Consider the following 72089-nt stretch of genomic DNA (forward strand, 5'->3'; position numbering starts at 1 on the left):
AGCATTTACTCAACTGAAAGCAAAATCTGACACAAGTTGGAGCACATCTTATTTATACAACTTGAAACAATAGACAACCAATCAGACTGAACACGATATAAAAATTCAGCCAAGAATTAATGTATGTTGGAATTATCTAATCACTGTGCACCAGCCATTTCCTTATTAAGCACTATTCCTTCTTTATAATTTACTCCATTTGATGCTCTTGTCAATGATTAAAACAAGAATTGTTCTGTAGAAATATCAGAGCTTTGTCCATCTTCTGCAACAAAATTTCTAAAAAAGTTCAGACACAATTCCTAAATATTGGATCAATTGCTGAATTGCTATCTATACATTAAGACATTTAAGTAATGCTCAATCAAAATCTACCTTCCAGTAATAGAAATCTATTAGATTTAACATTAGTTTTATGAACTTATTTCCAACAGATCTCAAGACTTGATATAAACTGATGCAACTTCTTCATCAAAGCTTTTAACTTTCATGTTAAACTTTTTAATAACCAGTTTATTTCACAGATATTTCAAGAACAGTTTAGAGGTGTGGCTATTTTGTTTCAAAAAGGAATCCAAACCAATGTACAATAACTGATGTAAAACAAGAAGCAATGGGTAGAAACTAATCAAGGAGAGAAGCAATTTAGAACTAAGGAGAAATTTCCTGATTGTTAGAACAATTAATCAGTAGAACCACTTGCCTCCAAAAGTTGTGAAGTTTCCAACATTGGAAGTTTATAAAAAGATGTTGGATAGCCATTTGTCTGAGTGGTGTAGGGTTTCCTGCCTAAGCAGGGGATTGGACTAAAAGACCTCCAAGGTTCCTTCCAACTATTATATTATATTATATTATATTATATTATATTATATTATATTATATTATATTATATTATATTATATTATATTATATTATATTATATTATATTATATTATATTTAATTCTATGTGTTAAAATAGCAAGAACTGTAATAGCTACTGTGTGGTTAATGTTTATGGATCTAATTTAGATTTTCCTATTATGTTTTATCAGTGTTTTGAACCTGTCAATGAGTGAATAAAGTGGCAATAGGAGGATTACTCAACAGGATATTTTTCCATGCAATATATAAATGTGAATTAGATTTTATGTGCAAATAGGTATATTTTTAATTGAAGTAACAAGCTCCAGATTTCTCATATTCAATACCTAACAGCAAAATTAAATTAATATATATGTTGTGAATCCACTTAATTATCAGGGTTCTCCATAATTACATATTAAATGTGTTGTGAATTTAATATAATTAATATTCTGTTAATAAAACATGAGGAATTATGTCTAGCATGCCCATATTTTCTGATAGTTTGCATCCAAGAACTTATTGCCCCTTGTTACATTATTGCCTGAGGTTCTAAATAGTCGAATCAGAAACCAATACAAGGGATTAATTTCTGCTGGGAACTTTGTAGTTAAGAACAATATATGTGCAGTAAAAAGACTCATTAGTTGTTTCTTCTGAAAATTGTACAGTTAGAAAAAATATCAGTAAGAAGTAAAACAAAAAAAGAATTCATTCATGTTAGAATAACTGATATTTTCTTTTGAGGTGAGGCTGAAATTACAATGCTTGGTAACTATTTTTCTCATGAACATTAAGAAAACTAGTCAATAATCTTTTCTGATTAATAAATAAGAAATAATACATTTCATTTGTAAATGAAATACACATTACTGTAGTTTTTGCTGTACCATTTAAAATGTCCAAAATCTAGATACCAGAGTCAGATGTAAGTCCTTTCAGTGTCTGCTTTTTTAGTGAAACATCGAGAAGAACTAACTCTGGTGACTCTATCAGAATTACAGTATATGCAGCTGACCAACAATACTGAGCAACAGTGCTTGATCATAGACTGCCAGCTCTTTGAGCCTGGGTCAGAAAATAGATTACTCAAGGGAAATTAGAATTCTAATTTATTGTTGCAGGGTATAATAACAGACTTTTGAAAAGCCTAATAGAGTCTCTTTCATTTCCCTTTTATACAAAAGAAAGACACAGAATCTGTTTAGCTAACAGCTGTTGAACATCTTCTTCAAGACTTTATCTATAGACCTCTGCACAGGCATGCTCAATCAGCCAACAAGAATATGCCAATATATTATACTGTTCTTTAAGGCAATAGGTTAAAAAAATAATTCTTTCTTAGAATGAAACAAACATTTACAGCTGAGTTCATACATTACACTATAATATTAACAGTTTGATGTTGGCTTAATGTAACATGTAACCCAATGACTGTGATTCATACATTATGGTTTAGAAAAGTATTTCTCAAACTTTAAAATGTGTGGACTGCAACAACATATCTGGCTTGGGAATTCTGGGAGTTGAAGTCTACATATCTTAAAGTTGCCAAGTTTGAGAAACATTGATTTACAGTTCACACTGTGAATCAGTTCAGTACAATTTCAACAAACCATGATTCTAGAAAAGAATAATGTAACACAATTTATGAATGTGAGTATTACATGCTAAGAATGCTACATTTCTTTTAGGAATAATACATTTAATAAATACATATTGTCACAATCAAAGCTGGGAACTCCCAAGTGGAGACCAACTTTCTGCTACCATAAATTCAGTAACAATCAACTGATGTAATCCACAGTACTATACATCACAGTGGAAAGCAGTATTTCTAGAATAGCGGTGCTGTTTAGTGTTGCAAAATTCATAAGTCTAGGCTATCCAAAGAAATTGTTCATCTCTGAGAATTCATATTTTTTTAAAAAAATGAATTTCTTCTCCATAACTTCTTATTGAGCATGATAAAACTAATTATATTTCCAGTATAAATGCCAGTGAATTAAATAACCAATAAAAATGGTACAGGCTTAGATTGAAAATACATGAGACTATCATCAGCAAAACATTTTTTTCTCTAATAAGAGCAAGGAAATGAGATTATCTGAACATGGATTTTTTTTAAAAAAAAAGGTGAGATCTAAAAAAAGAAAAAATACAGCTTGATAGATTTGAATGAGAATAGGTCAAATTTATGGACAGTTTGGAATTCCATATAAGATCTCAATAATATTTATACCATACTTTTTACATTTTATTTAAAATTGAGTGGTTTCTTATAGATTGGACATTTGTTGGAACCAGCTAAAGATGTTTATGCAAACTTTCTGGGAATACAGCTCCTCCAGTAAAGTAATTCAGCTGTGTGGCAATATAATTCATCTAGTAATCCAAGTCAAAGAGTTGACTTGATAAGATAGTTTAACATTCTGGAAGATCACTTCCGGTTTCCGAAGGCGACGGACATTGGTCCGCTGTTCGCTTCTGCGGTGGGCTCCTTTTAGGAACACAGGCTGTCTTGGAGGGACCACCTGCTGTAGGGCGGCTTGCTGGAATCCCCCAGATAGCAGCAGCCATGGGGGGATCTCCAGTTTCGCCTCAGGAGCCGGGGAGAGTAGGGGGTGCATAGCAGCACCTTCGCTGAATGGATTCCGGAAGGAAAGAGTTAACTACGTGCAGTGGCTGAAGTGCTGGAGGTGAGAAGTTCGCTCCAATCTCCTTAATTGCTTTTAACTGATGAACAGCGGCTTTTTTTGTAATTTTTGGATTCAATCTGTTTGAAGTAGGAAGATTGGAGGGGGGTTGTTTTTTTTCTTCTACTCCTCTCAGGCAAAGCGGCATTTGGACTGTCTCTCAATCTCAGAATGGAGAGAGAGAGCAAAAAGTTGAATTAGCCACTTGAACTAACTATGTTAAAAGATTTATATCATAACTGCAAGAGCTGATTGCTGAGTTGTTTTGAAAGCTTTATGGAAGTTTTTAATGTTCTGCTCCTGATTCCAAGGGGGAGCCAAGATGTCCTGCTTCCGTCTTCTTCTTCACACTTATAAATGAAGTCTGGCTTTTGAAACTACCTTTGAAGGAAGTCTGGCTTTATATTATCCCCCCTGAAGGATTCTTGGAGCCTCTCCTGTTATGTGGTCTTTCTGGATTTGGATTATTTGATTTCTTTTATTTTTGAGTGACTTTTTGGCTTGGAACTGTGACAGAGGGTTAATTTTCACTTTTGGATTTGCCTGTCTTCTCGGACTCACTCGGCTGCACGCTTCACAGACGCCATTTCTTTTGCAAAAGATTTATACTCTTTCTGAACTCAGACAATGGGGCCCAGAAAACCACCTATAGGCAAAGCAGCCTTGGCACCGACTTCTTCTACATCCATTCCAACGATTCAACAGACAAAAATTTCATCATTTTCACAAGAAAGGACTGGAGAGAGTTCAAAAGATTTATCTGTTACTCAAATGTTTCAGGCTCTTATGCAGGGACAAAATGAGTTGAAAAAGGAAGTAGCAGATTTTAGAGAAGAGCTTAAAAGTGTGCAGCAACAAATAACTGAAAATAAACAGAGAATTGGTGTGCTGAGGGAGGAGGTTAAGGCAGTCCAGAAGGGGAATATAGAATTGGAAAATTTTATGGCAAAGATAAAACTTGAAAGAATGTCCTTATTTCTCAGATTCCAGAACCTACCGGAGACAGAAGATGAAGATCTTAAGGATATTATGAGTACAATTTTAGCAGAATATATTAAAAGAGATAAAGAAATGGTTGTGGTGGGATATGGATCTGGTTTATAGGATTAATTCAGCATATGCCAGAACACATAATGTTCCAAGGGAAGTACATGTTAAATTTCTTAGGAAGACCACAAGGGATGAGATTCTAGAGGCTCAGAGGGGGGGACCACTAAAATATAAAGATAAAGAAATTGCCATTCTTAAGCAAATTCTGAAAAAAATAAGAGATAAGAGGAGGAAGTATTCCTTCTTATCAAAGAAATTATATAATAAGGGAATTTGGTTTAGATGGTTATTGCCAGAAGGAATGCTGATCTTCTGGGAGGCAAACAGAATTAGAATTAACACAGTTGTGGAGACAGAGGCCTTCATTAAAAAACATAGTGCCCTCCTAGAGGACGGAAATATAAGAAGTAGTGAAAAAGGCGACAATACACAAGACATGAAGGAGGGAGGGGTTGCGGCTCCTCCTGGGACAGAGAGGATGGAACAATAATGGAAAGACACAGGTCACAAAAATAAACATATCTAGAATATCATTCTAATTGTTGATATATTAGAAAGTGGCAAAAGAGATGATTGAACACATGGTTGATACAATGTATAATAAGATACTGTTTCTGCTTATCTTTTATCTTTTTTTTTTTTTTTGTAAAAGTTGTGAGAATTGGAGAGATTCCCAACTCTAGCACGATGGAGCTGCCAAAAATTTTTTTTGTATATCCACCTACCCTTTTCCTATAAATTTTAAAAACCAATAAAATTCTTTTAAAACAAGATAGTTTAACATTCTTCATGCATTTAATCATAACCTTTGATTTGTTTACTTTCTAAATTATTTTTCAATAATAACTTGTAAATAAGCTTAAAATTGTCAAAATAGATAAGACAAATTCAAAACATAATAGAAATGCAATAATCGGGTTGGATAATTATTCTATACTCAAGGGCAATGTCATAAAGCTCAAATTTCAACACAGAGATTTCATTCATCACAAAGTGAAACAATTCTGAATATTAACTTTTTTTTCTTGGCAGCTGTCTTTCTGTTAAACATTAAGATTTATATGCCTATAAAGTATACAGAGTTCTTACTATGATATCAGCTGCTAGGATGTTGTATGCTTCTTATTGGAATTACACATTAACTTCCTTCTTAAAAGAATAGCAAATTAAGGTATGGACAAATACATCCCATATTTTAAAAAAACAAGTCTGATACTAAATTTAATTTAACTTGAAACTATTTATGGATTCTATTTCTGCACACAGACTTGTATCACTTCTGAAGATTGGCTATCTCTTTACATGTGGTTTTAAAATATTTTATTTTCATTTTTCTGATAAAATGTTTGCCTAATTATAAAAAGGACAGACTTTCAATTCAGATACACATTCCTATTAATGTTTCATTTTTATTATTTTGATCATATCAGCTGTCTTTAAAAATTATATAATTTTGATTTAATGGTAGTTTCAAAGTGTCAAACTGATATAATATCATGTTTATATGGATATAAATATATATTATATTATAATATAATCTTACTTTGAACATTATTATTCAATTTTATATGCTTGCATATCTATTTTCCATTTCTTTTTTTGCTCCTTTTTTCTTTATTACATTTTCAGATATTTGTTAAAGTAAAATAAATATGAAACATCTTGTGTCCTCCAAATTTCTAGAGTAGATTTAGAGACAAATCATGGATAAGGAGGAAGGCAAGAAAATTGCATTATGCAATTTCATTTCATTTTATTATTTTTATAATAAATTCTATAATGACTATGAGTAGCATACAGTGAAAATACTAGTAAACATCACTAGCATTAAGAAAAAACAGTTATTAGAAGAAAATAATATGCAGGACTCATCAGTCCCTCTAACTCATGGCCTCAGGGAAGAATTACACTTTCAAGGCTCTTTCAAAAATAGCTGGGTCAAGCAGATTTTATTGTCATTTCAACAATATATAGTACAGTACACAGTGAAATGAAATGTTTCCCCAGGACCAAGATGCTACATCAGACAACATAGATAAAAAGAAAAAGAGCAGCACACAGAACTACATATAGCTCTAAATCTAAGAACTTAGAGAGTGTTGAGGAGTCTAATGGCTTCTGGAAAGAAACTGTTACACAGTCTGTTTGTGCGGGCCCGAATGCTTTTGTACCTTTTTCCAGATGGCAGGAGAGTAAAGAGCGTGTATGAGGGATGTGTGTGGTCAGCCACAATGTTTCTGGCTTTACAAATGCAGCGTGTAGTGTATATATCCATGACAGAGAACAACTCCGATGATCTTCTCTACCATCCTCACTATTCGCTGTAGGGTCTTGCGATCCGACATGGTGCAATTCCCAAACCAGGTAGTGATGCAGTTGCTCAGAGTGCTCTCGATGGTCCCCCTGTAGAAGGTTGTGAGGATGTGTGGTGGAAGCTGTGCCTTCCTCAGTTTCCTAAGAAAGTAAAGACGCTGCTGGGCCTTCCTTGTTATGGAACCAGTGTTGAGGGACCAGGTGAGATTCTCTGCCAGGTGAACACCAAGGAATTTGGTGCTCTCTACAATCCCCACGGAGGAGCCATTGATCTTCAGTGGGGAGTGGTCATGTTGTGTCCTCCTGAAGTCAACAACCATCTCTTTTGTTTTGTCTACATTCATAGACAGGTTGTTAGCTTGTCCACCTCCTCTCTGTATGCTGTCTCATCGTTCTTGCTGATAAGACCCACCATGGTCGTGTCATCAGCGAACTTTATGATGTGATTCGAACTTTGCATTGCTACACAGTCGTGTGTCAGCAGGGTGAACAGCAGGGGACTGAGCACACAGCCCTGAGGGGCTCCAGTGCTCAGTATGATGGTGTTAGAAGTGTTGTTCATGATCTGGATTGTCTGAGGTCTTCCAGTCAAAAAGTCCAAGATCCAGTTACAAAGGGAGGTGTTCAGGCCCAACAGGGTCAGCTTCCCCATCAGATGTTGGGGAATGATAGTGTTGAATGCTGAACTAAAGTCTATGAACAGCATTCATACGTATGAGTATTTATTTTCTAGGTGAGTGAGGGGTAGATGGAATGTAATGGAGATAGCGTCATCGGTGGAGCGATTAGAGCGGTATGCAAACTGCAATGGATCCAATGTTACGGGCAGCAGGGTCTTTATGTGCCTCATGACGAGCCTCTCAAAGCACTTCATGATTATGGGAGTAAGTGCAATGGGACAGTAGTCATTGAGGCAGGACACTGATGGTTTCTTCGGCACGAGGACGATGGTTGTTGTCTTGAAGCACTTTGGGACAACAGTGGTACTCAAAGAGTTGTTGAAGATGTCAGTGGAAACTTTTGCCAGTTGGTCTGCACATCCTCTGAACACTCTGCCAGGAATATTGTCTGGTCCCTCAGCTTTCCATGGTTGACTCTGCTTAGAGCTTTCCTCATGTCAGTAGTGGAGAGACAAAGTATCTGGTGGTTGGAAGGAGGTGTGGTCTTCCTCGCTGTCACGTTGTTCAGTGATTCAAAATGGGTGTAGAAGCTGTTTAACACATATGGAAGTGAGCCATCACTCTCACAGACAGGTGGTGATGTTCTATAATTGGTTACGGCTTGGATGCCCTGCCACATACACCGTGTGTTGCCGCTGTTTGTGAAGTATTGGTGGATGCTCTGGGCATGTACATGCTTTGCTTCTCTGATGGTCCAGGACAGATTAACTCTCACTGTTTTTAGGATTGCTTTATCACCTGCCCTGAATGCAGAATCCGTGTTTTCAGTAGAGCACGCACCTCTCCAGTTACATGTCCCAGTCAGTGCATTCAAAGCAGTCCAGAAGAGCAGAGATGGTTCCTGATGGCCAGGTCTCAGGAGTGGAATTCAGCCAGTTCCTGCTGGTTCAGGTGAACTGGATGTTAATTTTGCATGTGGTTTGCTGAACTGGTTGTTGCAAGGACAGGCTTGTCTCTCCCACCCAGCCCCTCCCCTCCTAGGAGTTTTCACATGGCCCGTTCATCATGCCAGGTAAGTGCAGAGCCCACATGGAGGCTCTGGGAGGGTGAAAAATGGGCCTCCAGAGGGCCTCTGGAGCCCAGGGGAGGCCATTTTTGCCTTCCTGGAGGCTTGGGAAAAGCCTCCAGACTCTGGGAAGGACAAAAAACAGATATACTGGAAGTACCGGAAGTCCAAAAATGGACCTGTTTCCAGCCTCCCAAGGGCCTCCGGAGCCAGGGGGAGGCCCTTTTCGCCCTCTCAAAGACTCGAGTAAAGCCCCTGGACCCTGGGGAAGGTGAAAACGCCCACCACCCACTATGGTGCAGGAGGCTGAGTAGACCACGCCCTCCATGGCCACACCCACCCAGCAACCAGGCAGAACCGGTTGCTAACAATTTTCAATCCCACCCCTTCTGCCCACCTTTACACAGTTAAATTTCACTTGAGACGCTTTTCAATTTCATTCTAGTTTTGAAGCTTGAGGAAAATGATCTTCTAGTCCAACTTTCTGCTCAGAAGGAAACCCTATACCAGGGGTGGCGAACAAGTTCGACAAAAAGAGCCAAAATTTTAAACTGTGAGAGTCAGAGAGCCACACCACGCAGTGACCTGCCAAAACAGACAAACACTCACACAAAAGCATATAATTTTAACAATAATATATTAAACACATAATATAACATGCTCAGTCAGGTGTTTTTTGTTATAAATTTTTATAAACCCATTAGAGCTGCTGTATAACTTTTAAATCCATAAATAAGTGGAATCTCTGTCCACCTAACAACCTACAAGATTACTTGATGACCACAACCAGGAATGCCACACTTGCAGTCATTAAACAAAGCAGTCACATATCTCGCTTAATGACTGCTTTGCTCAGTGATGAGATTGTGATTGTAAATCGAGTACAACCTATACATGGGTAAAGCCTGGTCCTAATATTATCTTCCTTTAACCTAATATATGTATTATAATATATATATGAGTTTGGATTATCTTTGATATCTATTACAATTACAGGCTGTGAGAAAAACACTCGTAGAATTTTGGGAAATATACTAACCATGGAAATTCAATTAAATGTTTTCTCCTATTTAAAACTCTGCTGCTCCTGAACCCAGAGCTTCAATATGCAACCATTATTATTAATTTGAGCAATCATTAGAACCTCACCGGAATCCTGCAGCAACTGTGCTAGACTTTGAAGCATTATTTTTTTGGGCGCAGCAGAGGGCGCTGTTGAGATAAACCCGGAAGTACTGGTGGAGAGCTGATGGAGTGCAGGCAAGCGTCGTCGCGTCGACCGTACTTCCGGGTTTAGCGCGCGATCCGAGCCACAGTAAACTAAATAATGGTAAGAGGCAAAGAGCCTCATTTATTTTGGCCGCGAGCCGCATGCGGCTCACGAGCCGCGTGTTCGCCACCCCTGCCCTATACCATTTCAGACGAATGGTTGTCCAATTGCTTCTTAAAAATTTCCAGTGTTAGAGAATTTATAACTTCTGGAGGCATTCCACTGATTAATTGTTCTAATTGTCAGGAAATTTCTTCATAGTTCTAGATTGTGTCTTTCATGTCGCCTAAACTATCGTTATCTGCATTGTATATAATGTTTGTGTTTCTATTTTCAAATATTAATATATTATAATTATATAGCTCTGCTTTTAATCTCTTTTACATCACATGCATATTTATTGGTTGTCATTGTAACTTTCTATGTTCCATCAGGCACAGGTAAATATGAGATTCTGAATCAAAGGATCAAAACCTATTTGCACACTTTCAGAATTACAAGTGGGGAAGTTTAGAAAATTATGCTTTCCGAATTAGCCTAAAACTATAATTGACGTTATGTAGTCAAAGAGTAGATACCTAATGAAAACTGTCTAATAATTAGCTATAATGAATTCCACTCATTATCTGTTAGCATGACCCCATAATAATAATATGTCTGTATTTTAAAAAATTGCCAGATGACACAATAGAAATGCTAGAGGTCTACAAAATTTCATATCTGAAAGGAATATGGGGGATTTGGATCTATTGTTCCAAATGGTGTTATTAGTTGTATAATCACTGCCTTTGTATAAGAATATTTAGGCTTCCACACAAGCATGACTTCATATGGTTGAACCAAGTTTTGAATGACAAAAGGACAAAGATTTATCAGATAATGGGAAGTGGACTACATTATACTGAAATTAAATAAGTCCTCTAGCCATTTTTTTTCTTCTTGCTGCTTTTTCAAAAAAGTTACGAAAATTGATTTCATCTTATCCATCTGAGAAGCAAGTTATAAAATGCTATGAGTTTAGCAAAGTAACATAGAGATAAGAGGAGATGGCAATGGTTTGGGTACACTGCAAGTTTCAGTTATAAACATGTTGCATTCATGGCAAATATCCCGTGACTGAACGCTGGGAAATCAAATAGGGAAGCAGGAAATATTTAAGGAGACATCTCTGCTCCCCTAAATTCAACATTTCTTGAAACAAAAAAAGACTCCACATTTCTCCAATTGAATTTATATTGGAGATACATTATACCTTTTTCCTGTAAAACTTCAAAGTGATATTTGTACTTCATAAAACAAATGGATAAAGAATGAAAGCAGTGAATCCGTTAAGATATTTCCTTGATTCTTGTAATAATTTCTGCCAGATCTCTGCCCAAAATAAGCCAGAGAAATTTAAATGCAAAACCAAACAAACCTGTTTATAAAGTACACAATAAGCTAGAACAATTCTAAATGTCACTAAACACTGTGCAACAAAGCAATTGTTTAGCTCATTTCCAGTGAAAGAAAAAAAGGAACATGAATTATTTTTTATTTTATTTTCAAATAACATCCAAAAGTACATAACTGGACTTCCAGCTAAATTTGTTTACAGATGACAAACTTACCTAACAGCAGCAGAGAACCTCACATACCTTATGCTTTAAAGATGTCATAGGTATGTTCCCCTCTTCTCACAATTTTAGAAGTTATATTCAGTAAAATTAAATATATTTAATAAGGCATTTTACACAGTAATGCAGTGTTCTTCACTGTAACAATATAATTATTTATTGGCTGTGTTTTTGATGCAAAGTACTGCAGATCAATTGATTTCCTTTTTCCTATCTATTTTATAAAATGTATACTCTATTTTGTATCCCATTTTATTTCTCTATATGCTGGCTTAAAGTGGGAAGGATTTGCTGCAGTCTGTGCCTTCAATATAGAACAGTTCTTCCAGCTATCTCGTGATAACTATTCTTATTAGTAACCATTTTATATTCTCTGGACTGTTCCAGACATTTCCACTATAAAAAGATGTGAGAGATAGATATTCAAATTATTAGTACTCTATGCTGAATTCTGTGGCTCCTGGAGAAAATAGCAGAAACATTTAACAACATTTTCATGTTCCATTCTATTCCTGATGAGTGCATGCATCCATCCACACAATTTTAGTTTAGTGTTACAGAAGTGGTTTGCCATCTACTTTTAAATGAATCTTCCATTAGTTCAGTCTTTTTCAAAGAATCAGATAGGTGTTATTAGGGTCTTAAGTGAAACAGCATGATTGAAGCTGGTTTTGCCTGACCTGTGAACTAAGAAATACAGAAGCTTTTCTACACAGTTCTTAACAATATTTATTTCTTGTTTATTCTTTATTCATCTACATGCTGGACTAAAGTGTGTAGTGGTCAATAGGACTCAGTTTGATTTGATGTTTGGTGTCACGACAATTGTCAATATATAATAGCATCTCATGGGGAAAGTCAGGTTTACTCCATTTAGCATTGCCCAACACATTCTGTTATGTTTTTTGTTTTGTTTTGTTTTGTGTACATGACTGGAATGGGTGCTCTTGTACTTCTAATCATTTTAGATAATGCAAATTAATAAAGCATTTGAACTATCATTAATCTTCACTTTTCCAGCTGTTTTAATTCTAGAATCTTTCTTCCTCACCAAATACAGGAGCTTAGAATGAAAGGGATGTTATATTTAAATGATATTTAAATGAAAGAAGTGCTCAGTCCAGTAAAAAGATGGGACCAAGATGAAACAAAAAAGACTGAACTAATGACAACACATATAGCAATCAATTGGCATTGAAGATAAAGAAATGATGGGTGCTTTCTTCATTTAAGGCTCAGCCATGAATAGTAAAGGACCTAGCAGTCAAGAAATACACCATAGACTAAGACAGAGTAGTAATGAAGGCTTTGGAAAAGATATTCAAATGCTGTGATATATCACAAAGAATTGTGAAGGCAATTATTTTTACTGCAATACTCTTCAATATTGAGGAACCTGATTTCATAGCATCTCTTGGTAAGCTACAATTAAAATTTAAATACATTTAAAAGAAAATTATGTAGATAGAATACAACTGATCAGAGAAGACAGAATCAAAAAATCATTTGGACCTAACAACCCTGTGACCTAAGAACTAAGGGAACAACATTTTAAAAAAAGATTTTGTGGAAATAGAAAAAGGGGGGAACAATATGAATCCCAATAGTGCATAATTCCTTAGGGCAGAAGTCATCATCAAGGAGGTAGACGCTCATGGATTACTAGTAACTATAGTCTTATAACATACAATAGATAAGTTACTATACCATAACTGCAGCAAAGCTATTATATTATATGCACAAAGATGGAAGACTACAGAAATAGCCATAATGGAGAAATGGCTCATGAAAATGACAGAGATTTGAGAAAATCTCTAAAATGACTTGTTTGGTTAATGAGGAAACAACAATTATTTTTCCAAAGATTGGAAACCTTCTATGAACTTTTTGCTGAAAATGGATAAAAGTGAATTGATGATTTCATGATTTATTGATTAAAAAGTTTTGTTTATGGGAAGAAGGGAACCATGATAGATGCTTTGGAAGATGGAAATGGTAATTGCTATGATTGTAACTCAGGGGTGGGTTGCTGTCGGCATTACTGCCAGTTCGGTGCGCGTGCAATTTTGCTCATGCATGCACAGTTGACCATAAATAGGTCTGTGCATGCGCAAACCATTAAAAATGCAAAAAAAAATAAATTTGTGCAATTAAAATTGTTCTGCACATGCGCAGAACTGAAAAACAAGATGGCAGCACCTAAGGTGCTGCACGATGAACCAGTTCAGGGATGTGGCAGGCTTGGATTGCTGCTGGTTCCAGCAACCCAGGCACACCCTGCTGCAAAGAAAATAGCAGGCCGCTTCTTTCTTTTTCTGCTTTCTTTAAATCTTAATTTAAATCTTAAATTTTCCAGTCATATTTTTGCATTTACTTTGTAGTATCTGATAGGGATGCAATAGGGCTCACTCCTTTGATCAAATTGCAACAATTTGAAATTTACCAAGCTTGTGGTGAGATAGGTATTACTAATTAGCAAGAGGAAGACAGAATAAATGGAAATGAAAAACATGTTGTAAATGTAAATGTAAATAAATAACTTTTTATCATTGTTGACATGACAAATCAAAGAAATAATAGAAATATTATTAAAATCCATATTTTAATACAGAAGAGTCTTAAATATAGAATTCAAACCACAGACAAGCTTAATGGACAAAAATCTTTTTTTTTAAATCTGGAACTTTGCTTTTATATATGTTGACAGCAGTAAGAATGCTTTATGTACAAAAACCTTAATTCCCATGGAAGAATGGCTGGAAAAACTGGTGTAACTAGCGGAGATTGCTAAATTAACTGCTTTAATTAAAGAAAAGAAATATCCAAATATCTTCCTGAATTTTGTGCTTGAGATGGGAAAAAGTGAAACTTTGACTTTGGATTTTGCAGATTAAATAATTTAGTTGTCGTAGAAATGTACGTATTAAATATATGAAATTGAAAAGTTGAAGCTGTAAGGTTACTATCTACTATGCTAAAAAAAGTTGGAAGTCAATGCTTTTCTTCTTTTTCCCCTTTACCCTAAACTTTGTTTTCTCCTCTCTCCCCTATTTTCCCACTATTATCATTTTTGTATATTGCTAAAGATAATAAAAATATTTTAAAATTCTCTACATGTAGCACTTAAGGGTCATGTTCTGGGGAGAAGGGGCCTGGCTGTTAGAGAAGTCAAACATTGTTTTCTTATGGTACCCTCTAGATCAGTGCTCCCCAACCTTTTTATCGCCGCAGACCGGTAAATGTTTGATCATTTTTCCGTTGCCCGCTTGTTTTGATTTAATAATTTTAATTTAATTGTATTTAAACATGCCTTCAAAATAAAATACAGCTACACCAAAAAATGAATATAAAGTGATTTATTTTATTTAACTCACTAGAATGCCAAATCAATGAGAACCCTGAGCTTGTTTCTTTGCAACGAGATGGTTCCATCTGGGGGTAATAGGAGACAATGACACCCGAAGTGTGTTGCTTATGTCCAGTTTATTCCGTTGTTTTGTTTTGGTTGCTGTCACTGCAGAAAACCCCGCTTCACACAGATAGGTTGTCGGAACTGGCAATAGGGACTTAAGTGCTGTGGTGGCAATCTCAGGGTATTCCGCCATGACTTTAATCCAGAACACCGGCAGAGTTGTTGTCTCGAACGTAGTTTTAAGGCCACCGTCATTTGCAATCTCCAGCAGTTGTTCTTCTTCTTGCATAGTCATGCTATATTCGCCTGATTTGTTGGCAAATGGGTCGTGGATCCATTCCTTACCAGTTCGTGGGTCTTTTGTGGTTGGGAAGTAGCGCTCAAACTCTTTTAAAAGCAAAGACAGGTGATCGTGCACCAACTGGCAGAATGAATGTTCAAGCTCAGTCTCGCCTACAATCCCTGCTAATGTCTGAAACATGTCCAAAATGCCTCTGTTCACGCGCCGTCCCCACAACTCCAGTTTGGCTTTAAATGCAGCTACTTTGTCTGACAACTTGAAAACAGTTGTCATTTTCCCCTGAAGGCCCAGATTGAGTTCATTGAGCAGGCTGAATATGTCACACAGGTAAGCCAGTTTTGCGACGCATACCTTGTCACTAAAATGTGCTGCCAGCGGTGACTTCTTTTCTGAGATAAATCTTTGCAATGGCTCTCGTAATTCAAATACTCTGGTTAGCGATTTTCCTCTGGATAACCATCTTATTTCTGTGTATAAGAGAAGGCATCTGTACTCTAATAATAATAATAATAATAATAATAATAATAATAATAATTTTTATTTGTTAGCCGCAACCCTCTCCCGAAGGACTCAGGGCGGCGTACAATCAAAACAAATAAAATACAGATAAAGACAAACATACATAAGAACAAAGACATATACATGTGCATGGAGGAGGTAGACTGATGAGTGAAAACAATTAAAAAACACAATTTAAAATCCCATGAATAAAATTACCGAATTAAAAACCCGTCAGGAGCGATATGAGATTATGGTTGAGCCAGGCCAGCTATTTGGAATAGGTGGGTCTTGAGCTTTACACGGAAGGAGCGGAGGTCAGTGGTGGTCCTAATATCCGGAGGGAGGTCATTCCACAGGGCTGGGCCCACCACAGAGAAGGCTCTGCTCCTAGGCGCCGCCCCTCGGCACTGTCTGGTGGATGGCACCTGGAGAAGTCCCTCTCTGTGCGAGCGGATAGGTCGTAGGGATGTATGGGGCAGAATACGATCCCGTCCATCTCTGCGTCCATCTCCTCACAAAGCTGCTCAAACAGGCGCGAGTTAAGTGCGTGTGCTTTGATGTGGTTAATAACTTTAACGACATCCATCAATACGCTGTTAAATTCTGGTGACATTTTTCGGCTTGCCAGCATTTCCCTGTGAATGAGACAATGCGTAGATTCACTCTCAGGTGCAACCTCCTTAATCCGAGCAGTTAAACCAGACAGTCGTCCGGTCATGGCAGCAGCTCCGTCTGTGCATATGCTGACACAAAAGGACCATTTCAGTTTTTCTGATATATAACCATCCAGTGACTTGAACAGTTCTGCTCCTGTGGTGTTGGTTGGCAAAGATAGTGCACATAACAAATCCTCATGCACATCCTCCTGATATAGATATCGCACATAAACAAGTAGTAGTGCCTTGTTGTCGATATCTGTAGATTCGTCAACCTGGAGTGCATACCACGGTGATGTATTAATCCTCCCCAACAATTGTGCCTCAATGTCTTCGGCTATTTCCTCAATGCGCCTAGTCACAGTGCTAGCTGACAAAGGCACATGTGCTATCTTTTCCACAGCAGCCTCTCCTAGAAGTTCACGGCAAATGTCTTTAGTGGAGGGCAAGATCAATTCTTCACCAATAGTAAATGGCTTTTTAGCCTTAGCAATGCGGTTAGCCACCAAATATGATGCTCTCAGTGCATTCTCCTTTATTGATGTGGTGGCCCTCATAAATATTTTCTGTGCTTCGTGCTCCCGTTTTTTTCTTTCAAAATACTCCAGGGGCTTGTCCTTTATGCCAGGGTGCTTGGTGGTCAAGTGGCGAAGCAGTTTTGAAGGTTTCATTGCCTCATTAGAGAGCTTCTCGCCGCAAACTATGCAGAGCGGTTTTGGTGCGTGGGAATCACCTGTCCCGATAAATCCATATTTCAAATAGGACTCATGGTATTGTCTGTTAAAAGTTGCATGTTTCTTTGATGTTGAAGGCTCTTCTTCTGTCTGTTCACTGGGCCTTTTTTTCTTCCCAAGGAAACTTTCTAACAATGTCTGTTTCATACTCATTTTTGCTAATTTGTGGGTTAAAGCAGACACAATAACACGTCAGTACACACGAGTACCGGTGAACAGATAGAAGAGCTAGAAGAGTGATACCTTCTCTTTCTCTTCACTCCACTGCTGCTTGCAACCGCTCAGCTCCAGATGTCACCTAAATCTGAATGTAAATCAAAAAACTATCAATGCAAAAATGTGATCAGTGTTTTAAATATATGACCAATGTATCAAAATAACTGTGAAATATATATATAAATCACAAAAGATGACTGTGCCCCCTTTCAATACAGAAATGCCAGTGTTACCCCCTTTCAATGCAGAGATGCCAGCATGCCCCTTTCAATACAGAGATGCCAGCGTGCCCCTTTCAATACGGAGATGCCAGCGTGCCCCTTTCAATGCAGAGATGCCAGCATGCCCCTTTCAATGCAGAGATGCCAGCGTGCCCCTTTCAATACAGAGATGCCAGCGTGCCCCTTTCAATACAGAGATGCCAGCGTGCCCCTTTCAATACAGAGATGCCAGCGTGCCCCTTTCAACACAGAGATGGCAGCATGCCCCTTTCAATACAGAGATGCCCCAGCATTCCCCCTTTCAATACAGAGATCATCGCGCCATAGTGCTGAGTCTCCTCAATAGCAGAGAACCCCCGCCCCCCCTCCGTGCACTTATGCCTGAACCCGCACAAACACATTCGACCCAGGAGTTGTTGACCTAAATAAGTGCAATAGGCCTGGGTGAATGAGAGGGCATTCTAATAAAACCACTGCTGCTCCTCTTTCCGTTTGATAGTGCTGAGTCCCCCCCCTCCGTGCACTTATCTTACGGCAGCTTCTCTTTAGACCCCGCGTCTCCGACCTCGAGTCCTCAGTCCTCCCGTGGCACCTCCTCCTCGGCCAATGGCGTGAGGTTTGCCTTTCGGCCAATCAGGAAGCGGAAGTTCCTCGGGCGGCCTGGTGCCGATTGATCCACGGACCGGCACCGGTCTGCGGCCCGGGGTTTGGGGAACAAGGCTCTAGATCATGGTGTCAAATTCAATCACGTCACAGGCCAGATCATGATGTGTCATGATACCTTTTGGGAGCCAGGTTGGACGTGGCCTGCATGTGATATATCTGGCCCAAAGGGCCGCCAGTTTGACAGGCCTCCTCTAGATGTATAGAAGCTGTACCTTGCAAAATTGCAATCGAAAGCATTTCTGAAGAGCCAGTTTCAGTGGACTTTTGAGAAATAATAGTTAAAGAACAAGTGCAAAACATGTTAGAAAACTCCACCGCCACTTCAAAACACTAAAGTAGAGAGAGCAATCATTATCAACATAACTCAATAATAATCAGTGAGTCATCTTTCTGTTCTTTGGAATCTTTGATTAAAGTTTATTAAGCCATGTATCAACTTCATAGCATTTCCTGCATTCGGTTTTCACAAACTGATTATTTAAGTGATACCAAAAGCAAAATGAACTCTTGGTCTTGAACTGGTGCAGCATCAAACGTTTGGTGCCAAATTAAATGGAAGCTAAGATATTACATAATTCAATGACAGCCATTTGTCTGACCTTTGGTGTCATTGGGCTGCAATTTTCTAGCGGTTCGCATAATAGCTTAATCATCTGAATAGAGTAATCAGAAGATTTCATGTCATTTTTTTAATTGCAGCGATGGTTTCTCAAGAATCAACATCAGCTTGATGGCAGATAATGTGACAATTTACTGACCTATTAAACATTGTTTACATTCATGGAGAGTAAACATTAGAAGACACGTATTGCTTCCAGCTGTTACCAAGTATTTTTTTATTGCCCAGACAGATGGGTAATACATTGTGAGGAGAGGTCACAACTAAAGAAAACACCTTGGGAATAAGCCAGAATGCTGAGGAACAGCTGTAATTTTTTTTCTCCAAATGATAAGAGTTTTGCTTTGCTAAAAGATGGTAATTATAGGAATAGCCGATACAAGGCCATAGGTACGTCCCACGATGCCCATTTAGCTCCCTTTCCCAGCTGACTTAACTTTTTAATACTTTTTAAATTGAAAATGATTAAATAGAAAATTGACCTGCAAACAAAATGCCAGTCTCCTGTATTATATTCCTTATGGGTACAACTTAGAAGAGCAGTCCCCAACCTTTCTGGTGGGGGGGAGAGGGAATGGGCCTTTCTGGCAGGGAGAGAGGAGGTGGATTTGTGTGAAGAGCAGGTGTTTGTGTGAGCAACTCCATGTGTTGAAAAGGAGCTGAGTGTGCAAGCACTCATGACTCACGCAAATGGAACTGCACATGCAACACTTGCCTGTCACTTGTGCGGCCCAGTTCCAAACGGGGCATGGCCTGCTAGTAGACTGCAGCCTAGGATTTGGAGATCCCTGACTTAGAAGATAAAATGATAAGAGACTTCACTTAGTATGTAGAAGAGAGCAACATGAGTTGCATGGCTTACAAGGAAGGAAAGGGCCCCTATTCCCTTCACAAGGCACACCTGGGGATGGAGTTTAAAGGGGGGGTCAGTTAGGAGGGGTGTTTGTCAGGAACAAGTGCTGAATTCCTATAGTGTTGAGAGTTGTGGCCTGCATTCCTGGCATTCCCCCAGACTGTTTGAATTATTTCTGTCCTTCTGTGTGCTTATCTTGTCTTGCTGGAATTATTCTTAGCTTCTATGACTCATTATCTTGCCCTGCTGGAATGATTGATTGCAGTCAGTCTGCTTACAGCATTTGAACTGGAGTACCTGCAGGTTTGTGGAAAAGCTTTTCTCCAGGCCAGAGAGTAAAAGGGATGTTGGAGGGAAAATTGGTGCCAATAGATTGACTCATACAGGTTCTCTGTCTACGTTGCCTTCGTGCCACACCCTAGGTCATCACGTTCAATCAATCAATCAATCAACCAATCAATTAATCAATCAATCTTTGACCAGTTTTGTTGAATCTACAGATAACTGTTTTTAATGAGTACAAGTAGTCCTTGACTTACAACAGTTTATTTAGGGACCATTTTTTACAGTTACAACCTTTGCAGCATCCCTTTGCAGCTCAGGTGATGAAAATTTAGATGTTTGGCAACTGGTTCATATTTATGACCGTTGCTCTGTCCCAAGGTCAGGTGATCACCTTTTGCAGCTTTCTGACAAGCAAAGACAATGGGGAAGCCAGATTCACTTAGCAACTGAATTACTAATTTATCAACTGCAATGATTCATTTAACAACTGAGGCAAGGAAGATGATAAAATGAGGCAAAACCCGCTTAACAAATGTCTCACTTAACAACAGAAATTTTGGGGACAATTGTGGTCATAAGTCACTTAAACAACAGAAATTTTGGGGTCAATTGTGTAATTATGTAATTATGTTACATGATTTTGCATCAGAATATGTATCTGAGATCTTGACTGCAGAATTTTATTAATATTGTATTATTGAGATATGTTTCAATATGCTTCGGCAGTTCCCTTTCCTTTTGGTACTGTTGAGCATTCTTTTTGAATGTAATATAAATCCAATCAATGAAAATACTGTATTAGAGATACAATATTAACTGACTGAAGAACAGATAGAAAAGAAGGCTTAGATGAAATAAGATTGTGTAGCTGGAGAGACAAATAAACCTAATTTATAAGTCTGCCGAGTGTTCCTTTTACCTTGCAGAAGATTCTTTTAAAAATACATTTCATAGAAATTTTAAAAAAATGCTTTGCCTAAGCATAAAAGCATCTCATTTCCAAACTCAGATATAGGTTCCAAATTGTGGTTATTATGTAATTGTAAGGCAGAATGAATTGCATATAAAGCTTTAAATTTTAAACTAGCAAGCAGCCAAATGCATTTTTTTCACCGAGGGCGAAGTAGAAGAAGTGTCCATTAATGGGTAATGCAGGAGAAAAAGATGATTACAGTTTAAGCTCTATTCTCACTATAACCTTTACTTACAGATTTTATACAGAACTTTAAAAAAACAGTTTAGGAAATCTAACAAATGAAATGTTTAGTTTAGTCAAAAAATTTAAAGAACAGAGAAGGATCTATCCTATTTCATCAATCCAGATAAAATCCCAATTCCAAATACAGAAATGAATGTGCAAAAATATCTGCATTAGTTTTGGATTTCTGGCTCAATAATCAGATGCCAGATATCATAATCCAAGTGGATTTACCTTTTTAGCAGTTGTATCGTATGTTGGCTTATTCAGCAAGCCCTATTCCCGTGATGGCGAATCTATGGCACACATGCCACAGGTGGCATGTGGAGCCATATTTGGCTGCACGCGAGCCGTCAGCTCCAGTGCGCATGTGCGTATCAGCTAGTTGATTTTCAGCCTTCTGAAGGCCCGGGGGAGGCTGTTTCCCTCTTCCCCAGGCTTCAGGAAAGCCTCTTGGGGAGGACAAAAAATGGGCCCAATGGGTCAACCAGACATTCAGAAATGATCAATTTCTAGTTTCCAGAGGACCTCCAAAGGGCTGGGGGAGGCCGTTTTCACCCTCCCCAGGCTACAGGAATGCCTCTGGAACCTGGGGAGGGCAAAAAACAGGCCCAAATGGCCCACCAGAAGTTTGGAAACAATCCATTTCTGGCTTCCAGAGGACCTCCAGCGGGCTTTTTCACCTCCCAAACTTTCATCTTGTCCCCAAACTTTCGGTTGGCCTGCTGGGACTATTTTTCACCCTCCCCAGGCTTTAGGAAAGCCTCCAGAGCCTGGGGAGGGTGAAAACTCCCCCCCCAGGTGGGGCAGTGGTTGCACACACATGCACAGTGGTGCAGAGCACATTCCATTGCGGGTGTAGGCATGATGCGTGATAGTGCACACACGCACAATTTTGGCACGCCTTTACAAAAAGTTTTGCCATCACTGCCCTATTCTGTCTGAAAATTTAAACAAAGTGTGAATGTTGCTATCCTTATATGTTTTCATAAGGGACAAACAGAAGAAAGTTATTGATGGATTTTCCTGGCTTCATTTCCTCTTGTATCGAGTGTGCCCTTTTCACATCAGTTGTCTCCTTAGCTTGTGGCGAGACTGAACTGAGAAAATAGGAAGTATTTATTTTCTTCACCAATTCCTCCCTGTTGAGAATTATCTTCTCAATAACAGGCCCTCTTGCTCTGCCTTTTGACAAATGAAATAGTCAATAACGTTAAGATTTTGTTGGACAAAGTCTGGTCTTGGCAGGATTAGATTCCAAGAAATGTCAGGATAATTGAAATCTCTCATTTGCACTATCATATGTCTCTTTTAAAAATGTAGTTATTTCCTACAAAAAGATTTTATCCAGGCCTAATGCCAGCCCAGTGAGTCTATAATAAATTCCCACTTTTATTTTTTATTTTATTGTCACCCAACCATGTTCAACTAGATTTTTATGATTTGATTCCTGATTGTTAAAATACACACACACACACACACACACACACACACATATTTCTCAGACACCTTCATCCTCATGAATACATTTAGCCTCCCAGTATTATGTGCCCATCCAGAGTATCTCATAAAATGTCAATGAAGCATGCATGATTTTCTTCCCAAGTTAGATTATCTGTCTTTTCCCCTGTTTATTTCTCATGCATCTGAGTTCAAGTGGCAAGGAACTCACTGTTGCAATTTCTTCCTCTTCACCTTCTGCTTCTTCCTTTGAGTTCTGTTTCCTATGTTCCAGTCCTTGGCTGCAAATTCAGTTCTGGGCTTCTGCCCTTCTCATGAGATTGATAGAATAATTGCCAAACATTTCATTCCCAGCCATCATACTACTAAGATTTTATCACCTCTTGTCTTTCTCACCTCTTATTTTCTGAGAATGAAAATAAACTTGTATGATTATTTATAATTATTTTTATAATTATAATAAAGCCCTCCTTACTCATTCACTTACATTTTTAAGAACTATATGCAGATTTGTTCTCCTTTTCTTCTCACTTTCCAATAATTTTTTTTAAAATTGTTATTCTGTGATTGCTTAATACACAGCACTTTTAACAGTCCACAATTGAACATTTTCTTTTGAAGACCACTTCTCTATTAGTTCTACTTCTAGAAATACTGTGTTATGAGTAATGAAATATGTCAGTTGAAAGAATCTACAGTTTTATGATCAAATGTTTTATGCCTAAGGCATTCTCAGAAAATTCATCTCTCATTTTTTTCCAAAAGCATCTAATCCTGTGGTCGATATTTCAACTTTGTAGTAAAACGTCTCTTGGCTTGCTTTGCTGCATGCCTCTAAGTGGAATCCTGTCTTTAAAATTTACCTATTAACATGAGGATTTTGAGAATTATGGTCTCAGAGACATCATTTGTGCCGATCTTCATATCTCCATTGTCCCATAACAGTAGCAGTTAACAATAACTCTTGGGATTGATATGGTGTGCAAGGCTGGTGGAACCAGAGATCTCAAAGAGAGATGCATAAGTAGTCTCCCTAGAGTTTGTTTAATATAAAGATCGATCCTAATACTCCCTGAAATTTACTGGTTTTAAAAAAGTGTCATTTTCATCTGTCTTTCTCTATTTTGTGAAAAACAACTGATAAAATACAAGCTATTAATATAAGCCTAGAGAACCAGATTGATGTAGTGGTTAAGGCACCAGGCTAGAAACTAGGAAATTGTGAGTCCTAGTCCTAGTGCCAATTCTGCTGGTTAATTTTGGCCAGTCGCTCTCTCTTAGCCCTTAACTCTTAGTCAATGGCAAACAACTTCCAAAATCTTGCCAAAAAAAAAACCCCACCCCACCCAGGCAGTTACTAGGAATCAATACTGGTCTGAAGACACATTCCCCACACCCACACACCTTACACAAATGTGATTTAAAGACTGAGGCCATGACTTCAAAGCAAAAACCTATTTTGCTGGTTTAACTATTCACAACAGTTGAGTACTTAGAGACTGTCACCGCCACTGGAACGCTCCAAACCAATGGAGAAAATCTTTTTAAAAGTGTGTTACTCACAACTCACTGGTATGTTGGTAAATGCCAACCCATCTTAAATCTAAGATTTACAAAACAACCATATGCCCTGTTGCACTGCATGGCACTGAACATTGGGCAGCAACAACAGGGACTGAAAGCTATCTCCATGCCATGGAAATGTGAATGCTTCGTTGGATATTGGTCATCTCCTTTCTTGACCACATCACAAATTACACCATTCAACAACATTTTGGTGTAGCACCAATTATAAAGAAGTTGAGAGAAGGCTGGCTCTCCTGGTATGGACATGTCCTGAGAGCAGCACTTTTCACCATTGCCAAGACTGTCCAAGTAGAAGTCAGCAGCAGGTGACTTTGCAGATGCCCAAAACAGAGATGGCAAGACACCATCAACAAAGATATGCAAGCCATGGGCCTGCACCCTGGAGACTCAGCTGACCATGCAAAGTGACGTTCAATGATCCGAAAAGCGGACCCTTGTACTTGCAGGAATACACTAGGAAGAAGAACAACTATTCATAACAGTATTTAGAGTCTGCATATTAGTAGGCAAAACCTCATATATGGCCTTGCAGGCAATTCAAGTTCTAGCTTCCATCCCTTATATATTATGTACTATGGATAACTGTTGGGGTAGTCTTATAAACACCATCCTTCTACTTCTGCTAAAGTTGCTATGGGATCAGGAGTGTTGGCACTTATTGCCAAATCTAGTGAACTCAAGAGGGTTATAACTTGCACATTTTAAAGAAGTGACTGATAGAAGAATGAGTAGCAGGTTTTACTCAGGCATATAAAACAACATGAAGTTAACTGCCACTAGAAAAATAAATATTTGTATGATTGTTATCACAGTGAGCCCATCTTCTGGTTTAGCTCACAGGCATCCTTTAACTCTTTGGTGTGTTTTAAAGGTGTGATATCCAAGAAGGATTCTTAAATGATGCACGGTCTTTGCTGTAATGCATCACTTGGTTCTTCAGTTTAAATAATGCTGTTGTGAAACTGAAAGGCTTTTTTAAAATTGCTTTTAAATGTTCATGCATTTCTTGCCTGCTGTGAATGTAAACTAAAGCAGCTACTTATTTTAAACACAGGATGTGAATATATAATTGCTAGGGCATGATTTTACATATTCCACATTATTATTTCATCCTATGACTGATTTATTTTAACTCAAGCAGTAACAACATCGGGATCGTATTCTGCCCCATACATCCCTGCGACCAATCCGCTCGCACAGAGAGGGCCTCCTCCAGGTGCCGTCCACAAGACAGTGTCGGGGGGCGGCGCCTAGGAGTAGAGCCTTCTCTGTGGCGGGCCCAGCCCTGTGGAATGACCTCCCTCCGGATATTAGGAATACCTCTGACCTCCGCTCCTTCCGTATTAAGCTTAAGACCCACCTATTCCAAGCAGCTGGCCTGGCTCAACTTTGATCTAACCATATCGCTCCTGACGGGCTTTTACTGGGTATTTTAATTATATTTAATTATCTAGGGGTTTTTAAATATTGTATTTTAATTGTTTTATTTATCAGCCGACCTCCTCCTTGTGTATGTCTCGGTATATGTCTCTGTTATATGTTTGTTTTGTCCATATTTATTTCATATGTTTCATTGTACGCCGCCCCGAGTCCTTCGGGAGAGGGTGCGGCTAAGAAATAAATATATTATTATTATTATTATTATTATTATTATTATTATTATTATTATTATTATTATTATTATTATTATTATTATTATTATTATTATTATCATGTATTTCTTAAAGTAAAACCAAGGCAATTCACAACCATTGCATATCAGAAGGAGGAGAGCAAGAGAACCACGAGGCTTTGGCATTGTAGCTCACAGTTAATTCATAGGATAGAATTCCGGAAGCCTCAACGTTATTTTCCCACAAGAAAGCCAGCGTCCTGGTGTCCACACCTATCTTATGGGGACATTTCACTTGGCCTTTTCTCCATGAGTTACAGAATTCCCACATCTCATGTTGCCTTTTTAGTGATAAAAAGTTTAGAAGTATATTACTTTCATGCTTGTTCCTGTATGTTTGGGTTTCGGTGTATGACTATTTAGACATCTCTTGAGTCATAGACCAATTTCGTTGAAGATACACAATCAAACATTACTGGGGGGAAGGGAATTATAAAAAAATCACTTTTTAAAAATAGTGCATGCATGATTTAATTAAACATTTGAATATGAAAAGCAATTCTTCAGTGAAAAATGAGGTGAATTATGAGGGGTGTCAAACTTGATTTCATTGAGGGACGCATCAGGGTTGTATTTGACCTCAGAGGCCATAGTGAGCATGGCCAGCTTGATATCACTTGTGTTGGGAGCATCTGTGGTGGCCCGAGTGCTCTGCCAGCGAAAATGGGCTCCTGAGCTCCGTTTTCAGCTGTGATGGCCTCCTGCTACCCTCTGCCAGCAAACGTAAAGCTTGAGGAGGCCATCGCAGCTGAAAACATGGCCTGGGAGGGCCACAAATGGCCCTCTCGAGCTCCGTTTTCGCTGGCAGAAGCATTGCAGGCCGGTCCTTTGCTGTTTCCCCCTGGCCCTGAGTTTGACACCCCTGCTATACAGTTAGTTAAATCTTGGCTATCAAATTAAAAGACATTCTAATATAAAATTGCAAAGGAAAATACAAGGTTTGGAAAAGAGAAAAAGATGGCACTGGACTGCTCCGAATGAACAATTTGGAATATGGAAGAGATTGATTGGTTGATTATGTTGATTCTTAGTCACAACATAGATTTGGAATAGATATATGACATAGAACATAGAAAACATAGCAAATGGAAATGATACAGCAAGTAATTTCTAAATTACTCTTAAAAACCAGAATATTCTAAAATGACATCATGTTCAGACCTAAGATACATGAAAGGCTGAAGTGCACTTATTTTTAAAGCTTATTTTATGTAAGAGAGGAATGAAAGCCACTGAGTTCCTTTGAACTAGAGTGATGTACAAAGTAAAATAAATGAAATGAAATGAAATATCAAATGTGTCACCATTCATATATTAAATCAGCATGATAACATAAAGTCATATAGTAATACAATATACGCATGTTCCCATATTATATATTTCCTTAACATTCTCATTTTTCTAAGATATTGCCTTTGGTAGTTTAAAATTTAAGATTAACAGTTACTTGTTCCAGTGAAGTACCAAAAATTATATCACAACCAGGTGGTATTCACTTACCTTCCCTACCGATGTGCAAATGTGAGCATGTCCACGCATCGCTCAGTCTTCTGTGCATGCACTTTGGCTAAAAAAGAGCCTAAATGGGATTCCCGACAGCTGGGGTGGGGTCCGGGGGTGGGGCCACCCACTATTTCCAGTACCGGTTCAGGCAAACCGGTCCAAATCAGCAGAATACTACCTCTGATCACAACCATTTTACAAATTATATTGTGTTAGATACATAGCTCAGAAACAAAATGGACCATGGAAAAGGATCCCGAATGACGAAAATCTGCCAACATGTAATAAAGTTTTTTTTAAAAAAAATCCTTTTAAAGAGAGAACATAAAAGCAAAATAAGGAAGCATCTCGTTGATTATTTCATAGTCCCAGGGTGAAATTTTCAGGTACAAACTAAAATACTTTTGTGACATCTACTATCAGCACGTCCATTTCTTTTGTCATATTAAGATTGACTTTGGAAAACCAACAGTTTTGGCTGGATTGAAAGGTGCTTTCGCATGAATTACTGCAGAAATCAATAAATATGTTCACTTTGGGATTATGGAAGACTTACTCCAGCAGATAGGCCCAATATTATGCCTTTTTAGAATAGAATTTTAGGAAGGAAGGCAGACAGGGGGAAAATAATTAAGCATGACCACTTACTGTATCATTACATCACCCTGTGCATAGTGCTTCCCAGGGTCAAAAGCCATAATTAATGTAGATATTGAGTAGGAAATTCCTGTTCCTATTATCTCGTATCTACAATTGAACCCTTATAAAATGTTAGCGTATTTCTGTGAAAAAAAATAAAAATAGAAATTTGTCCCAAAACCCATTCCAAGCTATGAAAAACCATTACCAGTTTTCTCTACCTTAGTACCTATCTTGAGAGTTGAATTATTTGAAAATGGGGAATTTATATAATAATTTCAAAAACTGCAGCATTCCTATCAAATGTGCTGTTTCAAGCAAATTAAATGTAATGAGTGATACTATCTACTTTGTCTTTCATGTACAGAAGCTTTGTCATCTAAATAATTAAATGAATTCAAGATAAGGATCAAATTGCAAATGTGTTTTGAGTGAGGTTATCTAGCAATTCCAAATTTCTTATGTTACATCAATATTAAACATTAATTACTTCACAAAATTAAGGGAATGGAGAATAGTGAATTAAAGAATCGTTGGACAAAAATAATCAGGATTCAGTCTATGACAGTTTGCATCATGCATAATGATTGCCAAAGCACAACACATTTTTGCAAAATTGTATTAATTACATTAACATCTTCGTTTGAAAAATTATAGTAAGAAAGAGCTTTAGATTACAATTATGGTGCTGCTATACTTTCTTCCTTTAAAAATAATTATGGCATAGCTCTTCTTCTCCTTCTCTTTCTCCTTCCCCCTCTTCCTCCCTCCTTCTCTTTTTGAAAGCCTCCATCTTTAGCCTGGCATTTGGGGAACATCATTTATCATAAGAAAATAAAGTGGGATGGTTCCAATTTTGGTCTATGCTGATTCTTTGCATAAGAAAAAAGGATTCTTCTCTCAAAGTATTATCTTAATGGCCTTCAGGCCACCTCCTATGGTACTACCATCTCAATATCTTCCACAATAGATGGTAACCTTTTGTCTGAGTCTGGCATAACTTCCACATTTATTGTCTTTTCTGCACATCCCACTTTTCAAACATTTGATCATATTGCTTGCATTGAGTATTACAAATGTCTATCAATCTATGGTACCTGTTAGATCAGGTAAAGGAAGACACAAAAGGCTAGCGATAACAGCTCTTTATTGAAGTATGTGCAAACATCCACTGAGGAGATGGTCTGGCAGCTCCCCTTTTAAATGGGAGCTGTCCAGCCTCTCAGCCAATTAGGTGCTCCTCTGTTCCCGACGGCAACAAAGGACCTGAGTGGAGACTTTGATTCTATTGCTACCCACTCCTGTATGTCTCTGTCCATGTTGGGCCACCACACATAACACCACACATAACTCTAACACATGGCTATTTGTAGATGTTTTGGAATGACCACCCGGTCCCCCCATAACAGAGAACCCTTGATTGCCGACAATTGGTCCCTCTTTGAAAAGTACATTTTATATTCTGGCCCAACCTGCCCCTAGGGCCACCCCCTCCACACCCAGTTCAGAATCTGTTTGATGTTGGGGTCCTTTGTGGAGTGGAGTGCGACATCGCAGGAGGAGATGGGTCCAGAGTCCAGGTAGTCAAGCAGGAGCACCACGGCCTTGGGGGAGGGGTCATCCAGCAGTTTTGATAGGGGACAGTGGCTCAATGCATCGGCGTGTCCTAGTGTGGTGCCTGGGTGGTGGATGAGCTGATAGGTGCGGACCATGAGACTGCATGTAGGGGTACCAGCTCTGAGAGGTTCTTGGCTGGCTCCAAGACTGTGGACCTGCAATACCCTAGGAATAGGTTTTTCTTCCGAACTTCTGGAACGCCGCCAAGATCTTTCACCTCTAGGAAGACTTTGAATCGCAACAAGTAGGCTTCCCAGTCATTGGTGGCTGGGTTGAAAGGAGGCAGTTGAGTGTAGGTGGCCATCCCGTTCTGTCTGGGTCAACAATTCTCACTGGGAATCCGCAATAGCTCTGCTGTGCCTCTCCTGCGTTCCAGGCGGATGCTGCCACACTATAAGCTCTTTTTGTCTGGAAGACTTCGCTCTTTGTTCGCCTAATTGCCTTCCGATCCCACCTTCTTCGCCAGTGTTAGATCGGGTAAAGGAAGACACAAAAGGCTAGCGATAACAGCTCTTTATTGAAGTACATGCAAACATCCACTGAGGAGATGGTCGGGCAGCTCCCCTTTTAAATGGGAGCTGCCAGCCTCTCAGCCAATCAGGTGCTCCTCTGTTCCTGCCGGCAACAGAGGACCTGAGTGGAGACTTCTATTGTTAGCAGCAATAGAGGGGGACGTATCTAACACCACCTGTAATTTGATTTGTCCCCAATGCCTGCTTCTCTGAGCCATGTGTTGTCATCTCCTGTCCCTGCATCTCCTGCATTATGATCGGGGTGACTAATGTGGCCTTTTCTTATTCTGAGTCCAGGATAGACCTATTAATCACTAGATTAATTATTTTCTTTCTTTTGTCCCAAAGGAGCAAGTAAAAATGTGCAAGTAAAAATTTTAGGGTAGTTGGCATCGCCATTACAGCACTTGCTGAGTCTCATATCAACAAATGGAGTTTGAACTTTCCAAAAGGTTTTGAACAGGGGCAGAGTAGCTTAGAATCAAGATTGATCTCTCAAATTATCCATTTCTATGTTTTTTGTCCTCATGTCCTCCATCTAGCAGGTTTAAAATAGAATATTGTCTCGCACTTTGAACTTCTTGGGATTTTTTTGTTTTTGATTTCTTTTGCACAATAGTCATTTAAACTTTTATGTATTGTTATCTTATAAATTGTCTTATTTCTTTTTCTCATCCATTAACCAACTCAACAATCTAGATCTACATTAATTATTTTTTTGATTCTAGCAATTGACTTCAAGGTAATCCCTTCAAATCTATGATCACTGTAGTCTGCAGATGACATGACTCATCAAATATTTACTTGATGAAATTTTGTATTTCATCTGTATATGTATTTCAAATACATGTGCATTTGAAAATATTTGATAGAAAAATAATCAAATTGAAAGCCAATCTTTTTAAAGGTGGAAAAAAGAATTTCATATACATGCAGACTTAACCCTTCCTTCCTTCCTCTATTGTTTTTGCCATGGATGCCAAGAAATTTAAACAGATAATGTGTCTACAATTGATGTAGAAAAATCATCACTTTTGGAATTTTTTTAAATGATCATATGATTATGTTGACAATGAGAGACCTATGAGAAAGTAAAGACTGTTTCTTTTATTCAGGGAATTATACAGGAAAACTTGATGTCAAATTGTACATAGCTTTTTTTTTTGGTCCAAATTAAAGGAAATCTACACTGTTCCAGTTCACGGAATATCACTGTCTGGACTGGTATAAACTTTTCCCCCTACTGTCCGAAGAAGAATTTTATCTTATAATTGATTGAACATTGTTAGTTTTAAAATGTTCTGCTATCTTCTACAGCAAAAATATTGATTTTCACAAGTGCTGCTTTTCAAGAGAATGCTTTAAGAGTCCCCAAGTATTATTAGTTTCTTAATCTTGTTTTTCCTCTGTTTTCTAGGCAAAAGTGGAGAATGAAGATCTATATCACAAGTCTTTTTTCCTCCACAACTCTTTACTAATTGTAATCACAAGATGATATGATTTCTGTATGTAAATTTAACTTAACTGAACTGAACTTTATATGATTCTTTCTTAGTTGTCATCTGTTTGATGTTTTATTCTCCTCTGAATTTAGACTTTAATTACAGAGAAATACTTTCTGGAATATTTCAAACTCTTCTTGAAGTTTTAAAGCTGCCTTTAAAAAAATGTATTTTACCCAGCTATTGGTGGTGGTTTTTAATTATAATCAACTATGAATATATAAAAACAATGATAACAACCATTATATGTAATGTATATGACACCATTCCTAGCTTTATTATCATGAAATTTGTGACTATGAAATATTTTCTGTCACTTTACAGTAATTATTACTTAGAGCCATTTGATGCACTGTAGTGCTTCAATGATAATTTCAGTGATGAAATCATATACAGAACAAACATGTTTAATTATTCATATCAAGTTGATTTCAAGGGAAATATAATTCATAAGGCTGATCAAACACAGGCAACACCTGGACAATTGAAAAAGTCAGATAATAATGACATAAGGCCTCCCAGCCTGTCAGTAGAGAGGAGAGCAGAGCAAAGACATTGTTCTGCTCTAGCCATCCCCAAAAAACACAAGGCAGATCCCTGGTTCCGACAACACCCCTTTTATTAAGCAAATGTGAATTCCTCCCATTCACATTCAGCAAGCCTTGGCAAACAGTCCTTCAAATGAATATTTATGACTACAGACCTTATCTATCTTGGAAAGCTGCCATGTAAATATTTTACAAATTAGGTGCTGTATGAGGAAAGACTGGCCCAGAGTCTCAGATTCACGGACAGATCTTCACACTCCTGAAGCGAATCTAACAACCAAATAAACGAACTGTTTCTTGCAAAATCCCCACCTTTCGTTCCTCTTTTATTTACTATGGGAGGGGCCATTCACCATCCACCTGTGGCTTTACTCCCAAGTTAACCCTGATTTCTTAGCTGTTCTTTTCTTCTGGCAGCTCTGTGCATGAGCACGCTGGGCTCATGCTCCAGCTGTTCCTTTGCTTCACTGCTGTCTAGCTCCAAAGGCAGCTTTGAACTGTCCCATCTCTGCCTCCGATGCAGAGCCATCGTCTCAGCCTCCCCCAGCCTCCAGGACTGGCCCATGTTCCACCCCAACCTCCTCACTGTCCAACTCTACTGCCAGCTCTGCTGGTGGGCCACAGACATCTTAAGAGGCGTATTGCCCAAGCTATTGGGTAAATCCCTTGATTTGGGGCCTCAACCTGATTTAAGAGACAGCCTGACCCATGATCCTTTGTTCTTAGAAGCAATTTTCTGCTCTCTGGCTGTTATGTGACACTCATTTGTGAATTTTGCTCATGAAATCCTGACCTTTGGACTGACTGACAATCCTGACCTTGATCATAGACTGCATACTGTTTTGGATTGCATTCCTTATCTGGCATTACCTTTTGGCCTTGAATAAATTGCTAATTCCCATAGCAACTGTATGAATGAGTGTTTAATTGAAGCCAGAAGCAGTATAGATGGGAAGGATAACTTTTTTTTGTGAAGGAACTTTGACCCACTAATTTCAAAAGTTTATAAAGTTTGTAAATGGAACTATGTTATGACTTTTAAAACTATGTACAATTGTGCCACATTCAATTGAGAAATTTTGGAGAGAAAGGAAATTAGTACTAGCTAACTCCACACAAACTCCTAGCACTTACAATGAAAATTAAAATGTCCGTGATGCTACATAGCAAATATAATGTTTATAGTTATCTCTAAAAAAAATAAGTATCAGCATCATAACTAACCAAACCAGCCAATTGCTAACAATCATCACCACTTTTTCAATCTCATAACTATGTACAATTGTGCCACATTCAGTTGAGAAATTTTGGAGAGAAAGGAAATTAGTACTAAGGAACTCCACAAACTCATTACAGTACAACCACAAACTCATTAGCAAATGCATTAGGATGACAACCATCAAACACTGATGGTTCTAAAGAAATTTGAGTCCTAATGCTTTTGGAAAGGATGTCATGTTGGGACAAGCTTAATATTCAAAGGGACAACATTACATAGCATCAATTTCCTAACAAATGTCTCCTGACTTTGGCCCTTTAACTGTAGATGGGCAGTTAAAAATGTGAAATAATAAAATGTCACAGAAAGGTGGGATTCCCAATTGCGATTCCACTAGCGAGGGGCTGGACCGATTCTTCTCCTTTTCTAATTCTGATGTCTAACTATAAGTCAGTAAAAATCTAATCCAATTCCATGAAAGTTTAATCAGAATATAAATCAAGCATGCAGGGGACTATTCCATTTATTGTTGTTGAGGCAGCAAAAAACAAAACTAGGAGAAATAAGCCATGGGAAGCAATAAGCCCTTTAATCAAATGAAATCAATTAAACCACAGGTATATAATGCAAATTGTATTAACTGTTTTCTGCAAAAAGAAAAGAACAACTGGGAATGCAAACAAATTGTCCCAACTTCATCTAGTATATTATACTAGTTTCCATAAGAAAAGAACACTCATGCTTATAATGGCTTTTAAGCAAATTTAATCACATTGACATAATTACATGCTTCAATCTTAAGTACACACTATCCCCACAGGAACTCAGGGCTAAACTTTTTATTGTGTTCTAATTGTTCAGTAGTATATAGCTGACAATTTATGAATTTTAGGCAACCTAAAAACATTTACTAGAAAGGAATTTTTATGGTCTAAACATGCTCCTTAAATCAGTTGACTCCTACTTAAATTTTATATTTTTCCTTGTATCTTTGTGACTGTGCAAATAATCAGCTCTCATATTTAAAATAATGTGCATATTTAAAATAGCAAGAGCTAATATAATGTACTAGGCAGCTGGATTCAGATTTTACCCTGAGGTCACTTAAATGAATTTGTCACATTGGTAAATCTCATTATGGTAAGTATTGTGTGAAATAATGCTCACTTATAATTTGTGTGTGTATGTGTGTGTGTGTGTGTGTGTGTGTGTGTGTGTGTGTGTGTGAGAGAGAGAGAGAGAGAGAGAGAGAGAGAGAGAGAGAGAGGAGAGAGAGAGAGAGCCAGAGACAGAGATCCAACTGTCACTATAATATTGATATTTCAACTTTTGCTTTCTAAAATTCTAGGAATACGTTACATGATACTCCTTTTATACAGCTAGCATTTGTGTAAAATAAAATGAATGCAGTTGATCCCAACTGGCCTTTAACCCCTATTATCATCCAATTGAAACCATAACTACAGTATTTCATAAGTGCCTTTTGCACTACACAAACAAAGGTTCCCTATATTTAAGTGAGATTTTTTTTCCTATGAGACAAGACAATTTGGTTTTGGAATGCAAAAATGCCTTACACATTTGGCTTTTTATTTTAAAATTATATGAATACATGTATTCAAAAAGTGAAAGATTCTCAATATAATTTGAGTATTTATGACATTTTTAGATAAATAATGCAATAGGACAGGTGGTTTGTTATTCAGATTGTAATAAGTGGGACTGCAGTGAAATGACTTAGCATTCAATTCTCCAGTTCAGATTTAGCCAACAGTTGGAGTACTCTTTAATTTTCCTTCCCTTCTTTTTCCTCTAAGAATTGAATTGTGTTTTTAATTTCTTCAAGACTTGGGTGTTTGTCATGTCTTCTTATGAACTGATAATAATGTTTGGTCTACACAATCAAATTGAATATTATACATAGTGACTCTCCATACATAGATATACAATTTTGTTAGATAAGACTGAGAATTAAGATGAAAAGAGGTTTTTTTTTCATGATTAACAGCAGCAATGCTACTGAGTACTGTATCTAGCAGTACCCAATGGATTCAATGACCATTCAACAAAAGAAGCATCTCTTTGTCATTTCTTTACAGTGTTACCTGGGAAAGTCCACATCCTGGGTGTATCAACATACTAACTAAGCTCCTAGAAATTATACTTGCAGATAGCTTCTTTGAAACTTTATGTAAATATCTTAACACTGAAGCATGTTGACAAATTTCTAATCAATTTTCCAAGTGAATGTGAGATTCATGTTCTCGATGATCACTTTTAAGCATTTTCCAAAGTTTAAAAATTATCTTAACCTCACCTACACTGTGTAAACAAAATTTGGCAGCCTATTGCTTTCCTGTAGGTTATGAGCCAAGAAAGAATCATATATGTCAGAACTGTACTATCAATTTAACATTTTAAATAACAGCTTTGTTGAGAATAATGAGATGAGGTAAGTGAGGCAGTGTAAGGTGATGGGGAGGGGCAGGGTTAAGTGTTGATATTCCTTTAGCTAGCAATGACTTTCAAGTACGATAAGTGTAATTTGAATATTACACTTAAGTAATATTAATAACTCAGTTCCTTTCCAAAAAAAATGAGTGTCACAAATTGGATTTCTATAATTATGTAGACTGCTATACAAAAATGAAGACTGCAAATGAACATTAATGTGGATTTTTTTTTTAAGCAGCTAGTGCTTGAGATAAAATATTTCCATTTTAAAAAGTTAATTTGGGGAGGAGGAAACAATGTAGATGTGGGAAAATAGAGTGAAAAGAATGACTGGAAACTATTCTCTTGGTTCTGTTTCAAATAAAATTGAACTCTGAGTAATCTAGGGAGATTGATATTCACACCAGGCAAACTTGTCTACCTTCTTCCTTAGATTAATGTTAGAGTGTCAACAGCAAGCCTATCCTGTTTCTGGCGTGACAAGAGAATAAAGAAATAGAACAGGGCATAAAATGTCTTCTAGCAACTGCTATATGCAGATATTTGGCAGTTCCGAGGAAACAATGCTACGGCATCACCTGTGTTACATTTCCCAGCCCAAAGCGTGAGAATGGGATTCAGATGAGGCAGTCACCTGAACAGCAGCAACTGCTGAGAGAAGCGGCTGCCGGGGAAGTGACCAGCATTTCAGCATCCCAGCACTTCATTCAGCAGTCCTGGCTCCATGTGAAGAGAATACAAACGGCTGCACAAACTGATGATAGCTTCTCCTTAATCAGTAAGGTAAGGGATTTGAAAAGGTTATAAGTGTTAATGAAGAAATTGTGCTGTGATGATAAACCATCTGAAAGAGAATGTCTGTGAGTGAATAAGGTATCAGTAGCAGTGTATGTAGGTAGAAGAGAGTTTGACTTAGAATGTTTCATTGACATGAGCCTGTGAATTTAGTCACATTATCTTGCAGTAGCAGGGATTTACATATAATGTAAACATCTGTGCATTATACAAGAAAGCAGAGTTAATAAGACAAAGGAATTATGTGCTTAATTATAATTACGTCACGCATTCCATGACAATGTCACTTCATTCTTAAAGAGATTTTGAAACTTAAATGTAAATATTATTTTCTTTAGGCTATTGGATGAACGAAGAGGTTCAAGGTATAAACTGGAAAAGGCATGTTGGAAGAACTGTTTCACTGAAGGAGTATATTATCAGTAAAAAAAATGGACTAAGAAAGGTCCCTTACATAAAAATTGGCTGATCCAAGAAACTGTAAGAATGAAGTCTGTGACACATATCTCCACTTCCAAGAATTGCAACTGGACTGTTCTCATCAGCAAGAATTTATAAAACAACTGTACCAACTAGAAATACCTAAACTAAGCAGCATCTCTCAGAGTAAACGGATTAGTTTAGACATGAATAATTTTCCCTTCCAACCTGAGCTCAATGCTTCCTGCACTGATGTAGATGAGACTTTCTATAAGATTGAACACCACACATACAATACATCAACCCCTCAACTGATCCCTAAGTTTTATATTGCCGTGCCTATCATCTATTCTATGATCTGTGCTGTGGGGCTTACCGGAAATTCTGCAGTCATTTATGTTATCTTGAAAGCACCCAGAATGAAGACAGTCACTAATATTTTCATCCTAAATTTGGCAATTGCTGATGAGCTGTTTACATTGGTGCTTCCTATCAATATAGCTGACTATCTGCTGCTCCAATGGCCCTTTGGTGAATTCATGTGTAAATTGATTATCTCAATCGATCAATACAACACTTTTTCAAGTATTTATTTTCTAACAGTCATGAGTATTGATCGATACCTGGTGGTGGTTGCCACTCTCAAGTCAAAGAAAATGACATATCGAACCTATAGGGCTGCCAAAACGGTGAGTTTGTGTGTTTGGATTTTTGTCACCATCATTATCTTGCCATTCAGTGTTTTTGCGAAGATACATACAGAAGAGGGACGATCCCAATGTGTCTTTGTCTTTCCCCAACCAGAAGGTTTCTGGTGGAAAGTGAGCCGCCTCTATACCCTGATCTTGGGTTTTGCCATCCCGGTATCCACCATTTGCATCCTGTACAGCATCATGCTCTATAAACTAAGACATATGCACCTTCACAGCAATGCTAAAGCCTTGGACAAAGCAAAAAAGAAAGTGATGATAATGGTATTGATCATCTTGGGAGTTTGCCTGTTCTGTTGGACTCCCTATCACCTCAGCACAGTGGTTGCTCTCACTACTGACATCCCACAAACTCCACTGGTTATTGGAATCTCCTATTTCATCACCACATTGAGTTATGCTAATAGTTGCCTCAACCCATTTCTTTATGCTTTTTTGGATGATACTTTCCGAAAGAGTTTCCGAAAAATGGTGGAATGTGGCACTGCATCATAAAATCCTAATCTCCAGGGCCTCCTTAGGAAGATGGGATGTTTTTCTGAAGAGGTTTTGTGAAAATGGACAGAGGCAACACTGAACACATTATGCTGGGAACTCAGGAGACAGAAATTGATTCTTCTTCTTCTTCTTCAAGTAGTGCCCCAATATTCTTCAAGCTCGCCAAATTACAACTTTAGGGAACTCCCTTTTTTCTGCTTTTGCATTATAGCTATTCATTGTGGATTCTCTCTACTTTGGTATGTATCTTAAATCTTTAGAATGTTTAGTTTAAAGGAAAGGAGTAGCAGATCATAATGATGTTTAACTGAAAAAAAGCAATTGAAACTGGAGTTTTATAAAGTTAAATAAAAGCATGTAGAATGATGTTTGCTCAGTGATGAATTTGAATGATGCTACTTTTGTCATTTCAATATAGACATGAAAAAATATATCTATGTAAACACACACATGCACACAGAGAATGCACTGATACATTAACTTTCACCATTATATTTTGTTAGAAAATAAAATGCATATTTGACAAGATATATGGAGAGTTTATATATTATGCTGCTGCAAAAGTGGAAAATTCTTTCTTTGCATTCTCTTCTCTTCTTGGAAAAGCAAATTGCCATGACCCAGAGTCTAAATGAATGGATGGCAAGAGGCTCTTAGAATTGGACTGGGGACTATCCTTGTTTCATAGCATCTGCTCATTCAGTGGAAGGAGATATATCTTGAAGGCTGGGAAGCTAATTTTTCTTGCTTTTCTGTCCCATTTGAAAAATTCACAGGAGTGAATTATATGTTGGACTCCTGCTTAGGTTTATTTATTATTATTACAGAAAATTATTTGTAATTGAACTGAAACAAATCTTCTAGGAATGAATTTTATTAGATAATAACCTTATGTGAATCTATTTGCTATAATTTTTGTAATATATATATATATATTCATTAAATGAAGATTGCATAGCAACTGCTTTAGAAAGAATGCATGTTTTCTTAAGTTGAAAACATTCAGCCAAGACATTGTTGTATGTGCTGTTGCAAAGGGAATACAGAAAAATTAATTGCTCATCTAGTAATGGGCATTGAGAGCCATCTTCAGCATAAAATAAGAAGTGCAGTCTAGTTGCAATGTTACTTTTTCCAGGGCGCTGCTCTGGAGAGTCCAAAGAAGGGTTAAACACAGCCAATCTGCCCAGAACTGAATTGAAACTTTAAGCCACGCCTCTGGTGCCGACTCTCCCCAGATTTTTTCAATTCAGCTAGCCCAGTAGACGCGCTTTAAGATTTTCTCCAGTTCTAAGATTGATTCCTTGGACTCTCCAGAGGAAGAATAATTTTTTAAAACAGCATATTTAAGGATTTTTAGAGCAGGCTGGTGAGTTAAATTTAAGTTTGTTTTTTTCCCTTTTTAATTGGGTTTTTCTCACCCTTTCGGCTCTCCTGGAGTCCGGGGCTTTGCTCTGGCTCCTAGAAGCCGCAGGCAGCTGTTGGGGGAAGCGTGTGGGTCGGAGTGCCGACGCCAGCGCTGTTGGGGCACCCCTACTGGGGGCCGATTCCCACTGGAAGCCCTCCGTTGCAGTTTGTGCTTCTAGCAAGTCAAATTGCTGCGTGGGCTCCCAGGGCAGCCATTTTGGCTTCTTCCCTCTTTAAATTTGGTGCGAAAAGCTCCGGTGAGTTCCGGCCGCCATTTTGGATTGCGCAATCTTCCGGCTTTACTTTTAAAAGTTTTTTGCCGCAGCTGCCTGGTGCCTGGCTCTTTGCAGGAGCCGCGTGGAGTCAGACTTGCCCGGTGTGACCGGCGACCTGGGCCCCAATCCAAGCAAGTGATAGCGGCGTGGGATTGTGGCCTGCTGGGTCGCCTCCTTTACTCTCCTGCAGGTGCTGGGAGCGAATTCTGCTCGCGCCTAAAAGATTCCAAGCTACTTCAGGCCTTGCAGTTTCTCTGTCTCCTCAGGAGCATCGTGCTGCGGTGGGCTTTCTGGAGGTGGTGAGTGGTGGTTTTCCCATCCCCCTACTGTCCCAACCAGTGATTGTTACCATGGCAGATCAGGCCCCTGAGACTTCTGAGGGTGTCTCTTCCAGAGCCCCTGTAAGACAGGCCGGGAAAGCTGCCAGGGAGGCCATTAGAGGGAGTAAGCCTTACTCCAGGCATGGCCCCAAGCAGGGCTCAGGCCTAGACAAAGATGCATTAAGGCGACAGAAGGCCTTAGAAAAACAGTCTTCCAAAGCCCAACAGCAGGCCCAATCTTCCCTTTCGGTGTCTCCTGGGGAGCCCTCCAGGGAAATTCCTCCAGCCCAGGGAGGCCCCATTTCTGATAGTGAAGAGGAAGGGGATTCCCTGGCTATGGCAACTTCTCCAGGCCATTCCATGGCTGATCAGGCTGATCTCTTTGCCTGTCCCTCTGATATGGAGGAGGGACCAGCTCCAATGGGGCCCTTAGCCCCTCAACAGCCGATCCCCGGGCCCACTCAAAGGGTTCGCCCCATTGAGGACCAAGGGCCTAACCTATCCACTGAAATGCAGGAAATAATTAACAGGGCCATTTCCCAGGGCATTGAGGCAGGCATGCGAAAAGGTGGCAAGCGCACTCGCAAGACCCACCATTTGCAACCCCAGGAGGATTCCAGAGAGATGACTCCTAGCCTTCCACCTCCGTCCCTGCATTCTTCAGTGGCCTCCGATGAGTCAGACTGGGAGGAAGAAGAGGAATTTCTTCCTAGGCAGGAAGCTGAATTCTCTGGGGATGAGGCAAGCCCCGCCAAAAAGCCGGCCTTTTCAGGCTTATTTAATTTGGATAATTTCAAAACCATTTTAGATAAGGCTAAGATCTCAACTCACATGGGGTCCACCCCCCCAGCTCAGGTGGTTGTAGACCCTGATTATCTATCTGGGGATCTCTTTGAGAAACCCATTTCGGTCCAGGAAATAGTTCCTGTACCCAAGATGTTCCTCAATTTAGTTCAAAGACAGTGGGCGCAGCCAGCTACCATGGCTACCCCCAGCAGCCATGACAAGAAGCTATATACGGTGGATGCCAGCCTGGAGGAGCTGCTCAAGCTCCCTCCTATCGATCCCCCTGTAGCGGCTCTTACCTCCTCTTCTGTGCTCCCTCCTGACCTGTTGGAGGGGCTCAAGGCTGAGGACAAGAGAACCGAAACTGCTTGTCACAAGACCCATCAGACAGCTGCATGGGCCATTAAGTCCTCCGCTTCAGCCTCCTTTTTCTCCAGGGCGGCTCTCCTGTGGCTGAGGCAGTTGTTGAGGAAGATACCTGCCAAGGACGTTAAAGTCAGGCAGGATATCAATAAAATCATGGCAGCCACAGAGTACACTGCTGATGCCACTCTGAATGCTGCTAAGTTTGCCTCGCGTGCCCTAGCGTCTAATGTTACTTCCAGACGCCTCCTGTGGCTTAGGCACTGGAATGTGGATATGCGCTCCAAATGGAAGCTTGTTACTGCCCCCTTTAAAGGGGACAAGCTGTTTGGTGAGGTCCTTGATCCAGTCCTTGTGGAAAACAAGGACAAAAAGAAAGTGATGCCATCAGTCACCAAAAGCCTGATCGTAAAGGTCCTGGCTCTTACAGGAGGCAGGCCTTTCGGAACAATGAGCCCTCCACCAGCTCCGCCCCCTATCATCGGGCGTATCCCCAGCAGGGTGAGCGGTCTCAGGACCGTCAGTCCTTCGAGACAGAGGTCGCCAGCAGCCCTTCTCCAAGCGGCCATTTCGGGGGGGCTCCGGCTCCCGACCCTTTAGGAGGTATAAATGACCATCACAGGTCAGCTCCCATAGGAGGGCGGTTGCAGTTGTTCCACGCCAAATGGGAGCAGACCACGTCGGACCAGTGGGTTCTTCAAACGGTCCGCATGGGTCTCACTTTAGAATTCTGGTCCCCCCCTCCCCGCCACTTCTTCCGGTGTCCAGTTCCCTCAGGGTTAGTCAAAAGATCCCTCACGGAACAGGAGATAAGGCACCTCAAGGAGATCAGGGCCATAGAACCTGTCCCAGCAGGCCAGGAAGGAAGAGGGTTTTACTCCATCCTGTTTCTGGTCCCCAAAAACTCAGGAGGGTGGAGGGGGATATTAGATCTAAAGAGGTTCAATCACCACGTGACATATCGCAGGTTCAAGATGCAGTCCCTCCAGTCCATCTTGGGGTGCATCAGGCCAGGCGATATACTAACGTCCATAGACCTCAAAGAGGCCTACCTCCACATCCCTATCCGCAAAGCCCACCGCAAGTTCCCGAGGTTCTCTTACGCGGGCCTCCATTACCAGTACCGGGCAATGCCATTCGGCCTGTCATCGGCGCCCAGGACATTCACAAGGTTCTCGCAGCCATGGCGGCTTTTCTACGGTCACGTCCGGTCAGACTCCACTGCCTGTCAATCGTGCCTTGGGCGAGACTTCACTCCCGTCCCCTTCAGTGGCTCCTGCTCCCATATCAAAGAACAAACGAAAGCAGCTCAACAAGACTGATTCCAGTTCCAGCAGAGGTACGTCGCTCTCTAAAGTGGTGGTTGTCTCCGGCCCTGTTAAAGGGGTCGCCATTCAAGGAGCCAGTCAGGCTCACCATCACAACGGATGCCAGCCTGTTCGGTTGGGGGGCCCACTGCCACAACCAGCTCGCACAGGGCAGGTGGTCCCCTTCCGAAGCCGCTCACAGCATCAACTGGCTGGAGCTGAGGGCAGTCAGGCTTGCGCTGAAGCGCTTCCAGAGCACCGTTCAGGGCCACCACGTGCGCATCATGACAGACAATGTCGCCACCAAGGCGCACATCAATCGACAGGGGGGAACGCGCTCCAGATCCCTGATGAAGGAGGCGGAGCTCTTGGGTCGATGGGCGGAGAGGTATCTCCTTTCTCTTCAGGCGGAGCACATCTCGGGCACGAGCAACACCCAGGCGGACTGGCTGAGCAGATCCACAGTCGACCACTCGGAGTGGCGTCTACATCCACTGCTGTTCCAGCAACTGTCCCAGAGGTTCGGCCTCCCGCTGGTGGACCTGTTCGCCACTGCGGCCAACGCGCATCTTCCGCGGTTCTTCACAAGGTTCCACGACCCGAGGGCGGAAGGAGTCAACGCGCTGCACGGCCCGTGGCCGAAAGGTCTGCTTTATGCTTTCCCCCCGCTACCTCTTCTTCCCAGAGTCATCAGGAAGATCCTAGCAGAGGAGGCGGAGGTGCTGCTGGTAGCACCGTACTGGCCCAGGAGAACCTGGTTTGCAGACTTGGTGAGTCTTTCGATCACACCACCGTGGCGGATTCCTCCACAGGACATCTCTCTCAGCCAGGGGGCCCTTCAACATCCAGAACCCCAGTGGCTGCAGCTGGCCGTCTGGCACTTGAGAGGGATCTCCTAAGCAGAGGCAAGTTGTCAGACAAGGTGATTGGCACCATCCAAGCGTCACGACGGCAGTCCACGACGCGCATCTACGACGCCACTTGGAAATCCTTCGCCAGCTGGTGCACGGCTCATGGTACGTCTGCGCCCCTTGCTTCGGTTCCTGTCATCCTGGACTTCCTGCAGGAAGGTTTGGACAAGGGCCTGGCACCTAACACCCTGAGGCGCCAGGCGGCAGCCCTGTCAACCATCCTCTCAGTTGAGGGCTACGCATCTCTTGGCCGGAATCCGACCATCCGCAGTTTCCTCGGGAACGACCAACCTGAGACCCCCAGTGGTCCACAGATACCCATCTTGGGATCTCAATGTAGTGTTGCGGTCCCTCATCGGGCCCCCGTTTGAGCCCATTAAGACAGCCAGTCTCAGACACCTCACATTCAAGACGGTTTTTCTGGTCGCTATCACGTCTGCTCGTCGCATATCGGAACTGGCTGCCTTGTCAGTCAGAGAGGACTTGTGTCTCATTCGTAACGACAGAGTAATCCTGAGGCTGGACCCTTCCTTCATTCCGAAGGTCAATTCCTGGTTTCATCGGGCGCAGGAGGTGGTCCTTCCGGATTTTTGTCCGCATCCTCGGCACCCGAGGGAAAAGCGCTGGCACATGCTGGATGTGCGCAGGACTATTCGCAGATACATCAAGCGCACGGCCAGTTTTCGGAAATCCGAATCTCTATTCGTCTCCTTTCAACCAGCTTCTCAAGGCAAGAAGGTCTCTTCATCTACCATCGGCGGATGGCTGCGAGCCTGCATTGCGCTTGCCCACGTTTTACAGTCCGTTCCTGTGCCTCGCAATATCACAGCACATTCGACTAGAAGCGCCGCCACCACAGCTGCCTGGTCTACACAGGCACCGATTGAAGAGATCTGCAAGGCGGCCACCTGGACTTCTCTGTCTCCATTTGTCCGAAATTACAAACTGGACAGTTTTGCATCGGCGGAAGGGGCCTTTGGGAGGCGTGTTCTTCAGGGCATCCATACCAGCGGAGCGACCCTGATGGCTGAGCCTTCCCGCCCTAGTGACAGTTAGCTTGGGCATGTCCCTTCTTTGGACTCTCCAGAGCAGCGCCCTGGAAAATGACCATTGTCTTACCTGAAGGGTCCTTTTCAGGGCGCTGCAACGGAGAGTCCACCCCGCCCTGGGGTCTATTCTCCGCTGGTGTTTGTGAAGTCACAGTGTTGTTTGTTGTTTCTGTTATTGTTGTTGGACTATTTTTGACTTGTTCCATATTAGACTTCCAGTTGAAGTTTCAGCGCGCAACTGTTCCACGTCTTCATTGAATAAATCTGGGGAGAGTCGGCACCAGAGGCGTGGCTTAAAGTTTCAATTCAGTTCTGGGCAGATTGGCTGTGTTTAACCCTTCTTTGGACTCTCCGTTGCAGCGCCCTGAAAAGGACCCTTCAGGTAAGACAATGGTCATTCTCTAAAACCCAAAGGAACTTACTCTATCTGACCTTCCTTTATTTTGTGGTTCCTCAGAAAGTTTCCTCAAGAACATATTGATACTATATATATTAAACAACAATCACTATTTTTAAAAAAAAGTTTGGAGGATTGGTGGAGACATCTGATATACAGAATGTTTTCCCACAGGCAGGAAACAGTTCTTTCCTTTGTATGTTCTTTGATGATCCAAGTATGGAGTGTGTGTTGTGTAATGTATATTATACATACATGCATACGTGTATGTGAGTGTGTGTGTGTGTTTAAATTTATTAAATAACTCCTTAAGAATTGGGAAAGGTGTTCTTTAAAATGTCTTAGTTCCTTACAAAGAGAAAATAATCAAGAAAGATTGCCCCCTCCCCCATTTTACATTGTACTTCTCATGGTTAGAACTGAAGAGCTGGTTTCATTTAATAAAAATGAAATAGTTCTTCCTTCCAGTAGTCCTTCAAGAGAAATTGACAAATAATACAAATAATATTTGGAATTATAGCTAGACAGTCCAAATTACAACTGGAAGGTAATTATTAGCACATCATTCCTCTGCAATGTTTGTTACACAAGAAAATAAATTATTCAGAGGCAATCAAAAAATGGTGCTCAGTGCTATAAATAGAATTATGCACAATTTTTAAAAATACGCATTCGAAAAATAATTGGTATTTTGATTTCAAGATTTTGATATCAGATTGATTATGTTGACCCGTTCTTGAGAAAGATGAGGAGAGAAAATGTTTCTATTTCTAGAAAGTTAAGCTCATCTTAATATGCATCATATTTTCATTGCCCAAACAAGGACCTCTTCCAAGACTGCCTCGCATGTCAGAATCAATAAACAATGCCTACATTTCAAATATTACTTCAATGTTACGTTCTAACAAATTATAATGGCCTGTTGACTGAATTCATATCCTAATCCATAATGTAATTTATTTTTGCATGGTTAAATATGTTGCATATTAGGAAAATTAAACCTTATGGTTTAGTCTGATTATAGCAAGTTCTAGTTTATTTAATGAACCATGGAGATAAGGAGAGCTTAGCGTGTTGTTTAATTAAACCAAAATGCTCTCTATTTCCAATGTTGTATTTGTAATCACTAAATGATGCCAAGATTAAAATCCTGTATTTTATGTGTATATACAACTGCCTGATATGTAATACAGCCCAGGTTCAATTCCCAGTAAGAGTATGGCTAGCTGACGAGAGCTAAATAGCTTGAAAGAGATCTATGCTAGTCTCCCTTTATTTATTTATCAGCACAATTGCAACACAAATGTAACAAAGGCAACATAAAAATGGCTTTCTGCCTGGATGGCTCCTAGGGTGAGCCGAAAGACAGAAAAGGGAAGCAGTATGCTCCCTCCCATATTTGGGCATACCAGGGGTTGTGACACAATACTCTCTCTCTCTCTCACACACACACACATATGTATGTATGTATGTATATACACACACACATACACAAACACACACACATATATACACACATACATATATACATACACATGGCTGTGTGTGTGTGTGTGTGTGTGTGTGTGTGTGTGTATGTTCCAGCATAACTCTGGAACTCCTGGAGCAATTTCAACCAAACTTGGCACACAGATTACTTATCCTCGGGAAACAAATATTGTGGGGGATAAGATATCCCTAACACCCCTTGATGTGTGTGTTCTGTTAAGATACAGTCTGTGGTGCCTTACAATGGCTTCTACCGTACTGCCATAAAATGGCTTCTACTGTGCAGTGCAGTGGAGTCGCCATGGTAATGGCTTCACAGTACTCCACAAGAGGGCTCCCTCTGGTAAGGGGAAAAATCCAACATTAGAAATTAAGGTGGTATCTCTTTTCATGATGCTTCTGAGGACACAGGGAAAACATTTGTAACTAATTTAATTGTCAAAATCAAGGCTTTTCCTGGATTAGCATAAATAAGTACCCGGGCAACGCTGGTTGATCAGACAGTAAGTCATAAGTTACCATATGTAGCTGACTTAGAAAAGAAAAAGGTTCTTTTACCCTCCCTCTTTTAAAAAGAGTACTTATTAAATTCAGAATTTCATTCACTCAAGTCTTAAAAGTCTTAAAAACAAGTTACATATGTTGTTATTCACCCATTTATTTTTTAAAATACTTTTAAACTGGGGAGTTTTATCCAGAACCTAAAGAACCATACATCCAATCCAAATGTTTTCCCCATCCTAAACAACAGGAAACAATACTTTAAGAGCAAATACTGGTACAATCGTTTTTCAGCAGGAAAGTAGATTGTGTCCCTTGAATGAAAAGCATCTTTTAGATTGGGACTACACAGCAGATTTTTCTTGTAAAAAAAAAAGGGACCCTGTACAAAAGCACACCCTACATTTTCACCAGGAGTCTCCTCTGCATAGCAGGGACATTTATAAGCCTTTGGCATGTTACCTCTAAAATATTCCTGAAGAAGCATGCATCTTTAGTCTCTACTAAAAAGGCTCTCTTTAGGGGGGGGGTGTGTAGCAATAGCAATAGACTTATATACCGCTTCATAGTGCTTTACAACCCTCTCTAAGCAGTTTACAGAGTCAGCATATTAACCCCAATAATCTGGATCCTCATTTTACCCACCTTGGATGGATGGAAGACTGAGTCAACTTTGAGATTCGATCTGCTAAACTGGCAGCCAGTGATCAGCAGAAGTTGCCTGCAGTACTGCACTCTAACCACTGTGCCACCACGGGTAATTCTGAAACTCAGTTCTTCTTCATAAGGTCAATCTACCCAGTTGCTTTTATTCAGGCTGGTTTTTGTTCAGGATTTCCAGTTTCATTGTTTATTATTTTAGTTCAGCATGCAATCTGTAATATTATACAAATAACTAAATGTGAGCTTTGGCCATTACATCTGTCCTGCCCTGCCCTGCCCTGCCCTGCCATGTCATGTCATGTCAATTTTGACTCCTGATGACTGCCTAGACCAGCCTTTCTTAACATTTTGAACCTGAAGAAACTCTTTAAATATTTTTCAGGCCTCAGGGAACCTGAGTGCACATTCAGGCTTGATTATAGGTCATATTACTATATTCATTTCATGTATATATGCATTAATTGTGTTATTAAACTAAAAATAAAGAATGAAACTTTTTCTTTCTCCCGCCTCCTTGCTTCCTCCCTCTGCCTTTGTGGATGGGTCCTGACGCCACTGGTGCCCAGGTCAGTGCAATCTGACAGAACTCCTGAGAATGACTGGCCCAGGGTCACCAAATAGGATTTGTGCCTAAGGCAGGCCTAGAACTCATGGTCTCGTCATTTCTAGCCTGGAACCTTAACCACTGCACCAAATTATCTCTCAAATACATAGTTCAGATACTAATTAATGCAGTATTGATGGCATACTGTTATAGCCTTCTTATGTTACCCTACCATGTTTCTCTTATGCTGGTAATGGCATTTAATGCTTCTTCTTGCATCACTGCTCTTAGCAGTTCATTGGATACTAATTTAATTTGACATAAAATAGAAGATTATTAGAAAAAGCACAAGGGTAGCTCCTAGGAAAACTTTAGTTAACTATAAAACTAGGGCAAGTATTCAACTTGTAGAAGCATCACTGGAATTATTACATAACCACGCTATACTTTTATAGGAAGTTATGAAACTTAATCTAATATTCAATTTTAAGACAGTGGAAATGAAATCTAGACTATGTTGGAATTCCTTTAAATATTTGGAGAAATGTAAATATGATGAATATGAGTTTAATTTCAAGGTAGATTTATATATATTTTTTAAAAATCTATTTTTCTTTCTTCACATTATTTTGAGCCAACTTAAGTACTATTTAGAAACGTCTTTTGGCAGGGGCATTATTTAAGAGTTTTTAATTATGTACATTGCCAATTAGGAGGTATGGATTTAATGTAATGTCATTTTCTTTAGAGTCAACTAAAAAAACTACCACTTGGCATTACTTGAATTCTGATGAATAGTAGGATTCTTCTTTCAATACCTGCACTTAGTGCCCCAAGGTATATGTGATAAATATTGGTTCACAGTTATAAATTGGACCATTTTACCCAAGAAAAGCTTAAATTACAGGATAAATCACATTGAAATATAGTGGGTAAGGTAAATAAGGTAAATGGAATCTTTCATAATATTAGTTTGAATCAAGTGATTTTTGAATTTTCAAAATTTTTGAGAATGATTTTTGCTGCTTATTCAACTTTAGCATCTCGAAATTGGGCTATATAGTTCTAATACCATTGCTGCTTTTGAAGGTCTTATGTTGCTGTTAACTTTCTACCTTAATATAAATTAAATATTATAGGAAGTGTTTTGTGCATACTGGATACCTCAAATAATAAGGATACATTGCAATAATTCTTCTATTTACCTTGCTATTTCCTTGCTTTATTATGAAATCTTCAAGATTATTAACATGACAAAAAGTAATGTTAAAGATGCAAATATGTAAGCACTCATATTTCAAGGATGCATATGTTCTTAGCAAAAAAAGAGAGTAAATACTAGAGCAATAAATCTATGCCTTATTTTTAGCAGTTGATTGCTGATATTTGCTGTTTCTCAATATTTGAAGTAGATGGCCTTTATATTTCAAAGGGGAAATGGGATGATTTTAACTAGTTTGCTAATCTTCTTTCCTGCTTATTTCAAGATTTCTTTCTGTTTCCTTCCTTAATTTTTAACTTATTGTTATCACAGTTATGCTAACGTTTTGTTGAGCTGGTTGATATCATAAAATAAATAGTCTGGAAAAACAAAGGAACAGAAGCCCAAAGAATATTTGCTAGGCTTCCAGGTTCTTCTGCAAGTAACTCAGATGGTCTTAAAGACAGATTAGAACATTCAACTTTATTTTGTATGGTTCCCTTGCTTGATCTGAAATAGGATTAGGCCTGAGTAGAACTCAGATGGAAGACTACCCGAGCATAGCTAAACACAAAAATAGTTGGGAAAAAAGATCTGGAAAAAGATTATAACAAACCTATATTCATGTAGACCAATCACTGGGAATCATAGTCAACATAAGTGAAATTTTACTTATTGACTTATTTCAAAGTAGAAAACTAAAATTGCCAGTAGGGGTTGCTATGGGACAGCTTTTTAACATGTAGAACAATTTGACTTATTTTTTTTATTATATTTTCCTAAATAGAAGAAAGTTCAGAATTGAAGTTAAAGTATTATGATATATCTTGGTAATATCTTAAAAAAGCAAAAAGCAAAGTAAACAGAACATAAATGAAAACTGAATTTGGATATGAACCTCTGTGAAAAAAATTGCAACCTGGCTTGAAAAATTAGGTAGGAACCAACCAGAAGAATATATTTGGGCTGGGAGATAAATGTCACCATTTCTCCTGCTTTCAACTCACTCATTCAAAACTGGAACTGCTTAAGCAGCTTTACATTAAAATCCATAACAAGAAGAAATAATATTGATCAAAGAAAGTTAGAAAAAGGATTGCTGTGATTTAAAAACTATTCCTATTTAAAGAAACATATTCCAGACATTTTTGTCTGTCTTTTATCCACTTTTTTACTTGGGCTGGTCTATTTCTGTCTCTTGTTTTTATATTATTTTTCTATTTTTATGACAGTGTGAAAATTAACCTTTATACAGTGACTGATTGCCCTCTTATAATATAATATAAGCTGGTTCTACTTCTGATGATAATGATCTCCTTCCTGATCACAACAAGCATTCATTTCTTATTTCAGGTATTTTTCCTTCACCTAGTATTCCCCAAATATCTTGGGGTTTGATTTCTCTAGTCAGAAAGACAAGTGGGTTATGCTATTTTACAGCATATAAGTACTATAAGTGCCTCCCAAATAACATCACCAGATGGCACTAATGAGCTATATTTGAGTTCTCAAATATTGCACTGGGATCATCTGTAACAGCCATGGTGAAGTGCTAAAAACACATGAACATGACGATCAGCTGACTGGTGCACATGCTCACACTGGAAAATGAAGGACCAGCTCTTCCAGTTTCCAGCACTGCTGCATGCACAAAGGCCAGCTGATCATCGTGCGTGCATGCGTGCCGGAAACCAGGAAGAGGAATGGGCAACACGACACCTGCCAGGTGACATGGTTTGCCATCATGGATCTATAACAATGTCCTGTAATTCTAGTTTTTTTGAACTATAACTTTCAAAACTGACAGAAATAAAAATTAGCTTTCAAAAAAAAGACTTTCATATGAATAGAAAGGAATTAAATCATTTTTATAACCACCTAATGACATTCTAAACGATGTGGCACATTATTCTTTACTGCATTTATATCCCACCTTTGCTCTGAAAGAAATGGGGTGATCCCTGTTTTTTAACTCCATAAAATATATGAGAGATACTTACATAGGCCAGAAAAAGCATGGTTTTCAAAGACATCTTCTCACCTAGTGAGCTTACTAATTAAGTTGTAGGACTTGATTCTGGGCCCAGCACCTTCATCACTGAACACCATGGATTTAAGACTATATGATGTGTTCATTTATTTATACAAATAACTTTTTACATTACTCAAAGCAGTGAAAACACATAATACCCCTTCCCTCCTACTTTCCTCACAACAACAACCCTGTGCAATGTATTGGGTTAAGAGAGAGTGACTTTCCCAAAGTCAACCAGCTGGCTGTCATGGCTAAGGCAGGACTTGAACTCATGGTCTCCTGCTTGGTGCCTTAACCACTAGACAAAACTGGCTCTCATTTTGCAAGCTCTGATAAACATGGAAAGTGTGCAATTACAAAAAAAATGTCATAAAGAACTCTTTAAAAAAAAAATGAATACCGTGCTTCAAAACTGAATTTTATGAGATGGTTTACAATACTTTCAATTATAAAAAAAAGGTAAGCAGGATGAATGTACTATGTAACAGTAAGAGAAATGTCATTGTGATATAAAAGGCAATATATTCAAGTTTCTGAATGAAGGTGTATTTTAATATCAAACGATGGAACTGCAGAGCTTTTATCGTGCTTCTGTGTGTGTCTGTGTGTGTGTGTGTGTGTGTGTGTGAGAGAGAGAGAGAGAGAGAGAGAGTGTGTATCCGTTACCAAACAATGAAATGTGGATGGGAAAGGTTAATATCAAAACTGTTGAAAGGATTCAGCAATTGTAGATTTCAAGGTTAGTTCTTTTGAATGTTCCTCTAAATGTTTATACGGCAATGCATAATTTTCTGAGATATGAATAATTGCATAAATGGGAGGAGGCTGTAGTTTGTTGAAACATCATTCCTCTTTCTCCATTAGAAACAGGAAGAATAGCAAACAACAGGCTGGCCTTGATTTTCATTCAATCAGTTTGAAGACATAAAGTAATTTCTAAATATTACACTGGCATGCTGTTTGAGTGTAGGCTCTCTTCTGCATGAAAAAGACTGTATATGTACCATATGAAGACAAAAAGCTTTTGAGACAATAAATATGATCAATGAACAACGATAAGCAGAAGATATATATGTATATGATACCTGGCATGAGTTAATAAAAGTATACAACTGAAACAGTTCCATTATGACAGTTATTTTCCAAGATATGAAGATTATGCTTGTCTTTCAGCCTAATCATTAATCCATTCACCATGTTCACCAGGAGATCAATTTTTCTACTCTTTTTTATTGATAGCTAGCTTTTTGCTCATGTTTGCTCCTAAATTTTAAATAAAACTGTTTCGTTTGTTTCTGATAAGCAAATTGACTATATTTACCTACCCACCTCCCAAAGTTCTCTGCAGAATAATCATGTTAATTTCACACATGGTCTCTTCTATTCTTCTTCTATAGTAGAAAGCAAGTATATCCAGTGTTCAAGTATCTGAACAAGGAAACAGTGTTTCATAATTTTGGAATAAACCAACATGTTAAGAATAATTTGAGAGTGGAGTATAAAACTTTAGTTTGATTGCTACATTGAGATTTTATAGGGTTCTGGGGGTCATACTCCAAAAGTGGATGCAGTTATTTGTTTTATGCCATTGAAGTTTATTTATCGGTTTATGTTGTATCTTAATATTTCTCCATATTTTTCAAAATTCCCAATAATAATCTGCAGGATTTTTTCTTCATCAGTAGAGGGAACAATGACATTTAGTTATTCACCAGTTCCACCTTCTGAAACAAACCATTTTTTCCTTATTTGGCAGAAGAACAAATGGAAGTTGAAAATCATCATTATTGTTTATTATTTTCATCTTAACATATTTATTTTTGTTTGTCAACAAGAATAAAATACAAAAGAGACAGAGAAAAAAAATGAACATTCAAAACTAACAGTGAAGAAAAAGAAAGGTGTTTTTTTATGTATACAAAAAAGTGGGGTGGGTAGGTAGGAAAAACAATTGTCCAAATATATCTAACATTGAACATGAAGACTCCACCTTGGCTGAATGCTGAAAAATAGGAAGCATTGTTCTTTTCGTGATTAGCAGCCTTATCAAATACATCCAGAAGTGTTCAGGAAGCAAAAATCTTTGTTTGTAACATTAAGTTCTATCTTAGTCCATGTTTCTCAGACCAGCAGACTATGATGCTGTCTCATATAGTCTTTAAATTTTTTATCTTGCATTTTATTCTTGCGGTGTTTCAACCAAATTGCATGTATTGTTTATTCTGAGTTTGTAGGTGTCAATCAGTGTTCTCAAAGTTTTGTTTCATTTTATTTATGGAAACAAATTAATTCCTCTACCTTTGCATCTCTTCTCTTTTTCATATTTTCCTCACTTGTATAGCTTGCTCCAGCTTCTTTTAAAAATGCCATGTGGTCTCTCTCTCTCTCTCTTCAGAAGCACTTAATTCACTTTCTGTCCATTTACTTGTTAATTCATCTCCTAGTTCTATTACTTGCTCTACTGGTCCATCTCCATCTTCCTTTCCTTCTTGTGCTTTTTCTTTGCAGAGAAGAGTCTTTTCTGATCCTTAATCCTAGAATGCTTCCATTTAAAAAAATATAAAATTGAACATTTAAATCTCTTTATGATTTGAGCTTGATAATAAGTAATAGAGAAATCCAGGACAATTTGTTCTTAGATAAATATTTTATCCCCCTAGTTTTTGTTTGCATCAATATATATATAAAAGGCAAATACAACTCATTCATCAAGAAATCTCCAGAATCGTAAAGCCTACAAACTTGAAATTTGGCACATATGTTCTTCTTGGCTTCTAGGTGCTCACTAAGAAAGGATTTTTTGAAATGATCATCAGATCATTAGTATTTCTTTTATTATTATTAACACGCTATGATGATAAGAAGTTCTACTCCCTCTTCCCACTTGAAAAGAAATTTGTTCCAACTGCCAGTTACCTTATATTAACATGCTCTGATTCAGGGAATCACTCGACGAGAGGTTGAGTAAGTCACTTGCCTACGAAGACTGCCACTGGTTAATCGACGAAGAACGAAGTTACCTCAGAGATGGCCTCAATGAACACACTAGCCGCTTTTAACGCGACCGCAGAGCTTGGGGCTCCTATATTTCCCATTTTGAATGTTTTTTAGAAGCCAACGGCTTTACAGACCTAACTGAACAGCGGAAAAAGGCATGTTTTTTTAAATTTATGTAGTACGGAGATGTTTAATCTTGCAGAGACCCTGGTTGCCCCGCACTCCGTCCACGATGTGACCTGGGACGTTTTAATGTCCAAGTTAAAAAATCATTATGCCCCAGCACTGTCGTGCACAACGCACACATTTGCCTTTTATAGAAGGGTTCAGCTTGAAGGAGAGTCAATAAACAACTATGTGGCTGCTTTACGAGCCGCAGCAGTTCATTGTAGATTCAAAGATTTAGATGAAGCCCTGACAGACCACATTGGGGGGGGGGGTTTAGAGACCTCCGCATACAGCACCGCCTGCTGGCCAAACCTGAACTCGACTTACAGACAGCCCTGGATGAAGCTGTCAATGAAATCTACAGAGGAAATCCAGAGATTCTCCAGACCACAACCCGCAGATAAGACTACCGAGGTGCACTATGACGACGTTATCAATGGCAGGAGAGCAACAGAGCCAATCCCACAGTCAGCTTAAGGGGTTTCCATTAAACGCAACAGTTTATGCACAGAATTACGCCAGCCACCCACTATGGGTCCTGGGGGTAGTCAGAAGAATAGCAGGCCCCTGCTTGTACCAGATAGAGCTAGAGGACGGCCGAGTATGGAGGCGCCATATCAATCAGCTACGAAATCGGCAAAGGGAGTCGAACATGGCGGGAGAGCAACAGAGCCAATCCTACAGGCAAGCCACCGAGAACTCAGAGCAAACGCCTAGGTCCCGGTCTAACTCCCCCGAGCAATCACATAATAGAATAGGAAAACCTAGACACTTACCTGATCTTCCCCGTGAGCTTCCACCATTGACAGAGTCTGAAGGGGCAAGGTCCGAGGCCATGGGAACCGTGGCCACAAACTCCAAGGCAGAGGTCACTCTGCGAAGATCAGGGCAGGTCCGTCGCCGCCCAGGCTATTTAGAAGACTACGCATGTGCATTCTAAGTGTGAAGGAGTGTTATGTATCATAGTTTTCCCTCTGGTCCGTTTCACTAGGGGGCGCTATGCTCGACGCTGATTGGTTGACTGTTTGACAGCCAGCATATATAAAGGGCTGTCAAACAGGGCTCAGCTGTTGCCAGTTAGCTGAGACGCGCGAAATGTGAAGTGCCGTGTTTGGCAACCTGTTAGCAATAAACTGTTAGCATTTGTTAAGTCCTGGCTCGCCTCCGTTTGTCCACCCGTGTTCTCCCAGCTAGAACCCCAAATATAGCATTTTTTGCCTCCCAAAACCCCACACCCTTACCAAAATGGCTGCGCAGAGCCTTTAGGGGGCTTTTAGAGTGCTCCTGGGGCTGGGGGGAGGGCAGAAATGAGCAAAAAACAAACCATTTTTTGCTCAATTTGCCTCCCCCCCCCCAGCCCCAGGAGCACTCTTTAAGCCTCCTAAAGGCTATGCATGCCCCCCTTTTTTGGCAAAAATTGGCCCGTCTTCGCAAAAAATGGGCCATTTTTGCTCATTTTGGGGAGCCACCCCCCCTCCCCCAGGAGAACTCTACAAGCCTAATAAAAGCTATTCAAGGCTAATGTTTTTCCTGGTTATCTCTTATTGCATGGAAGGTACACAGATTCCCAAAGGCCTGGAGTCAAATTTATGTTCAACAATAATACAGGAACAGAGGTATTCTGGGAAACCTAGAAAATAGTTAATCATATGTTAAGGTATTGTACACATTTTTCATGCTGTATATTTCCCTGACACTTTACTATTCTTTAAAATCTATCTATAGATTATCTACCTATAAAAGCCTTTTATAGGATACATATAATTATAAAAATGGTATTCCACATGTACAATATTATTTGCCATAAATGTCGCAAGAGAAAAATAATCTAATGTACATATTACGTGATGCTTGAATTAGAACATTGTTGGGCTTGGAGTCATTTTTCTGTCATCAATTTCTGTCTAACAATGATAACTGCTGATCTAGTCAGATCTCTCTGTTTATGTGTAAGGTAACTTGACTGGGAACTCAGTCAGGATTCTGCAATTTTAAATTGAATCATTTTTCAAAATTCATTTCCTTATGTAAGACTGTTTTTGAGCTTAATATTGCTTTTCTTTTTTAAAAAAAAGCTTTTTCACTTACCTGTCCCTTCCTTTCTTGTATATTATGATGAACTTTGTTCTAATTACACCTGGCTCCATAACATTTTGAATAGCTTTAACCTTAAAATCATTTGACCCACACATAAATCTTTCCTAATGTACACATTTCTGCACACTGTAAACAGTCATTTGCAGTCAAATAGAAATATCTTAATCAGGTCCGAGTCCTTAATCACAGTGTTCCGATACTGCTTAAATATTTGCCCAAACTCTGAATGATTGAAGAACTATATTTAGATGACAATCAAGGTCAAACTCCACACATTTTTTAATCCCAAATTAGCGGTATTACTTATTTGACTTTCTTGATGGAATGGAGAGTGCTGATGTTTTTGAACTTTGATGTTGGAGAAGATTCCTGAAAATAGAGCAGACAGTTAAAAAACAAACCAATAGATCATGAAACAAATCAAACCAGAATTCTCACTTGAGGCACAAATGACCAGGCTGAAATTATCCTACTTCAGGCATATTATGCAAAGACACTAACCGACTCTGTTGTTATATCCTCAGACCCCCGTAATTTTAACGTTAAACTGTCTAGTAAGGACCTCACCCTTCCTAAGAGGTCTGTAGGGGGGGTGCATAAGCACACCAGCATGCCTACCATCCCTGTCCTATTATCCCCATTTATTCGTATCTATTTCTTGTGTTCATGTCCATGTTTATACTTGTACCTGTTATCTTGCACACGTTTTACAAACTAAATAAATAAACACTCTATGGAAAAGACTCTATTGTCAGAAAAGATGGAAAGAAAGAGAAGTAGAGGACAACCAGCAGGAAGGTGGATTGACACAGTTACACTGATGATGGGTACGCCATTGGGAGATATGAAAGGTTAGGAATAGATCGCCTTGAAGATATATCTGTGTGGTTGCTAGGATTTGAAAATGGTATCATTATAATTTCGATGCTACAATAATCAAAGCAGCAGGAACAGGTTGTTCTTTTTTTCTGTTATTCCTCTGTATGATCTTAGAAATTTAAAAGCAAGAAAAGAACAAGAGGGCAGGAAAGATTTGAAAGTGCAGCTTTATAGAAACAAAATAGCAATGTTCCTACCACTCAACTTTTAAAATTAACAAAAGGAAAAGATACAAAGCTTTGCAGTATTGTAAAGCTTTGATTCCTTGTAGCAGTATTTACTGTAGGGAAGAGAGGGGAAAGAAAAAGGAAAATGTTTCACCTACCTGGACAGAAATCAAAAGGCTGCCCATTTGAAAATTTTGGGATGAATGGACCATGACACTCTAGGATTGAAGACCGTTCCTTGGCTTAAAGAGGCATCATTGGATCAACTGCAATATTTTTAAAGTAACTTTTGATTAACAAAGGACATCCTGTCTTGAAGTCCAGGATGAAATGGGTATCTGGGTAGTGATAACTATTGGAAAAGAGGGGCGTGCCAGAGCAAGAATGCAGTTCAGCATTGGAAAACATCCCCTGTGAATGGATTTAGACAACTCAAATAGGAACAGGAACTTTTATTTATTTGGGGCTGGAGAATATTTGCAATAGGTTGGGAATGGGAGAAGGATCACAGTATCTATTCCACCACTCAGAAAATGAGGGATGGCCAATACCAGTGTTGAGCCAAGCAGAAATTTTGGGTCTGCTCTTAGTTTGGAGAAATTCAGTTAACTGAGCTACGGTAAGTATCAGGACACACACTGTAAAATCATTTCTATACAACATTAAGAATATATTCTATTCTACATAGAATTAACAGCAAGTGGTTGGTTTTAAAAATATATTCCATCTCCCTCAAATGAGAAGGATTGCACTGATCTTTCTCCAATAGTACATGGTGTCAAATTAAAGTTTCTGGGAATGAATAAGAGTCTCTTTTATGTGCTGTCTGATTTATTGCATGGCCACAACTAATTAGCTAAAAAGCAGAGGAAAATGGGATGGGGCAGAGGAAAAAACTGTTAAAGACCACCTTAGCATTATAGGAGAGAGAAAGCAAAAGGGATCTCATCATCTAATCGTTTCAGATTATTTTTTGGTTTGCGGATTAACACATCAATAATTAAACAAAGAAGATAAATGACTTTAAAGTTTGAAAATAACAAATAACAAATTAAAGGCTCTATCTTGGGGGGGGGATATCCACTGATTTTAATGGTGTCTTATAGCATTACTTAACCAATTATGTGGTGACAAATCATTAATGAAAATACTCCTTGTATCATTATAATGATGGCTGAATGATCACTAGTGAACTAATGGTCTATATTTTGAGTAGAATGGGAGTAACTATAAATTATTGGCCGTTTTTTCATGGTCACAAGCTTTAGTGTTGAAACGGAAGTTGGAGTCTCTGAAATATTTTTCAAAATGCTCCTCTCCTACAGAGAATCATTTTCTTTTTATTGGTTTCAGGTTTTGTTTCATCAACCTTTATAAGTCTGGTGACAAGGAAAGTTTCATATAGTCAGATCTGAAAATATGATGACGTCACAAAAACAAATCTTATTGAGAAAATATACTTGTTTCTTTGTTTGAATCAGAAAATATTTTTAACCACACTTTGTAAACCCACAAAGGATCACCAAAATTTCTTTAGCCAAAATATGACCATTTCTTCTTTCTCCCTTTTTCTTCTTTATTTTGTTGGATTATGTAGAACAGGGGTGTCCAAACTTGGGAACTTTAAGACTTGTGGACTTCAACTCCCAGAATTCCCCAGCCAGGATAGCTGGCTGGGGAATTCTGGCAGTTGAAGTCCACAAGTCTTAAAATTCCCAAGTTTAGACACCCTTGATGTAGAACATAATTCTCTACACTCAACTCTAGACATCACAATGTGAAATCATTAGTTATTGATAGGAATAGAGAGAAAAAAGTAACAAAATATGGAATATGGCATTCACTTAAGGATGATGCAATGAGAGGTTTTAGTATTTTAGAGAATACTTGTTTTTATGGCCTGTCATTCCTTAACAGGACTTAAATTTACTAAATAAGGTAATGAGTGTTTGAAAAATTCCGAAATGTTTCACACTTTAATTATACAACGATATGGCAAATGTCATTAGTTTCAAGCTTTATGCAATGGGAGAAAGCATGCATTTAACAATGATTGTGTCAAACAACAAGTCATCTCTCCAGTCCAAAAATCAGCTAGAGGTCTAACAAAATAATTTCAGGAGAATGAATAAATCTCAGTAACTCTAATCCCTAACTAGAGTTATCTAACCATAAATCATCTTCTTTTGTTATTTCATTTGTATCTCAAAGTTCCATTCCTTATAGGTCTCCAGTATAGGTCTCCAACTGGTTGAGAATGTGTGCCTCACTACGTCTACTCAAAGGTAGAAATTGCCCAGCACAATCCATGCAGAGGAAAATAATATCTTTTTATTAGGTTAGGCCAATGATAGTTGACAAATCATTAGGACAGGAAGCTGCTAGCATATTGGTGCTATTATCTGTTAGCAGGGAACTTGTTTGGCCCATGAAGGAGCTGCTTATTCCTCAAGTGATAACTGTCATTAGATGCTCAAAACAATTGCTCATCCAGGTTCTAAGATTTTGTATTTTATTTTAGAGTTGGAGATACATTTTATTTAAACTTTTCATCCTCCACATATATTATTTCTCCACCTACATGAAAGACATGGAGCTACACCTGACTTCTTGTATTATGAAGAATGCATGCACATTTCTGGTCAGAATAATGTCACATACCACCAATTAACCTTGAAAATTCAGATACAGTAAATGTTAACTGGAACAACAGCCTCCATCTTCCGAAAATAGCCAGGCTAAACAACTATGGGTTGTTGTTGTTATTATTATTTTAAATATTAATTAAAATGTCAGGTTGTATAAGAAGAAAAGAAATGGTTTGTGCTAAAATGCCAGACAAACTTACTTCCAAAAATTGTGGATTTGTTTTAAGTAAATCATTTATAGAGATAGCCTGCAAGATTGCTTTCTTATAGCCTTGTCCCATGAAAGTGCTTTTAACTATTGCCCCTTGCTATTGCCATTTATATTTTCACAAATTTTGCTTATGCATGTATGATCAATTCTTCTGCAGAAGTTTTTGTTTGTTTTGATCTCCTCTGCTGTAATTGTCTTCAAATGTTCCTTGCATCATGAGATTGAACTGGTTCTGGGCATGTAAGTTAGTAGATGTTTGGGCCAGCAGTGGTTTTAACCACTTCAAATGTAGTCATGGGCACTTTTTTGGCAGGCAGATTACTCTGAACATATTTTTCCAGAGCCACATATTAGGATTCTATTCACACATTCTCATTTCCATACACCCTTATTCATAAAGTTCATATTAAGTTTCTCTGATTGTCAATAGATATTTTTTTTCTGAATTTTGAGAATTGGTTGTTCTCTCATCAAGAAAATCAGCATCCTTCTTTATCAAAAATACAGTCAGATTAATACGCAGAACCATGTCAATTCACTCATTTTGGGAAGTTCTACATTCGTCATCAAGGGCATTTCCGTTTAGCCCACTTTTAGAAAATGCTATTTTAATTTATTTGCCCAAAGCCCTGAAGCTAGAGAACTTAATACAGTATTGGGAAAAATTCCTAATTACACAAAGGGTATCCTAGCAACCATATAGTGTTCTGTGTAAGAAAGGTTTTATGAGAATTTCCTTTTATAAAACAATGAAGCCAAATGTTCCATGATAACATGAGAGATTTAATTAGAGAATGGGCAAAGGAATCTTTGTGGATTTAGACAGAAGACAAGAATTCCTCATATATATATATGTATGAAAATGAAAACATCGATGGTACATGATATTGTTTGTTTTATTTTTCATTACTATTCCAGTATTAGGTCAAGAGATGTTTTCACAGTTATTGCCAATTGGTTACAAGGAAAAAAACCTATTTTTCTGATAGTTCACATCACACAATATACCTTTTGTTAAAAATTGTTATGGGGAACAATGCAATTGCTGACAATTTTCTTTCTAGTTACTGGGAGCTTTTCTGTCATTTTACTAAAAGCTAAAGCTTTGGATGTATAAGAAACTGACAGCTCATCCTTTAAAATAGATACACTTTGCTCCCTATAGGTTATAAGTTGTTCAACCCACATCTACAAATATTTCACTAAAAAAGCAGAAAGTAAATCCACTTGAAAAGCCACAGGGTAGATATAACCACTTCTCCCTTAGCAATTCCCTTGGTTAGTGACCATTTGCAAATACGACAGTAATAAAAGATAATACATTTTTTTTTTTACCAATCTGCACATTTACAACGATCAGCATGAAACTGATTAAAGTCTGGTCAGCTTCAGGAGGAACTGCAAGCCCTACTAAGAAATACTGGTGCAATGTTTACATGGTGGCCATACAGCTTACAAGAAATAAGCAAGAGCACAAAATGTTACAAGCATAAGAATATCTAACTGTAGATACAAAAGTCAGAAGGCCACTCTGCCATATGCATCTGGGCGTCTTCAGTCTCTCTGGGACAGATAGATGCAATAAGAGCAATCAATGAAGAACTGGATGTTCAGCTGAGAGGCTAAGATCCAGGTCAGGAGTGTGGTAAAAACTAACTCTACATATACATGTGAGCTGCATTTACTACCAAACCTATGGTATGCCTTCCCTATACATGTACGCTACTTTAAATGCCCTTGCAATAAAACATTCACAGCAAGTTCTGGGTGGTGACAAGGTCAGAAACCTGTGGTTCAATAAACTAAATTGTTTGTAATTACTGATCATATTGCAGCAATAGCAGTCTCACTGACCTGCTAGGAAGGAATTGATAATAAGCTCATCCAGATGAGTGTATCAAAAACATTCCAACATCATGCTGTATTTTACACTGCCTATGCATTTTTCTTTGCCTTGCTTTTGCAATGTAATAGGCCAGGGGTCAGCAAACTGTGGCTCTGGAGCCGCATGTGGCTCTTTCCTTCCTCTGCTGTGGCTCCGTCACCGGTCGGCGCCACAATTTTGAGAGGAGCTTCCGATGGGGGAGGGAGGGAGAGAAGCACAGTGCGCCAAGGGAGGACTCTATGGCAAGGAGAGGGTTTTCCAGTTGTCTCCACCATTGATAGGGCTTTCAGTTATGACAGGTAGAGGAAAAAGGACGCCGCGCTAGGAGGAGACTCTATGGTGGAGGAACTGAACTTCCAGTCAGCTCCAGAATTGAACAGGGGGCTTCCGGTTAGGACCTTTGTGGCTTCTCGGTGTTTTCTTTTCTGTGGGAAACGGGTCCAAATGGCTCTTTGAGTATTTAAGTTTGCCGACCCCTGTAATAGGCCAAGAACATATGGATTGCCCAACAGGGTATTGATGCATTGTTGGAAACTTAGTGTACCCTAACAAAATCATATTATATCTTCAGAGTGACTAGTTGTTTTAGATGAGCCAGGTTTTGGCCAAAACATGAGATAGATGATAAAGGCACTCTTCCAGTTGTAACCCAGCTCTTTAAATTCTCACTGCCTTCAAAGCAATTTGTGTGATGGGTTCTGGAACATCATTGTCATGGCTTTTCTACTGTTCTGGATTGGACTATTCAGTTCAGCTTGAGATTGGTTCCTTTAATGTTCTAACCTTGGAATCTCTATGATTGCCAGAGAAGGATGCTACATCTTGAATTTCCAACAATTCATATCTTCTTAGCCTCGACTGATTAGCCATCTTCAGTTGGGGTCCTTATTTATTAGCATTCTTTATTTTTAGGATACAATATCCATACTTAAGTTCATGAGAAGATACAGAATAGATCCCGATTATACCATTAGATAATTTATTCTTATTGCAAAACCACTAAACTAGCAATTAATCAATGTCAACATTCAGCAGAGCTAACACAAAGCTATTTGATCACATTCCAGTAGCAAGCAACAGCAGAAAGATAATAAGAAAAACATATCTATCTATCTATCTATCTATCTATCTATCTATCTATCTATCTATCTATCTATCTATCATCTATCTATCTATCATCTATCTATCCATCCATCCATCCATCTCTATCTCTATCTATCTATCTATCTATCTATCTATCTATCTATCTATCTATCTCTATATCTATCTATCTATCTATCTATCTATCTATCTATCTATCTATCTATCTATCTCAGGTACAATCATATACAAGGTACATCATATCACAGGACAAGCAAATGAAATATTATTCAATACCACCTTATAGTCCTAGTACAATACTACTAAAGCAACATATATCAGATACCATATTTCCCAGGATTATAAACTTTTCCAGAGAGCTGGGCTTTCACAAAATATATCCAGAATATGATCATTTGAGTCCCATCATTTGTGTCTCAAGTGAGCTCTCTGAACTGATTTATTCAATGACTTATTTGCTTTTTTTGTTTGGAGTTAGACATTGTATTCTTCAGAGGTTTTTCCAACACCAAATTTCAAAAGCATCAGTATCTTTTCTATTCTTCAAAGTTCACTTTTTGCTTCTATGGCATGTTACCAGGAAAGCCATTGCCTTCACAGTTTGAAATGATGCCTTCGCTATTATCGCTAAATATCCCCCTGCCTCCAGCATCTTCCTATATTGTTGCTGTTCAATAGAGGTGTCTGCTTGCTTTATCCAGGCGGCTGTGATGATCTTCATGCCTTGTGTGACCCACCCAGGAATATACATCCTTGACATATACACCCAATGTTCTTTGCTCATTCCTCCCCCAAACATCCCCTTATGATCAGGCAGCACTGCAGGAGTTATGGGGATGATGTTAAAGTGTGAACTTGCATATTCCTGCTTTAAAGTCAATACATCTTGTACATATAATGCTACTCCCTGTGCACTAAGATACATCTGCAAAAGAATTAATAGAAATGCTTTTAGTCTTGTATCTACAGGGAGGAAATCCCTGTGGAAGTGTATTTCATTATGCATTTGCTCTGCAGTTATCTTCTGCCCACCACTAGTGCTAAAATTTCATCTCCATAAGGTTTTTGCTTGCTGTGGATTTAACTGATTAGTGTGATATTTTTGTTGTGATTCATGTGTGGGTACACAGAATTGCAGAAGTAAACATCAACCATCAATCAATAATTGCTGCCTAGCCTATTTGGAAGAAAAGCAAAGAGCTCAAATAAATAGACCTAATTAATTCATACATGAGACTCACTGGTAGGCAAAAAGCTTTGGTGGGCAAAAAGGGGGTTGCAATTAATCTTTTTGTCCATAAATGAGTAGGTATACTGTACAATGGTACACATCAGAAAAGCATACAGATAGACCTAAACGTATGACCACAACTGAGCCCCAAAATTGTTACTGAGTGAGATATGTAACTGAGTTTTTCCCCATTTTGTGACCTTTCTTGACACAGTTTTTAAGCGAATGATTGCAGTTTTTAAGTTAGTGACATGGTTGTTAAGTGAATCTGGCTTCCCCATTGACTTTGCTGTCAGAAGGTTGCAAAAGGTCATGATCCCAGGACATTGCAACCATCATAAATATGAGTCAGTTGACAAATACCTGAATTTTGATCATGTGACTATGGGGGGACTCTGCAATGATTGTAAGTGTGAAAAATGGTCATGTCTCTTTTTTCAGTGATGTTGCAACTTTGAAGGGTCACCAAATGAACTCTTGAAATCGAGGATTACTTGTATCTTGATAAGGAATTCCGTAAATTACACTTTTAGTTTGCCTTACATTTCCAGTGAATGACAAGCTACCATAGAAGCAAAACTGATTTTATTTGCCAGCCTGTTATATCCAGTAAATTCCTACGGCTGCCTTTCTAGCAAGAGTTCTCTAACACAATGGTATCACAGAGATTTGAAATTACAGCTGCTGGCATATGTAACATCTGTTATAAGATGGCATACTGTGCTGTGATTTGAAAAGAAAAGTTGCATTTCATGAGGCTGTCATATCAATTGGATTTTACTCCATTTTTCTCAACAATGTGTTTTCCTCTGCGCTTAGTTACTGGAAATGACTTTTGATTAGGCTTATTTGTAATTGATTGAGAAACAATGGCAGAATTGGACATTTAATATCATCCAAACTGAAAGTATGGTTTCCTTATAACCAAAGGGGTTACATTTGCAGCTTAAAATCACATTAATTTGCTTCCTAATTTATTCTTCGTTTTTTATACAAATTGATCATTTACAATTATTCATAGCTCTTTCTGTTTCTCTCTCTCTCTCTCTCTCTCTCTCTCTCTCTCTCTCTCTCTCTCCCTCCCTCCCTCCCTCCCTCCCTCCCTCCCTCTCTCTCTCTCTCTCTCTCTCTCTCTCTCTCTCCATAATGTATAGGCTAAATTTTTCAACTCCAACTTCCTAGGTAGTTAAACAAACATTCATTAAAACAATAGAAAGCCAATGATTTAACTCCAGGACTAATTTAAAATTCACAAATGCCAAAACAGAAGAGCAGCATTTAAATATATAAAAAATAAAACAAATTCAGCAACTTTACATATCCATAGAGACTATTCCATAACAATGAAACTGCTAAAGACACCTTCCCACTTTACCTTTAAAAGCATAAGCTGATACCTTCAGGCTGATTAATTTGGAATGGGAGAATAACTGAATATACAATGGTTTTTGTGCTTAAATATGAAATAATTGAATTTCAATGGAAGGTTTTCAATTTAGTATTATTCTTAAATTTTAACAGAATCACATATTAAAGATGAAAGAAAAAAACTTTGCAAATATTTAAGATTCTTGCAATATGTTTCACTATGATGCGTAATTGCAGATTTGTTGATTTTCATTGTATTTTTGTTTGTTGTACTTTTTAATTTTGTTGTATTTACAGATTTTGTCACTTTCATTGTTTGTAGCAACTACACTTTTTAAGTAATATAGCATGATTTGTTAAACATGTATATTACAAAAAGGGCAAAACTGGAGTCCCCGTAATATATCTAACTCACGGGTGTCAAACTCGCCACGTCATATTGCTGTCACGTGACATTTTTCCTATTTCCGGAACTGGGGGAGGTGTGGCCTGCACAGGACTCATCCAGTCCATGGGCTGCCAGTTTGACACCCCTGATCTAACCAATGCAAAGTGGCCTATTATTTTCCATGATTTGGAATTTTTTTCTTTTCTTGATACAGACTAAAACTACATTAGTTTTTGGCAACCGTATCATACTGTTAACTCATGTACAGTTTCTATTTAATTTTTATACCAGGCTCATTTTTATAGATGTTATTGTGAAGCCAGACATCACTCAATCTATTTGTTTAATTATTTTTTCCAACTAAAAAAATTCTAATGGAGTCCTTAGTGCTCTCTAAACTTAGTCGTTTGCTTATAGAATTATCTAAGTAACTTCATCTGTGCAACTGAATGTGGGGTTTTTTTTGTTTTTGTTTATATGCAATAGCTTGCCTCCCAGTTTTGGTAGATGTGTGATTTTCTCCTTGGTAATTATTTGAGTAGGATATGTTTGCCTTGTGTTTATCGTTGCTCATCTAGTGGTTGGCTTTTGGAGAGGATATGTCCTGGTCTTTTTGTTTCATTGGCTTTTTTATTGTCTCTTTTGAAATGTGTGTAAATGTTTATCCTAACATTCATCCTAACATCCTAACCCTAATCCTCTAGAATTTTTGAATTTAGTTTGGTCTAGGATGCTCACAGTTCCACAGCTCAAACTGTGGTTCAGTTTACCTTTTGTGAGATTAAGGAGTTTTCATCACATATTCTGACAACTAGTTGGTGTTTATGGATGTGCTCTGCTAGTGTTTTGCCTCTTTTTCCTACATAATGGCTGTTGGTTTTCTTACATTGCTGTAGATGACTTTTTCTTTTTCTTCCTAGATGACTGTATTTTTTGATTTCCTTAAGCTGTTTTGTAGCACTTTAGTTGGTTTGTATGCTACTGTGATATCATGTGGTTGTAATAATGTGTTGGTTATTATGAAGAGGAATTTAGCTGAGAGACTCTTTCCTTCATTTTCTTTTTCCGAACTGCTATACTGAATTCTATGGCATTATGTTGCATATTAATATATATATATATATATAATAGTATATCATGTCTATGGTTTTCATTTTTAAGCCTTGTTTAAATTGGTAACTTATCTGTTTTCACTTTTTATGTTTCCCTTTATTGTTTTCCAAATTTTACCAAGCACTTTATGTAAACCTAGGCTTCTCCTGTTTATTTTTCACCAATCAGCTATGCTTTTATTACTTTCATTTTTAGGAACTCCACACACCTTGAATTCCTTGTCCCAATAGTTTTTTCTGTCATGAAACCTTAACTTCCTATTGCCCCAATTTTCTTTAAAATCCCTTTTGAAAACTAAAATGCAAAGTTGACTATACTTATTAGCTTTAGTTTCCCTTAAAATGAGTAACTACATAGGGTCACGTTCCCCCAGTATTTCTGTTACAATTTCCTTATGGAATAGAATAGAGCTGGAAGGGACCTTGGAGATCTTCTAGACTAGCCCCCTGCCTAAGCAGGAGAACCTATATCATTTCAGTTAAGTGTTCTCAGCAAATTGACTAGTATCAAGTCGAAGATGGCTGATCTTTTGCTTTTTTTCCAACCTTTGAAATAAAGAGTTGTCAGCAAGGCAAAACAGACATTTCCTGATATGACCTTGCTTGATAAAATTTGTACACCTACAATTTTCAGGAGAATTGATTCCCCCACCTCCTCGCCACAACTTTGTGACTCTTCAAAAGATGCAATCTGAATTTTGGAAGACATTTTTCCTTAACTAGGCAGTTAATAGTAGCCTCTTAAAATTAATATTATTTTTATTCATGACTTCACTTGTTTTAGTCCATATGCTCTCTATACTACTGCCAAATCCATTCAGGTAGATATCTGAGTACGTTTGGAAACTTGTACAAAATAGTAAATGTAATTGTCCTTTTCTATTGCTTCTACAATTGTTTAATAAAAGAGTAGGTTATAATTGGTAGAACTCACAACAGAGCTTTCAGAGCAGTTGAGGTAATCCTACAGAAATATATGCACTTTCACAATTGTAGATTTATATTCTTATTCTTAATTTATCTAATCAATTTAGCAGTTGATTTTGTTTCAAAAAACATCCCGTTAATAAAAGATACATTGGTAACGTAAAATATTTTAAAGATTTTTCTCCAACTTCAAATGATACAGAAAGTATTAATTATAACCTGCCATGCTTATAGATAACTCCTGCAGTTATATTTTCTTTCCAAATTGTGTATAATTAAAGTAGCATTGTTTATGAGACTATCAATCTGCTCTTTAATTTTGTGAACAGAAGAAAAAACCTGTTGGAACAGATAACATCCAACATCCTGTTTCCTACCAGCTGTCCCTTGGAAGCTTAAATAGAAGCAAACAGCATTTTCCCTAAGGCTCAATGGATGTCTCATTAAAGTCAGGCATATTCTAAGCAACCTCTTAATATTAGCTTCCATCAGTTGACCTATATGGGCTATTATCTAGCATGATATTAAGGTTAGCAGAGTTACTGCACAAAAAACATCTCCTTTCAAAACCAAAGAAATTGTTATCACTTTCAGTAATAGACTTTTTTTTAGCTTAAAATTTTGATTGTCCATGGATTCAGAGAGGCTGGGTTAACCCTGCAGCTTTTCAGAGAATATAACATAAAGAAAAAGCAAAAAATAAGCCTTAAAGGTATACAGTTATTATAAAATAGCCAACTTACAGAAAGGTCATTGAATTTAGAAATCTTAACTGCTTAAACAAAATGCTGAGAAATATTAAATGTGCGCTTTGATAAAGAACTGATTTGCATGAATTCTAGCTCCAGTGCAACTTAATAATACTTGGAATTTGCAGAATCATTTTTATTACTTTGCAAACTACAACAGTGATACAACAGGTGATATAATACCTTTTCGACTGTTGTAGCTTGAAAAGCATTAGACTGTTCTTCCAGCCATTTAAAATAAGTGTAACTCCACACCAGCCAGAAGTGATCTAGTCATTTTAACCAGGGGTGGAATTTACTTACCTTCCCTACCATTTCGCAAATGTGAGCGCACACAATAAGCTTTGCGCGCATGCACTTTTCGCTAAAAAGGAGCCTAAATGGGATGCCATAGAGCTGGCATGGATGGGCGGGGGAACACTCGTGATTTCCGCTACCAGTTCAGGAGAACCAGTCCGAACCAGTAGACTACCACTTCTAGTTTTAAGTGTAATTGGCAACATTCAGAAATGTTGTTTTCAATCCTCTGTGGAAATCTGAACCAAACTGACCCTATTCAAAAAATATACTTCAAATTGAATGTGCATAGTTTAAATTATTTAACCTCAACACATTGCTTTTCTAAATGAAATAAAATCCATTATCAGCCTTTAAAAGGTTTGATCTAAGTTCTTCCATCTCCCCCCTCCCTTTTTTTCTTTACTCAAACCTGCATGTCCAGAGTCACCTCCTACATCATTTTTTCTCCTTCTCTTTCTCCCTATTTGTGCCCAGAAGCTGAAGTTGCTTTAAAGGGCTATATGTCACTGACTATTTGTGGGTAGAATAAATGACCAGTTTTTAAATTCTAACCCAGCTGAAGGTTTTATTTATGGGAAGGATAGCTAGTTAATTTGGAATTTGATGAATGGTTTAGTTTCCAGAAGAACTTTGCAGATAGAATATAAATAATACAGATTCAGAATAAAAGCAGCTCCTTTTATCTTCTATGTTCATCAATGTCATAATGGAAAATTGCCTAGCAACATGTCCAACAGTTCAAGTTAAGCACTTTTTATTTTACTTTGAGGAAAATATGGTTGATGATCATCTATTTATCTATTTATCTATCTATCTATCTATCTATCTATCTATCTATCTATCTATCTATCTATCTATCTATCATCATCTGTCATCTATCATTTATCTTCTATCTATCTTCTATCTATCTGCTATCGATCATATATCTTTTACTCATTGATCTAAGCTCTGAGTTAGACTTTTTAAAAACATAGTTGAAACACTTCTACATTCAGCCGGACCATCTTTATGTGATTCTGCTACAATATTCACAAATTCAACAGAATATATACAAACAACTTACATGTGGACAGATCATGAAAATCTTAATTTTCCCAGATTCTACAACCTCATGGGAAAAAAGCTGTACACTGAGACCCATACAGACATATCAATAGAAAGAGGATGACACCTTCTCTCCCCCTCTCTTGTTTTATTGTATGTTCTAGTAGAATTTTTCAATATAATATATGCAACAAACAGAAATATAAAGAGAAGACATTTTTAAAAGAAACCAAACATACAATTATACCTTCTGCCCATCTTTCTATCAAGCAGTATTCAGTTTAATCTTTTCCCTATTTTCTTCATCCAAAAGAGAAACCTTATTGCAAAAAATCCCAAGGTGTTTTGAAAAGCAATAAAAACTCAAATAGAAAAGAACAAAGAGTGCAGAGAAGAGCAACAAAGATGATTAGGGGATTGGACACTAAAACATATGAAGAACGGTTGCAGGAACTGGGTATGTCTAGTTTAATAGAAAGAAGGACTAGGGGAGACATGATAGCAGTGTTCCAATATCTCAGGGGTTGCCACAAAGAAGAGGGAGTCAAACTATTCTCCAAAGCACCTGAGGGTAGAACAAGAAGCAATGGGTGGAAACTAATCAAGGAGAGAAGCAACTTAGAACTGAGGAGAAATTTCCTGACAGTTAGAACAATTAATCAGTGGAACAGCTTGCCTCCAGAAGTTGTGAATGCCCCAACACTGGAAATCTTTAAGAAGATATTGGATAGCCATTTGTCTGAAAAGATATAGGGTTTCCTGCCTAGGCAGGGGGTTGGACTAGAAGACCTCCAAGGACCTTCCAACTCTGCTATCGCATTATTGTATTAATATTGGATCTTGATCTATATTTATCCATATATATGAGATTCGGAATATTGGAGCTTAGGAATAGTAGACAGCAAACGTGATTCTTTTCTTCCTAAATATGACTTCAGATGAATGTATGAAAAGGGCTTAACAATACAATGTCACACATCTACTAAGAAATATATTTCACTGACTTTAATTGTACTTATTCCTGAATTAGTAGATAAATGATTAAAAGTCTGGCTGATTTTAAAATGGCAATTTAAATGTAATTTGTTCAGAAATAATTATTTTTGAATGTAAGTATTTCTTGATAGTAAGTATATTGTCTTCTGGAATTTGGTCACTTAAATCTGAAAAGATTTAGAGCTAAATGATGATGCCTACCTGATATTATTATAATGTATGAATGCTTACATTTTGATCTCCTGGCATAGAATTTAATCTTCAGTCATATGCACATGTGTGTGTGCATATGTGTATGACTAC

The 72089-nt window shown here is 38.4% G+C and overlaps 2 protein-coding genes across 2 annotated transcripts; one reads left to right on the forward strand and one right to left on the reverse strand.

The window, feature by feature from the left end:
• Positions 1-11911: 11911 nt before the first annotated feature.
• LOC309392196 (SCAN domain-containing protein 3-like) lies at positions 11912-17229 on the reverse strand (the record flags this gene model as incomplete). The annotated part of the gene is made up of 3 exons (XM_081953196.1): positions 11912-11932; positions 14988-15464; positions 16171-17229. The coding sequence occupies 3 exons, from the start codon at positions 17227-17229 to the stop codon at positions 11912-11914; spliced, it is 1557 nt and encodes a 518-aa protein (XP_081809322.1).
• A 20040-nt stretch (positions 17230-37269) lies between these two features.
• On the forward strand, positions 37270-38337 carry NPBWR1 (neuropeptides B and W receptor 1; the record flags this gene model as incomplete). Its single annotated transcript, XM_081952389.1, has 1 exon — positions 37270-38337. One exon carries the CDS (start codon positions 37270-37272, stop codon positions 38266-38268), a length of 999 nt encoding a protein of 332 aa, XP_081808515.1. The 3' UTR covers positions 38269-38337.
• Positions 38338-72089: the final 33752 nt, after the last annotated feature.

The sequence above is a fragment of the Natrix helvetica genome, assembly GCF_964273705.1.
Source record: "Natrix helvetica genome assembly, chromosome: 4".
NCBI lineage: Eukaryota > Metazoa > Chordata > Lepidosauria > Squamata > Natricidae > Natrix > Natrix helvetica.